The sequence below is a fragment of the Phymastichus coffea genome, unplaced genomic scaffold, assembly GCF_024137745.1.
Source record: "Phymastichus coffea isolate CEN01 unplaced genomic scaffold, Cenicafe_Pcof_1.1 PCOF00005, whole genome shotgun sequence".
In the NCBI taxonomy this organism is placed as follows: Eukaryota; Metazoa; Arthropoda; class Insecta; order Hymenoptera; family Eulophidae; genus Phymastichus; species Phymastichus coffea.
Window position 1 is genome coordinate 2643291 of NW_026706816.1, and position 72089 is coordinate 2715379.

Below are 72089 nucleotides of genomic sequence, written 5' to 3' on the forward strand. Positions count from 1 at the left end.
GAGCTCGATGGTTAGGCACACTACTTTTCGAGACCGTCTTAATAATTTTATTCAATGTAACTGACGGTTTTGTTATTTTTCTACATTTCTTTCGTGCTTGGAGTTTTATAAATCCTCTACCTCGTTTCTTACTATCTTTCTTCATATCAACACCCATACCAAGCTTACTTTTAACTTTCATAATGTTAGTTACAGTGAAGGCAGCTGCTTTCTCACCAAAACTGCTATCTTTAGCTTGCACTCTTTCCCAAGCTTTGTTAGCTAGAATTTCGTCAGCTTTATTTCTTGTTGCAATATCCTCCAGATTTTGCGCACAAGCATTATTGTATTCTTTACAAGCAACGTCTAGTGGAATTTTACCAGGATCTCCACGTGCCAATCATTTGTTCAATTTTGTACCAGGACCATAATACTGATATCCAGGTAAGCGAGCTTTAATAGGCAAGTTATTTATAATCTTGTTCACTACCAGTCTTTCTTTTATAGTACGTGATCATACTTCTTCGAAATACAGCATGTTAATGAAATAAAAGATATATAAGCAGACTTTTTGTACCTAACAAACTCATTCATTGAGGTGTCGATGATGAGTAAACAACATGGATTTCAAAGAACAACCTCTTAAGCTTCAAGTCATTAATTTCGATAGAGTGGTGGAGACCGAAAAACAAGAAAAAAGACATGCCGAACTATTGCTTAATAGTATCCGTGCCATTTTCTGCGGACCTAGTAATTGTGGAAAAACTAATTGTTTATTAACATTAATCACTCATCCTAATGGTCTTAGAGTTGAAAACGTATATGTCTACTCAAAATCCCTTAATCAGCCTAAATATAAATTTTTGAAAGATTTATTAGAGCCTATTAATGATATAGAGTATCATGCTTTCAGCGAGCATGAGACAGTTGTTTCACCAGATAAAACACGACCAAATTCTATCATGATTTTTGACGATATAGCCACTGAGAAGCAAGATAATATAAGAGCATTCTTCTGTATGCGTAAAGACATAAAAAAGTAGATAGTTTCTATCTCTGTCAATCGTACGCTCGCATTCCGAAGCATCTCATTTGAGATAACGTGAATTTACTTGTTTTATTTCGACAAGATGGCGTGAATATTAAGCATATTTACAATGATCATGTTAACTCAGATATGTCTTTTGAGAAGTTTAAAGCAATTTGTTTAAAATGTTGGAGAGACGATAATCATGGGTTTTTGGTTATCGACAGAGATAGACCAATAAATCATAGACGATATAGAAAGGGATTTGATTCTTTTGCTATAAATATACATGAGTGAGTGGATGAAGATTATTTAACTTTAGAAGTTAGAAGCGTAAACATGGCTGACTTTGAAACAGAAAAGAAGGTGCTCGAGCAATTATCCATGGCTCGTGATGACATAAAAGGCAAGTATCAATTAACAAAATGCGGTAAAGCTGATTTAGAAAAGACATTGCATGAAACTTTTAAACCTATGGTTGATCCATTGAAGAAACTTGTAGAGGCAATTACTGATAAAAGTAACGCTACTACTGCTGAACAGCCAACGAAAAAGAAAATGAAAATCGCGTTCGATAATGTTTTCAAGTCAGAAGTAGCAACTGACACTCCCTACAAATCTAGATATTTCAATAGTACTGCTAATGAATTAAATTCTACATTACAACCGTTTGATACTACATTTGAGTCTGCTATTTCTATTGATGATCATGATGATGATCATGATGAATCATCACTTGATACAACTGCTATAAATTTGAACAAAAGTAGTTCAAATGTAACTACAGAACAGAGACAACAGCTATTGGACGATTCGATTGTATGAAACTATGTTCGACTATTGCACGAACCTCAGCAAAAAAGTAATTTAGACAAGACATTCGGTGTTTGCTTGCATGAAAATACATATGTCATAGGCAATTCTCCAATTTCCTTCCAAAACGATAATGTGACTGTTAATGATAAAACATACAGCAAGACGCTTGGTTTAATGGAACTTCTCTTTCGTAAAGAACCTGATTCTAAATTAATCAGTTCATTGGATATTGAAAATTATATAAAAATTCTTGAATCTCTAACGCTCATCTAAAGAGAAACAAAACAAATGGACAATGTCGCAATAAGCATGTAAATAAATTCAAAAAGTATATTGGTCCAAATTTATCTTTGAGCAGTAGCGCTAAGAAGCGAAAATCGACTATTGATGGAAGAGGTCTTTTTCCTAACTATAAAATAGCTAGAAAAGGAACGTTATTTGATTATGTATATTGGAATGATCCAAACGAGCTCGTTGATCGATTGAGATTGCTTATTGTCGAACAAACCGCCGGCAATTCTAGTCATGTTAATGAAATTCATTCAATTATTGAAGAATTACGTGAAGCTGGCTATATATATTAAGAGAATCCTAAATATTACTCAGTAATAAAATGAGTCTTGATGTGTTTGGACGTATATTGAATGAAAAAAAGGAGGGTAATCGAGGTCCTCCTGGTGTAGGGTATACTGTCACTAAAGACGGACAATACGACGCGAATGACAAAAGAACTTGTTATGTAGCCGATCCTCAGGAGAGTAACGATGCTGTAAACTTATGAACGTTGCAAAAAACTAGTGAAGCTAACGTTACTACGCTTACCAGTATGATAAATGATCTCTCAAAATCATTGGATACAATAAGATTAGAATTAGTAAAGCATCGAGTAGTTATTAGTTAATTAGATGAAGATAATAATAATAATAATAATAATAATAACAAGGAGAAAGAAAGAACTATTGGACCGTTTGACTTTTTAAAACAATTAAAAAAATAGATTAAAATGAAACATCAAAGAGTGGTGGATAACATAAACTAGCACGTCGAAACTATCCCCGTAGAAAAGTTAATGTACGCGGAATAGATGAGACATGGCAAGCTGATCTTGTAGAGATGCAAGACTACTCGAGAGAGAACAAAGGTTTTCAATATCTATTAACTGTCATTGATATATTTTCAAAGTACGCTTGGGCAGTTCCTGTAAAACAAAAAACTGGTGTAGATGTTGCTTATGCAATGAAGTCTATATTACAAAAAGGACGCACTCCTAGAAATCTACATGTGGACTGTGGCAAAGAATTCTAGAATTCAAATTTTCAAAGACTAATGACAAAGTATAAAATAAATCTATATTCAACCTATAGCAATCTTAAGGCAACTATTTGTGAACGTTTCAATCGCACGCTAAAAAATGTCACGTGGAAAAAATTCAGTCTTCAAGGAAATTACAAATGAATCAACATTCTAGCTGATTTATTGAAATCTTACAATAATCGAAAACATCGTACGATAGATATGAAGCCTAAAGACGTAACTAAAAAGAATGAAATGCATGTGTTGAGACGATTCTCTTACGACCGACGTCTTTTCGTTAAGAGCCCTAAATTCCAAGTAGGCGATAAAGTACGTGTGAGCAAGTCTAAACACGTTTTCGAAAAAGGATACACTCCTAACTGGTCTACTGAGATTTTTACTATTCAACGAGTTGCGAAGACAAAGCCTATCACTTATCATTTAAGAGATTATAAAGGCAATCCAATTGTTGGAGGTTTTTACGAGCAAGAACTATAGAAAGCTATGTATCCTAATGTTTATCTCATTGAAAAAGTTTTAAGGAAACGTGGTAATCAAGTATACGTTAAATGGTTGGGATTCGACAATTCGCACAATTCATGGATAGATAAGACTTTATACGTATGAAAGAAAAAAGACGTTTATGTAAAGTAACTTTTATTCAAATAAATATCATAATAATAATAAATAATTTTTGTTTTGTTTTAATGGTAAGAGCCCCAACCTTCGCTCTCACCTGTGAAGTACTTTCATTTGAGCATCATCACTTGTGAGTCCATTAGAACAAGTTGAAACCTGCTTTAGTAGAAACACCTGTGACTCATTTATCTCTCCACAATATATTTTATAATAAATTTATTGTACATACTTTATTGAAATAAAGATACATTGTTGTTACATTAAATAATAAATTGAAATCTACCAGCGCTATGATATTCAATCTGTAAACAATATTTTTGTACATGATCTGAAAGTAATATATAAAGATCATAATGTTTCATGATGGCTCTTGAAATTTGATCTGGTAAAATAAGTTAGAATTCAGCATCGAGCTCAAGAATGATTCGACTGTTATCTTCTTCCTTAAAGTTTGTTACTAAATAACAATGATTTTCTTCAAGTTCATAATGATTTTTCTCCGGTAGTGGATCAAAGGGCTTCATAGCTATTTCATTTAACATTTCTAAGTCTATCTTGTTATCGAAGACTTGAGAGTGGAGAAGGAAGTGGATACTACTGGTGATGATTCTTCTAACAGAATGACGTTTTCCGAGCTCTTCTCTCTCTCTCTCTCTTAAGACCTTTACCCCATTACTACACTTTTTTTCTAGCCGCCACGACCGCCTCCCTCCACTTGCTACTTCTTCCTCCTTCACTTGCTGCTTCTTCCACCTCCACTTAGATTTTTAGTTTTTTAAGTGTATATATTATACAATGATTTTATAGGTTCAAGAATATGATTCATCATTATTATACGTTTTTTAAATAGTGCTCGCAATATTATACTACTTAGTTGCATAATACGACGTTGGAAGCGTTCTCGATCTCGTGCAAGCTGCTCCCACACTCCTTTCCTCGAGTCTTTGTCTTCAATAGGAATATGATGAATTTGAATATTATCCTAGAACCATACATACTTCGAAGCACGAATGCTCTTCTTGTTTCTTCTAATAGGCGCCATGATGAATCACAAGAGGATAGTCTTGCTATAACTATTTTTTCTCACTGAATGATGGTAAAGCAAACTATGCATCCTTCTTATAAATATATCAGAACTCGAATGACTGTCCTCTATCGGAACTTAAGGTTAATTATAGGAATAGTGAGAGCCCCAACCTTCGCTCTCACCTGTGAGGTACTTCCTTTCGAATCATCGCTCATGAGTCACCTTTACATTGAAAAAAATTCATTGGAAAGGGCTACATTATGAACTTTTTTTTTTACCTCTCCACAAAAGGAAATAAGAGGATAGTAAAATAAAGGAAAAAAAGACTATTTAATTAGATATACTTTTTTTTATTATTCATAGTGCAGCTATTTACATTAGTATTATTATACATTTAATTATTATTAGTTGAAGATACAATTATGTTTAAATTCGAAGTTTGAACCGACTGTTAAGTGACAACTTTTAAATTCATTTAATCCTGATATACGAGTATGTAATAATGTAATGTAAAAAAAAAAAAATTATATGTATTAGTATTATGTATAATTAGTATTAGTCGTACGCATTTAGCGCGCGTGGGCGGTTCGGCGGCCGCGTACTAATGCAGTGACTGCGTAGTAACACTCTCGCGCTGCCCACTACTCATTACTGTATCGCCCACGCCTAATGAAGCAGTATCGTGCCAGAGTTAATCACGTCCAGTCGTGCCACAGTTCAATTCTCTTCAGAATTACGTACAGTTTTTATTCAGTTCTTTTGAAATTTTTGTCCTTCTTGTTTACAATCAGTTTTCATCTCAGTTTCTTGTCAACCAGTTTTTATTATTATTTCCTAAAATCAGTATATTTATATTCTTTTTATCTGTTATTAACGTATACGCGTGACGAAATCGCGAATGCGTTAATAAACATATTATCATATATATATATATACGTATACAGCGTACAATCAGGCAAATTCCAGCACAATTACTTATTGCAAGGACAACAGTTATTATAAGGACCAGCTAAAATAAAAGATTATATTTTTTGGACAAATATTCTAACAATATACACATATATATATAACTATATAAATTCAAGGACAAGTCTATTAATAATAATAACAAATAAACATTTACCAAGTAAGTAACTCAAGGTTCATTAGTATAAAACAGTCTTCTTCTTACTTATTTTTCTATAATAATAATAATTCTTGGAGTAATTACCATTTGGCAAATTCCACGTATTCATTTTGTGTGTAACTACATATATATATATATATGTGAATACATATATTGTAACCAGCGGGCTCGTGAAGGCGTGAATGAGCGATCCTCGAAAGTGCGCGACATGCGCAAAAGACCCGCGCAGCGAGAGAGAGAGAAAAATAGCTACGACACGCGGGCACGGTAGTACACGTGAGACCGGCAAGAAGAGGAGGCACGTGCGAAGTCCTATTGTTTGATCGGTGGAAAAAGAGAAACTGAATAGAGGAGCGGTTCTGTGTGGTGACCAACGAGCACGGTGTTGAGTGACTACCGCGAGTGTACGGGAAGACCGACTACGATCGAAGACCAGCGGAAGTCGATTCGAGGTTACCGCGTGACCCGAGGAATCAGGCACGTCGCCCACCATCGATAGGGATCGGCCGACAGGATACCCACCCTCAACGACTTTGGGCGACGTCGATCAAATAATTAAGTCGGAATCCGAGGCGTAGCTGTCTGCAGCAGCATTCGCCCGCGTAATCTCTTCCGTTATAACAATACTACGTGCGAGAGCTCCGGGAAGCGAGCGTATACGAACTGCGTCGGCTATGTGCCATTCGAAATTGTATTGTCTGTCTCTCTCTCTCTCACGCGTACGTATGATTAGGATGTGTGCTGCGAATCTCTCGGCCAATATGGAATGCGCGCTAACGTGTAAATAGCTGATGAATAAATTAGCTAGGAATATACAAAGAAAGTCGGTGAATTCACTCGATAGTCCTGAATTTTCTCCTCGTTCTTTTCTCCTTCACAATGTTTTCTGAGAATCTACAACCATCGCTCTCCTTTGGTGTCCCGTGCTTTCGCGCTCGTTTTCAGGTCGCGCGTTCAGCACAGAACTAGCCAAAAGAGGTAAACAACGGTGATAGAAATTTTGTTAACGGACGGCGATTTACTTCCGAAGAAATCAACAACCGTTACAGTGGCGCCCAACCCAACGAAAACGAAGCATAAGGAAAAGGACGAACCCCGACAAGAGAATCGATAGGGCGCGCACGAAGAAAATTCCAAGAGAGAGAGAGAGACTCGCGTTAAATTAAATAGAAAGTGTGTGTGTGTGTGTAAAAGGAAACACCACGAGGTTTCAAAGCGATAAAATTTGTCAAGCGTACTCTGGCCACAAAATAAACACATTGTATAAACAGACCATTGTAAGGCCGAGAGTGTTTACTAACCCAAACAAAATTTCGAGGCCAGAGAAGTATACAGTGAGCACGAAAAGTGAGCGCGCAAACTTGTACCGCGACAACGCGCTCAAATAACACCGCCGCCGTGACGTCATAAGCCGCGAAGAGAGAGAGCGAGCAAAACACAGCGGCAACAGGTTAGCCGCACAGCATAAAGCAGCGAATAATACCTATATAAATACATTCGTATTCAATAGTAAATATTGACTATTATTTATTATTTAATTGATAACATCTAATAATACTAAAATTAATTATTTAACATATAATCCCTCCTTTTTGATAAATAAACTAGATCAAATTAAGCACGCTCCCTCGGAAAAAATATCACGGCGCGAGAAAATTGTTAACTTCAATAAAATTTTCTTTTCAGAATATTCAAATTTTCGTTAAAAATTATCGATAGAAAATCTAAAGATAGAAAACTGCTCACTGTACGACGACAAGTTTATATAAATAATTACGCCAATAAAAACTAACAAATTTTCACCTACAAACAGTAAGTGAAAATTAATAGGTAGGATAATTGTAAAATCAGCGCAGAAAAGGCAAAGTAAGAAACCTCATGGTAAATACCACACCAAAAATTAAAATTTAATTACCATAACAAGTTAAAATCTTCTTTTGATTTCGGAAAATCTTTTTCGATATTTCCGTAAATAATATCGAAAATTAGAAAGATAAAAGTACACACACACATAACAAATATCACTGAATCTAATTCAGCGCACATCCACCGATAATAATAGATAGAAGAATGTCAAACATGAAGGACATGGATGACACAGAAACAGAAATAGAGGAGTGGATAAATAACCTAGATGATGATCGACTACATCAAACTCTGGCAACTTTGGAATTAAGATGCGACGGTGAGAAAACAACCAGGGCAAAGAGACTCCAGCGTTGGTTAATGGACGAATATACATCGGCGGACTTTGAGGAAACGACAGCCCAAGAAATCGCCCAAGACCCGATTCGAAAAAATGAATTGAGATACGCCTACATCTCCAAGGAATGCAAAACACTGGAAGACACAGGAGCAACCGATCGCGAAAATCACCCCCTATATAGGCTACTCACCGATGATGAGATTGCAATCAAGCTCAACCTATCAGTGAGCCAATCCCTATCAAAAAGAGCGGAAAGGATCTCAAAAAGCGACGAATACGAAGATGAACAAGCTTTGATAGCGTCAGATACGGAGATGCCCACGCTATATAATGAAAAGGGCAACCCCGTTACAATCCATGCAGAGATCAAGAAAGTAATGAACGAGTGGATAAATCGACTTAGAAGAGTCGAAAAGGCTATGGAAAGAGAGCACCAGTACGTGTTATCGATAGCACAAATGGCACAAACTATATGCGCTACCCAAGCCACGGAAACATCCAGGATGACTAGGGCTTTGCAAAGGATAGGCAATATCGAAAACGAGATATACTTGCTCCAGGAAAACCAACCATCGTCACCAAGCAAAGAAACAGAACAGCTGCCCAGCAAAACAGTGAATTTCCAGGACACGGTAACACTACACTATGACACCATGATACCAGGAAGCACTCCGCAAAGACCACCACCAACGGAACAACCACGATGGAACCCCAGGATACCGGAGGACCCCCTAGTACGGCCCTCGGAGGGGAGTGGACAGCAGAATAAGACAAATAACTCTGCTGAAGGCGGTTTCACGAGACACACAGGCAGCTACGCGCAGAACACGACGATGGGCCTGTCAACCACACGAGAAGTAGGGAGGATCGTGAGAGGCTGGCGAGTTAAATTCTCTGGAGGAGACGATCAGAGTATAGATGTCTTCCTGGAAAAGCTGGAAGGCCAAAGATTGGCAGCTGGTCTCACAGAAGAAGAAATGCTCCTCGGGCTACTCGATATACTTACCGGGGTAGCCCACACCTGGTATCTAAATAACAACAAAGATTGGATAGACTACCAGGATTTTGTTTCGGATGCGATGAATGAAGAGAGGCTCAATCAAGATACCAGGGGGATAATGAGCCAGCTAAGGTCTACCTCACGAAGCTCCAGGCAATGGTGAGCAAACTACATCCACCGATGCCACCGGCGGAGGTACTCGAGCTGATGTACTCCAACCTACTTCCCGAGATAAAGATTTACGTGAAGAGAAGAGACGCAGTATCCATTAGGGAGCTCTGCCGGTTAGCATCGGAAGCGCAGAACGACATTATCTTCGCCCGACAAAAACGGACGCTGTTGGAACCTAAGGCTTTCCTCTTCCCAGAGTGGGCATATCAACCCATGGGCGGAGAAGCAACGACAAGCAACCGTCGGCCGAAGGTAGCGGATATGTCGAGTGAGAAAGAGAATGAGGAGGGAAAGAAAGAGCCAACGGTACCGGAAATAGCGGGCCTGATGGAGCACTCCCTCCCATCCGCGATGATACAGGGGCTGGAGAGCCTAATCTCGAAGGTGATAGATCGGAGAGGTCTACGCGGGGCTCCGCCAGCGGAGAAACCGAAAACTCCCGAGAAAAGTGAAGGCTCAAAGATGAAACCGAAGGGATCCCGACGAGAAATCGATTTCTCTAAGCCACTCACATGTATAAGGTGTGGCAGGTTGGGCTTCAGCATCAAGCACTGCCCCGACTGTAAAGAGAGCCCAAAGTCGGGAAACGAGACAAGGGACGGTTAGAGGGGATCCCTACCGTTCCAAAAACAGAGAGGATCCCTCACTCCGATAGTCAGTGGGACGAGAATATCCCGCAGACGAACCAGGTAGTTACCCCTGCTGAGGCTGTAGCGAAAGTATCAGGAGTGAGAGGTGAATATTCAACCAAGGTCAGTACGCAAGAAACGAGCGAGGATAGCGAATCCAAGGTGATAAATCGCCCATCTGAGGGCATGGAGGTATCGAGTTCCACAGAAAAGGACTTCGACATCGCGAGCGCAGGTCTACAGGAGAACCCGGAGGAGGGGAAGGATGGCCAAGAGTCCTTGAGCGCCATGGAGGAAGGAACTTGCAAGAAGCAAGCCAACCAGTGTGCGCCCAGGGAGAAAGGACCGCCCCCACCGACTATCGGATCGGCCAAAGGCGACAGTCGAGGTCGAACTAGGAGCAAAGAATACGAACCCGAAGATGAGACGAGATGGTATTTGCCCATCAAAATAGGGGGATTCCAGATCAGAGCATTATTCGATTCGGGAGCATCTTGCACTGCGATGGGTAATTTAGGATTGGAAATCGCTTCGCACTTGGGCTTGAGACTAGAGGTGAAAGATGCGGGTTCCTGTCGTTTGCCGGATGGCACAAAGGTATCCGTAACAGAACGTTCTCATGCCCATGACGGTAGGCGGAGTGACAAAGGTAATCCGGGTGGCAATCGTGGAGTCAACTTCATCAAAGCGTTCAAAGCCGTCATAGACTCGGAAGATAATGAACTTTTCCTCAAAGACGAAAAAGTCAGGATACGCATGGAGATGTCGAGCATCGAAGGACTGGCTCAACTAGCATCGGTGGGCATCGCGGAAGCAATGGATGCCCAACGAGAAGAGATTAGCCAGATGGTCTCCAAGATCTTACCAAAACCAGGGAAATTCCTAGGTTGTGTTGTCGGGGTAGAGCACGAAATCAACGTCGGAAGCGCTCGGCCGATTAAGCAAAGGTACTATCCGGTTTCGCCAAAGGTCGAACAGGAAATGCATCGGCTGGTTAACGAGATGCTGAAGGCGGGGGTCATCGAGCCATCCAAGAGTGGATGGTCAAGTCCCGTAGTGATGGTCAAGAAGGGGGACGGAACCTGGAGGTTTTGCGTGGATTTAAGGGAGGTGAACGCGGTCACGGAATCAGACGCGTACCCCATTCCCTTCGTGCAAGATATTTTACGAAGACTAAGGGATGCCAAGTTCATATCGACCCTCGACCTCAATTCGGCCTACCATCAAATTAACCTGAAAAAGGAATCCCTCCCAGTGACGGCGTTCACAGAACCAGGCATGGGTCACTTCCAGTTTGTGAGAATGCCCTTCGGGCTCTCATACGCCGGTGCGACCTTTCAGCAGGCCATAGACTCAGTAATCGGCCCTAACATGAACCCTTTCGCCTTCGCGTATCTCGATGACATAATAATTGTCTCATCGACATTCGAAGAACATAAGGAGCACCTGTGAAAGGTATTAGAGGCGCTCAAGGAAGCCGGCATGTCCGTAAGCTTGGAGAAAAGTGCCTTCTGCAAATCAGAGGTGCGATATTTGGGCGTGCTAGTGAATCGAGACGGGATACGCCCCGATCCCGAGAAGGTACGCCCAATCCTAGAGTTTCCTGTCCCCAGGAACATAAGGAAACTCCGTAGCTTCATGGGTATGGCCTCATGGTACAGCAAATTCGTAGATGACTTCGCCACAGTCGCAGAACCCCTCAACAGGCTCTTGAAGAAAAAGTTTCCATTCGAATGGGGACTCGAGCAACAGGCGTCGTTCGATTTGATAAAAAGATTGATGACGACGGCACCCAATTCTCCAACCGCCCGACCCAAAGGGAGATTTCGTACTGCACACCGACGCGAGCGATACAGGCTTGGGAGCGGTACTGACGCAGGTAGTGGAAGGAAGTGAGAGAGTCATCGAATTCGCCAGCCGTACGTTGAGCCAACCAGAGAGGAATTTCTCGGTTTCCGAACGCGAGTGCCTCAGAGTCGTATGGGCCATCGAGAAGTTTCGGCCATACATAGAAGGTTATCACTTCAAAGTGATAACCGATTATAGTTGCCTTAAGTGGCTGAGAAACATGAAGAATCCGACAAGCCGCTTAGCTCGATGGGCGCTCAAGCTACAGGGGTACACCTTTGAGGTAGAACATCGTAAAGGTGCCCTACATCACGTGCCCGACTGCCTCTCAAGAGCTTATGAAGAAGATGGCGAGGAAGACTCGACCCTCTGTGCCATGACCTGGAGTGAGTGCACTCAGGATAAATGGTTTCTGGAAACCTTACAAGCAGTGGCGGATGAACCGAAGAAGAACCCGACATGGAAAGTCATGGGGGGAAATTTATATACATACCGCCCAGGCACACAACTCGGTGAATTGGGCGATGAGGAAGAAGCATGGAAGCTAGCGGTGCCCAAGGAACAGAGGAAATCAATCATGGCTGAGTGCCACGACGTCCCGACGGCTGGGCACCTTGGGCGGGAAAAGACTCTCGCCCGGATACGCTGCTTTTACTTCTGGCCAACCCTCATAGACGACGCCGCCCAATATGTGAAAGGTTGTACGGTATGCCAACAATGTAAGGTGGAGCAGCGCCCACCCTACGGCACGATGAGGCGCCGTCAAATGGAAAAACCATGGCAGCTCGTAGCCGCGGATATAGCTGGACTCTTTCCTCGAAGCCCGAGAGGCCACGAATATATCTTGGTGTTCGTGGATCTATTCACTCGATGGGTAGAATGTATCCCCCTTCGAAAGGCCACAGCTAAGAATATCATACGAGAATTCCACGATCAGATAGTCACACGGTACGGTACGTCAGAGATCTTTCTATCGGACAATGGCACTGAGTTTAAGAATAAATTGGTGGAAGAATATCTCAATAGAAACGGCATCTCGCGGGGCCTGATGCCAATTTATTGTCCACGGGCGAACCCGACAGAGAGATACAACCGTACCTTGAAGACCATGATTAGATCATACCTCGAGGAGCAGCACAAGAATTGGGACGAGAAACTTCGTGATCTCTGTTTCGCTCTTAACACCGCCGTCCATAGCTCCAACAAGGTTAGTCCCGCCATGCTGAATTATGGAAGACAACCAGTGCCGCCTGCAACGATCCGGCGCTAACGGGAAGCAATAAGAGAAAGGGGGCGACATGAACAGGAACGTCAAGCGAAAATGTTCGATCAGAAGCGACGTCAAGTCCCATTTAAGGTTGGCGACTGGGTATGGTACCGTAACCGCGTCCTTTCGTCCGCGGCAAAGGGAATCTCGGCTAGCCTGGCGCCGTTTTATAAAGGCCCGTACATAATCACCGAAAAACTAGGGGCGAATACCTTCCGAATAGCCAGCCACCAGGAGACTATCAAAGGCACGGTACACGCCGAAGATTTTAAACCATTCTACGAAGCAACCAAGGAAGAAGAAAGCGAAGACATTCGGCCACCGAGGGACATCGAGGTAAAGTGCGACCCGCCGGCGACATGCGGCGAATCGAACGACGGAGATCGCGAAAGGGATAGCCCCGAACACACCCCGGACTCAGTCGACGCACCCCCACAATAGGAAACCGAGGATTCCGAGGTGGGGAGCGCACCCAGACGGCGACGACGTGGGCGGCCTCCTAGAGGACCACAGAGTCAGGGTGTCCCGATCTCCGAAAAGAGAAACAGGGGTCGCCTAAGGAAAGCCGTACCGGTGGTGCGTCAGGTAGTCGAGCGCGCGGCTTCGAGCGAAAAGTGGGGAGACGAGCCTCCCGTACGGAGACGCAGACGACCTCGGAAATCGTAGCATGAACTCGTTAATTGTGATACCCATCCCGGGGTACGAGCAATCCGTGTTATGTAACCATTTACCATTTTCGAACATATCATATCATATATCATACTCATGTCAAATATCATTCATCTACCTCAACCTGATGTCCTCCTCCTTCCCAACCCTAGGATGGAGACCATCATCAGAGGAAACGCGGACTGGATGGAGGAAAAATTCCAGTACCTCCACCTATCGGACTCGGCGCAGACGAGGGTCACAGAGATCTTGGGCCGGATGAAGAGAAGACTGGTCAGAGCCCGAGACCTCGAGGACCTAATCCGTGTGGAGGAGATGATGGTGGGCACAGCCGACGCGGCACTCAACGAGCTGGGCGAGGTCAACATGGGGCGCGTCGCGAGGGAACTAATCGTACATACACAAGTACGATTCCTCGCCCAACTCGGATGCGCCCACAGCCAAGGGGAGTCGATGCTTGCCCCAGGAGGTCGACCGAACAATCGCCTGATTCGAATCATCGAGGTGAGGGAACCCGAACCCAACCCAACCCACCCCGGGAATCCGAGTGGTCACCCACAGACCGGGATTAGCCCCGCCACCTCCATCAGACGGCTTAAAGGGACTATGGGAGAAGTTCCTGCCGATGTCTACCAGTAAGGGACGGCCAGTCCCGGGACGCCCAAATCCACCAGTGGGGACGAGACGAGTGGAGACGGCAGAGGCAGCGACCAGCACCGAGGCTGCCCCCTCCACCAATGCACCTGGTTACGCAGAGGCTCCTTCCCCCTCCATGGGCTCCTCGGTCAACCGGGAGCCTACCACCGGCCCTAGCGCCGCGGCTACGACACCGAGCCGGCGACCAACGGACACGGAGTCAGAGAACGCTACTGTCCCGCAATCGGAGAGGCCGTGGCAACAACGGGAGTATCCCAGGCGAGGCCGCCCATACAACCGGGACGACTGGCCTACCTCCTCCTTGGCCTGGCCAATGGAATCCTCTCTGGAGGAAAAGTGGGGGATCCTCCACAACGCCCTCCAAGAGGTAGACAGCGCTTGGAACTTCGTACGACTCCTCACCTACAACACCACCGTGAGATTCGCCGAGTTCCAAGATTATGCTGGCGCTGCCTAGATGGCCGGAGGATGGGTGGAGAAGGTCGCCACCTGGCAATCCTACACCACAGCCATTAGGAAAGTCCGAGCCGACCGAGCACAGGAACACGAGGATCGAGCTCGCGGAGGCCCTAGAGGGGCCCCGGACGAGACCCACAATCACCGTCCCGAGGCAACCTCCAGCGCCAACATCAGTGTGGAGGCATCCTCGTCCAGAGGAGGGACGGTGAATATCACCATCGCCCCGAGCAGGGAAAGGAGCCAGAGTGGGCAGAGCGGACGAGCGTTGCCCGACGATTTCCATAGGAAGCGGAGTCGGCGCAACCGTGATCCGGAACGCAAGCCAAATCCGAACCAATGTGACACCAACAACAGGAGAGAAGGGCTCTCCTTCTCGCAGGCGCAGGGATGTGCTCGGTTTTGGACACCCGGGTGTGACCCGGTCCAGTACATGTCCGAACATCCTGAACCACCCGCCAATGGGGAAACCGAGTCGACCCCTTTAGCCTCTCTTCCTAAATAAAGAGATTTCATTTTATCACGAAAAGTCGTACCTTTATTCCACCTCATGATCACCCCTGGTCATCCATCGCTCATCGTCACGTCATCGATATGGTTCGCCCAAACTCCCGGTAAGTTTGGACTAAGGGGGAGGCTGTAACGAGCGGGCTCGTGAAGGCGTGAATGAGCGATCCTCGAAAGTGCGCGACATGCGCAAAAGACCCGCGCAGCGAGAGAGAGAGAAAAATAGCTACGACACGCGGGCACGGTAGTACACGTGAGACCGGCAAGAAGAGGAGGCACGTGCGAAGTCCTATTGTTTGATCGGTGGAAAAAGAGAAACTGAATAGAGGAGCGGTTCTGTGTGGTGACCAACGAGCACGGTGTTGAGTGACTACCGCGAGTGTACGGGAAGACCGACTACGATCGAAGACCAGCGGAAGTCGATTCGAGGTTACCGCGTGACCCGAGGAATCAGGCACGTCGCCCACCATCGATAGGGATCGGCCGACAGGATACCCATCCTCAACGACTTTGGGCGACGTCGATCAAATAATTAAGTCGGAATCCGAGGCGTAGCTGTCTGCAGCAGCATTCGCCCGCGTAATCTCTTCCGTTATAACAATACTACGTGCGAGAGCTCCGGGAAGCGAGCGTATACGAACTGCGTCGGCTATGTGCCATTCGAAATTGTATTGTCTGTCTCTCTCTCTCTCACGCGTACGTATGATTAGAATGTGTGCTGCGAATCTCGCGGCCAATATGGAATGCGCGCTAACGTGTAAATAGCTGATGAATAAATTAGCTAGGAATATACAAAGAAAGTCGGTGAATTCACTCGATAGTCCTGAATTTTCTCCTCGTTCCTTTCTCCTTCACAACGTTTTCTGAGAATCTACAACCATCGCTCTCCCTTGGTGTCCCGTGCTTTCGCGCTCGTTTTCAGGTCGCGCGTCCAGCACAGAACTAGCCAAAAGAGGTAAACAACGGTGATAGAAATTTTGTTAACGGACGGCGATTTATTTCCGAAGAAATCAACAACCGTTACAATATATATATATATATATATATATATATATATATATATATATATTGTTGTTTTAACGCTCTATAATGAATAACGTATCGTTCTTTATCATAAAGCGTTGTCAAAAGTTTTTTCTGTTTTGATCCGGGTGGTTTAGTATGTTCAGGACAAAGAGGTAGGTCTTTATGATCATCATGCTGCTCTTGTGGATACTCTAGATCTACTTCTAAAATATAGTCTACGTCGCTATCATCAGAGATATTGAAAAAATCCATTTGAAGCCCTCAAATGGTAGTGATTGAGTCATAGCCCAACCATAAAGGTTGTTTACGTCATAATACATTAAAATTTTATTAACCATATCTATATCTGTTAATAGTTCAAGCTTCATATCTGTATATTTTAACATCGCGTCCCATGTTAATCTAGGGGTAATGTAATAATGAGCAGGATCGAGATCATATGCATTCTTACAGGTTGATCGAAAATTGTGACGGGGAATTTCGGGGGTTTTAACCGCTCTACGAGTTTCTTCCGCCACAAGGCCTGTTTGGCTCACTACCCCCGATTATTTAGGGCGCCAGACCGCCGGCTAATTAGGGCGATCGTCGGGGGTAGGGCCAAAATGGGGTTTCGTTGCGGGTATTCCGGCTAGCCTTCACGGTGACTGCGCAGGGTAGGCAAGCGGGTGAGTACTCGCGATTTCCTCAATTCAGGTCTCGGTGTCCAACTACTTGATTCCAATTTTTTCCTCTTCAATTATAGTAAGCCGGCAGCTCAGATGATGGCTCCTTAATCCAGATCATAAGTCCGTTCGAATTCGCGCGTATGTTACCTATCGTGGGACCCGAAAATATAGCGAATCAGCGTTACCCGATTATAACCGCCCGCGGCTGAAAATCACCAGCATGCAATTGAGACAGGGTAACAGAAGTAAATTATATGTAAATAAACGATTAATCACTTTATTGACGTATTTATTAATTTATAAGCAAGAACACGTGATTAGGGTCAGTACAACTCTGAATAATTATGAATTAGCATGGGTACAAATTAATCGAAATTTAATAATTTTCCGGTCGGTCATCGATTAACAAAGATGGTGGAATGGTCAGCACAAATAACTAAATCACGAAGTTTCTTTGTCTGATCTTAACGCTTACGTTCGGTTTGCGAAATGGCGGGATGGTCAGCACAAGTAAATAAGCGCGGTAAGTTTATTCGGCTAATTCTGCGTTCGGAATAAATTGTTAGCGAAAGGTCAGCGCGAATATCCTAAATCACGAATTTTCTTTGTTTGATCTTAACGCTCACGTTCAGTTTGCGAAATGGCGGAAAGGTCTGCGCGATTAAATAAGCACGGTAAGTGTATTCGGCTAATTCTGTGTTCGCAATAAATTGTTAGCGAAAGGTCAGCGCGAATAACTCAACTCGCGAATTTTCTCTGCCTGATCTTAACGCTCACATTCGGTTTACGAAATGGCGGGAAGGTCAGCACAATTTAATAAGCACGACAATTCTATTCGGCTAAATGGCGAGCAGGTCAGCGCGAATAAATTAATCACTAATGTTACTCGCCTACTTCTGCGTACGCAATAAAATTCTATACAGCAAAAGGTCAGCGCGGATAATTAATAACAACCTCTATTTCGTATATACCTAGCACTCACGTTCGATCTACGAAATGGCGGGAAGTCAGCGCGGTTCGATAGGCACCGGCATCGACGGATCCACGCGTCGCGACGACCTACGACACTGAAAATTTTATTCCCGTACTCCGCGATTAATATAAGTGAGTGGCACATTGCCTACTTACGATTCTTCCTTACTGTTTCGGTGAACAAAATTAGCTAATATCAGACTGCTGCGTTCAGATCACAGAATGACTGTGTAATTAGTCCTGTGTGACGAAATTATCTTGCTCAATCACTCCTTCTAGCTAGAAGACCGGTGGCAAAATGGACGAGAATCGGCTTTTCGCGGTCAAAGATCGCTTTTCTTCTCCTCTTTCCGAGAAGAAATGTTATTATTGGTCGGTATGCTAATTCGGATATCGGTAGCGCCCTCCGAATATTTTATCATTGGTCCTTATGTAAATTAAAAGGATATAGCGCCCTCCTTAACTCTCCTACTTTCGTCGTTATTTACCCTCTCTCACCCCCCACTAAGGTAGCTATCATTAATTGTCGGAAAAGATTTGCCCCTACTCTTATCTATTTTTCTATCCGGACGGAAATAAAATTTTATTCTAATTCGCTGATTGGTCGTGACGTCACTAGCGAATTTCGTCAGAGGTTCGAATTCTGTCGGTTAATTTATTGCTTAAACCTAACGGGGTAGTTGTCGCTCGCTATCATAATAGGGGTGTCGGTCGCATGCGAATTTTACAATTCGGTATCTATTCTATATCCATTCTTTTTCAATTATAATTTTAATTTGTCATGAATACGTATATAATATACGTCGTTTCATTTGTAGCGCCCTCATCCTTGCATTTGCATATTATTCTATTTATCATTTCATATCATCTGTCTCGCTCGCTCTTGTTAAGTCTATTTCGCTCGCTCTGTCTCGCTCGCTCTGTCTCAGTCTGTCTCGCTCGCTCTTGTCTAGTCTACTTCGCTCGCTCTGTCTCGCTCGCTCGCTCTCAGTCTGTTTCGCTCGGTTGCTCTCAGTCTGTCTCGGCGTTTCAAAATGGTCGCTCGGTCTCTCGCGCGTACGCCTCGTGTTCCTGTATCGGTTGTTGGAGCGCCTCCTGGGGGGCTCCCGTGTCGGTTGAGTGACGTGTTCCCGGGTGTTTGTGTGGTCGCTGTTGTGCTTGTGTGTGGCGCTCAGGATGTCGCCGATGGTGTTCAGCAGCCCGACACAGCTGATTGCCGGCTGCCACTTCATCGGTGATTTTCTGCTCACCCCAGGAGTGTCAGTGTTTTGTGAGTGTTGGTGTTGGTGTCTGGGAGTGTAACGGATCTGCATGTGTCATCAACATGCATTTCCGTTGCATTTCCCAGTCAAGTTTTTCCGTTTTCTTTTGCCGGTTAGCCACGTGGTCGGGAGTGAGTGTGTGCGTGCGCTCTCTTTTTCCGTGGTGCGCTCCTTTTATTTTCTCTCTTCTCTTTGAGTGTCCGTTGGATCGCGTTTGTCGAGTTTGTTTTGCCAATATCTCCGGTGTGGTTGTTCGGACATAAAACGGGGTAATTGTTTTATATAGGGCGCGTTTATTTTTATTTTATTCAACCGGTTACGGGGCGGTAAGGGACGGGGATGGCCTTTCTGAGGTGTTGCAAATAATGCAGCGCTCATGAAAGGCCTTGTAATGTACCGCATTACAAAATTTTCAAAAATATCAGTTAGTAAAAGTACATCAGTTTTTAGATAGAGATCAGAATACATTCCTAAATCTATTTTCTTCCAAATACTACCGAAAATATTCCATACGTTTTGAGCATGCTTATATTCTACAGTAGGAATATCACTATCTGTCAATTAACTATGAAATTTTTCAATAGATGGTAACTCTGTCTTAGTTAGTCTATTTAAATTTTGGATGTATTCATATGGGAAAACTCCTTTTCTTTTAAGTAAATTAATCTGTTCTAAAGTGTAATTATCTTTCTGAAATTCTCACTGTACAATATCTAGCTGAGGTAAATAATATACTAATTTATCTAGAGATGTAGGCATAAATCGAAAGGAATTAATGAAACGAAAGTTAATTCGACTATTTGCAACTTCTTTTGTGAAGGATATGTATCGCTCCTTGTTTTCAGCGAGAACAGAGATCTTTCCTTCAAATTCTGAGTTAGTAGCAATTTCTGTTATAATAAAATGTAAGTCATAGCCTGTAAAGTTATGAAATACGACTGGTATGAAAGCAGCATTTTTATAATTCAAATTGCAATGACTGTGAGCTGCACCTCTAAATTTTCCTGTTAAATGACAATGATCACGAACTCGTTTTTGGTTATCTTGAAAATATTGGTTGCAAATATGACATCTTCTTGCCGTTTTGAATGCCTGTTCATTAATAAATGATAAATCCATTTTTATTGCATTATTATATATCTTTTCTAACTCAATCACTAGGGACTTCCATTGCTTTATAAACCATAATGCTGGTGATTCATCTTCATTTAATTTTTTTCTATATGACTTATACTCGTATATCTACTTACTATCATCATAACGGCATTTTACATATAATCCAATGCCATAGGCTTCATGATCTTGGAAACTATGTCTCTTAACATTGAGATTTCTATTCGGATCTTCTATAGGTTTTAACAGACATTCAAAATCAGCGTATATAATAAATGGAACTTCCTCTTTATGCTTAAAATTTTTAAATTCTAAAGTAGCATCGTCAGGTAAATTAATCCGACACTTATTTATTTTGGAACAGTCAACTTCATGAAATTTCAAATTTTCTTCGTGAGTAAAATAATGAAGGCAACGTTCGCAAAGATAAATTTTTTTAGTATGTTGAGTAACTTGTCTACAAAGGAGAGCAGATAAAGTTTTAATCCATACGTAGTGAGTTTCTAATTTGAATTTTTCATCATCTATTGATATTCGTGGTCTATTAGTATCATTTTCATCAATATATTCGTTTTGTATTAAGAGTAAGTTCACATGTTTAGTTTGTTTTAATTTCGTTATATAGCACAGTGAGACTTCATATTTCGTTGCATATTTTTTAAGAATCTATAAATTTACACTTATATTATTCAACTTTTCAAATTTAGGTATACTTTTTATTTTTTCAGGGAAGCTTATACCACCAAAATTCAGTTCATTTTTGTACTTAATTACTCTGTTTGGATTTCTTTCAACTAGATGAAAGCATAAAAGTATAGCCCATTTAAAACATTCATTGTCTTCATTTTTAACATTAACACAGGCTCTTTTATTATCTATGCTTGACGGTAATGGTATATATGAGCATGGTCTAAATAGATTATACTTATTTATATTAATAGTGAGACCAACAATAGTTTTTAACGACCAGCCTGAGTCTCTTTCTTGAAATTCTTCGATTTGTTTAAGTATAATATGTTTAACGTTATTTTGAAACCATCTACAAGATCAGTAGTCTTATAAATGCGAACATTTCCTGTATTCAAATAATTTATTTGAATATCTTCTTCTTGATTTTTCTTTATGATAAATTGTGATGCCATTTCTGTATTTATTTTTAAGTTATTATGGATAGCAAGAAATGGAGGTATTTTAATTTGTAAAAGTTGATTTGCGGCAACTAGAAATGTTTTTATATCTAAATGATGTTGATTAACTATACAGACTTTACTAAAGGCTGAATGAATTGGTCTCCAAACAACTCCATCTCCTGGAATTTCATCCTGAATGGTTGTATACTTCCACCAACTTTTATAGTTTTACTTAAATTGACTTCAATAGAATTCAAATGACAAGCACAAGTTTGACACCTTTGCCGAATTGCTCTACTTAAATCAGATCGTTTCATAAATTCATTAATTGAAATTATAGCATTAATTGTTAGATTTCTCCATCTAATACAATCGTCTATATCTAAATCGTCCGAATGATTATAAGCTTTCCACAAATTTTTAATTGTTTCTTCAAAATAGGCGATAGAAGTTGTGACAGGGCTATAGCGATGCTCGCTGGCCCTGTGTGCGGCACTCTCCTCGCGTGAACGCAGCGACCAAGTGTACGCTATATAGCGACTACATACTTGTGTCGTTGCAGGATCTGGAGAGAGGAGCGCGACGATCGGCGAGGTGTCGCCGTGAGTGCGAGTGAGAGCGAGAAGAGCGAGAGAGAGAGAGAGCGATTTTGACTGATTTTTGACGGCGAGAGAAGTGGGAGCGCAGCGGCGCGAGGCTTAAAAATTAAGAGAGAAGAAGGGCAGTTAGGCGCGAGCTCTCGAGTAATTAGGGCCGCCTAAGGAGAGACTGGACGAGACGACATTTCGGCCAGAGAGGAACGACTGCCAGGAGTGCGACTGCCACTTGCCGGGAGAGCCAGGAGTTCCAAGCCGAGCCCGGACAAGCAGCGACCATTCGCCGTCCACGGGGCAAAGGCCGTGTTGCGGCCTCTACTGCAGCAGTCTCGGTCATCGCCAGGGCGCCGTTTCCAGCGGGCCTACGCTTTCGCCGGCGTCGCCTCTCTGTCGACGGACCGTCGGCATCCGGTGGGTCAAAAGCCTGTTTGTCTCTCTCGCGCCAGCTCTCGCTCAATTACGGACATTTGCGTATTTCGATTTTATCGCGCACGCTGAGTGATCTCGCTCGCGTGATCCCGCGAACTCTTGTCGCGGAAAGGCTGAGCGAGCGCGCTCGCCGCGGCGAAGTTAATCTTGTAGCGATATTTGTGAAAAGGAGTCAATAAATGAGATCGCCATATGTAATATCATTGAATTAGAGTGTCCGTTTCTTTGTATCAACCTTCCCCAGCCAACGCGAACTTCGGCCTGTGAAAGTCAGCGCCGGCTTTCTTTACCGAGAAAGAACCCAGAAAAATTAGCAGAGACTAGCCCATGGCGCACGGAGGCTGACCACTCGTTTTTATTGTCTTGTAGAGTCACTTGTCTATAGTTGTATAAAGGATTATTATGATGAAAGGATGGAAAAGGTAGTGAACAGCTCTAAAATGAAATTGTTCTCAGTTGGTAATTAATATTGATTTGTTTAACAAATCAATAAGGATTCAACTAACTACTGAGGAACTACTTGCAAATGGAGTAAGGTAAGGCAAGCTTAGCTCGCAGGCTGTCTCGAGAGACTATGCTCTTTTGCTAGGCCAAAGCGGTTTTAAAGGTTAAGTGAGGGCGCTGCCAGCACACTGAGGGCGCTATCTATAATGTGAGGGTGCTGTAGGCAGTATATTGAAGGGATAGGTCAAACGAAAGAGTGGGGGTGAACCGACCGTAGCACCATTTAACTTATTAATTTAGTATTAAAGGGTTTATATAGATCTTCAGAATAAAAATATAGTCATTATTGCTTTGAGATACGATTCAGCTCACATATCATAGAGAATAATTGGATTTATACTCTAAGATGGACTATATTTTAGATATTCAAGGCTTTCAGAGTCCTAATAATATTTTTATTTGTAAGGAGTTTGCCTATTTACCAGTATGTTCTAATACTTCACCTACAGTGCTACTTTTAAAAACCTCCATATCATTGGCTCAAACTGCCTATTAAATATCAAAGTGTTAATAAGTGGTTGGAATTACATCATCATGGTATTTATTTTTATTGTCGTTAATTAACATTGATTTTATTTGAAATATTTAATATAATCAATTTTATAGATAGATTATGGAGAAATGGTATTTTACCATATAATTTTTTAAATTGTACTATTGGTAGTTATTTACATAATTGTAGAAATATTTATGTGAAAGGATTACAAAAGAAGCAATGGCTCAAAAAAATTATTCCTGAAAAGTAGGTTCAAATAATATACAATAGTATAAAATTCTAAATTCGAATTTAATTAGTTTTTTTTTTAATTACAGAAATATTTTAGATATCGAAACTGAAATGAGATGTCTGCGATTGGAAGATTTAAGTCTTAAATTTAAACCATCATGCATATATCATAGTCAAAATTGCGTATATAGTATGTGCTGCGGTAAATATACAAAAGATACACGACTGGATGATGGAAAGACAAAAACAAGCAAAATCAGAAGGGATGGACACAGTCAAAAGATTTACAGATTACTATAATTCATATAAGAATTCAACTGAATATTTAAAAATAGCTATGTCAGACACTGAACATAAAGATTATAGACAAAGTGTACTCTACTCAATGTATAATTAAAAATAATAAATATTAAATAAATAATAAAATGTGTACTTATTTAAATAGTAAAATAATCATAACGATTGCACGAAAGGGCGAACGGATGGGAATAAGGTTCTCGCCTAGTAGAGATGTTTAGGAGGAACATCTCAAGGAGGCGTCAGTCGAGCGACTGCATTCGTAGTCTCTAGCATTCTCACGAAAACAGTAACCCAGAGGACTCCCGTTCGATTGTCCGGTCTGTCTCTTCATTTTTTTCAAAAATCATCGCTATTTTCTACTCGTTTCAATTTCAATAAAGCAAGTAAATTGTCAATAATATATATTTATAACTTTTAAAAAAAATATATTTAAATTTAATTATACTGAAAGCACTAGGTATAGAGTCCCTAGGGAGTAGGAGCCCTAGTGACTAGGAGCCCTAGAAACCTTCCTCAAAAAATTATAAACAATTATTAACATTAATAATAATTAACATTGAAGCGTTAGGCCAGGGAATCAAAGGGTTAAACCAGGGACCCCGCACGAATATTGTTAATAATAATTGTTAACATTAACAATTATTATTAACAATACCCCCCGCAGGTGTGCTGAAACATACATATGTTTCAGCACACTTCCGCACATTGTGGTCAATAGGTTCAAAACCACCTAGAGGCCAGAAATCTTGTTCAAACTTTATAATTTTTGGTGAGGATCTTTTTTATACTGTATGGAAGAGAGCTACTAAGCCCATTCTCCAAACTCGCAAACCTAAAACCCCAAACCCACAAACACCAAACCCCAAACCACAACTAGATCAGAAGTTAACATACTTAAAATTACTCTATTACAAGACTATTTAGAACACATTGATAATTTAAAACGTACAATTTTGAAAGGAATTGGTTTAGAAACCATACCTACACCAGAAGTAATTACTTTGTCAATTTTCGGAAAAGCCACTGAATTTCAAATTGTTCCGAACAATTTCCCGATACCCTATGAAGCAGTTCTTGGAGCCGGATAATCGCTGGAAAATCTGGCAATTATTAATTTTTCTACCCGTCAATTCGTTGTTGGCAATCATAGACTCTACTTTATAGAAATGAACTATCCCGCTCATGCTAGTTTCTGTTTTGTTCATAATGCCAAAGTGAAGGAAATTGATAAAGTATCACCTAAAATCAGAATAATCAACCCCTTTACTGACACAAAAGAATACTTCTCATTAGATATAGGGTCAGAAGTTAATCTTGTAAATCGACACTTCTTACCTCCAGGGAATGAGATAGATACCACGAAAATAATTTGTATAAGAGGTATTAGAAACAACTTGCAAATGACATTAGGAATTACACAAATAAAGTTATTCGGGACCAATACGGTTTTTTATGTGGTTGTTGATAATTTTGGTATGATAAGCGAAGGTATATTAGGCGCTCTTTTTTTCGAAGACACAAACGCTGTACTTGATTTTAATCACAAAACATTCAAAGCAAGAAATGTTGTAGTACCTATGATACTCGATGAATATGAAGTAAAAACCATAAAGAATGGGAAAATGACTATTGATAAATTTGATAGACTTCTTCAAAAACTAGTGCCGCTCGATCCGCGCTGTAGTATGGCCGTTAAATATGTTTTAACTATAGCAACGAGCGAAGTGTATGAAGATCTGGACATTCAACAAACAGACGATTTGGATGACTTCCATATAGTGGATTTATTTTTTGAAGACGAAAGTAAGTGGTCGAACACCAAAATAGAAAAACATTTGGATTTAGATCATATGAACAAAGAGAAGAAAGAATACGTTGTTGAATTAGTAAAAAAGTTCAGAGACGTATTCTACCTACCCGATGACCACTTGCCTGGCACTGATTTAGTTATGCACGAAATTAATACTGTAGATGAAATATCAATTAATTGTAAACAGTATCAATTCCCAGATGCTATTAAAGATGAACTAAATTATCATGTTAATAAGATGTTGAAAACCGGAATAATTCGTAAGTCAAATTCATCTTACAACACACCTATTTGGATAGTGCCAAAAGTCACTAATAAAAATGGCAGGATGGTACATAATATGAAATAACTCAACGAGAAAACAATCGCTGATTCTTATCCAATACCTAATATCTGTAAAATTTTTGATCAAGTTGGTGGTGCTAAATAGTAAACGGTTTTAGATTTAACCATGGGTTTTTTCAAATTCGAATGCATCCTAAGCATGCACATAAGACTGCTTTTAGTACTCCGTTTGGCCATTATGAATTTGTTCGTATGCTATTTGAATTTATTGGAATTTATTATTTGGATTGAAGAATGCACTCGCAACTTTTCGACGTCTAATGGATACGCAGCTTCGCGACCTACAAGGACTAGACCTATTTGTATACTTGGATGATATCGTGATTTATTCTAACACTATAGATGAACATGACCGTAAATTTGGATTATTAGCAGATAGATTAAGAAAGGCAGGATTAATATTACAGGTTACTAAATGTAAGTTTCTTAGGCATAAGGTTACATATTTAGGACATGTCATTAGTGCAGAGGGTGTGGAAGTTGACCCAAAGAAAATCATAGCCGTTAAGAAGTTTCCTAGGCCAAGAAACATTAAAAATATTCGCCAATTTTTAGTTTTAGCTGGATATTATAGACGATTCATCAAAGACTTCGCTAAGATATCTAAACCTCTCACGAAACTTTTAAGTAAAGATGTCCCATTTGAATAGAACGAAAAGGCTGAAACGGCATTTTGCGAATTAAAAGAGTTGCTTTGTAATACTCCTCTTCGACAATTCCCGGACTAGTCTAGAGGATATAATATCAGGACTGATGCTTCCGGTTTTGCCATTGCAGGAATTCTCTCGCAAGGACCAATTGGCGCTGATTGACTCATCGCATACTTTTCACGGGTTTTGCGCGGGCCAGAATTGAATTATGAAGTCTATGAAAAGGAAGTCTTAGCAGTGGTACAAAGTGTTAATGCTTTCAAGTCTTATGTTTACGGTAAACCAATAATTATTATTACCGACCATCAGCCCTTAGTTTAGTTTAAAACCGCCGATTTTAACACTAGGATACTTAAATGGAGATTTAAATTATCTGAATATGATTACCAAATCATTTATCGGCCTGGAACCGCTAATGCAACAGCGGATGCCTTATCGAGAAATCCGATAGAAACAATAATGTCGCATGAACTAGCGAGCCAAGATAATATGATTTTTTATGCAAACGTTACTACTAGGAGACAGAGTAAATTAAATGAACAATTAGAATCACCCGACAAACCAAATCTGTAACCTGAACCACCACCCCGAAATAACGTAATCAAGAGATCACGTGGTAGACCTAAAAAAGTCCCTTCAAATCAAGCCTTGAAGTTAACTTCTAACTTTGATCCTGTAACAAGAGAATCGTTTCACAATAATAAAAGTGTAATCACTCCCAGAAGATACCCAAAGAGAACTCGAAAAGAATTACCTGATTATGAAAAAGGTGATCTCGATGAAGATGAAGACAAAGTACAAGGAAAAAAAAGCAGCACCCGAGATACTTATTCATCAAAAATCACTTATTTTTGAGAATAATAAACTCGAGAATGATTCCGAAATTAGCGATTCCGATGAATTAAGTAATTTTGATAAGATTAGCGAAAATATTGTAGAGATTAAAGAAACTCTCCATACACAAAAAAATAATGTAGCTTATTTTATAAGTACTGTAGGTGAACCTTGCGATGAAGGTGCTCGTAAGCTTATAGATAATAATAAGATAATCAGTAAGCAATTAGTTAGTTAGGAAAAGTTACGAGAGAAAAGAAAAATAAGAAGTATTCTCAATTTGGACTTTCCATTCGAGGTGAAATCTCCGAATCGATAAGCTATGTCTAAGATTGAATTTATTCGACCTTATTAATCCTAAGAAACTTATTACTTAATTTAGATCAGGCCGAAGTTTGTATAGCTAAAAGCAAATGTATAGAAAATTTAGAGTGGATAAATTATATAATTAATAAAGTATTTAAGAATTCTAGTATTAAAGTAATAATTTGTAAGGATACTTTAAGATATATATCTTTGGAGCAACGTGATACGATATTTTATGACCTTCATAAATCCCCTAATGGAGGACATCGCGGCGTTTCCAAAACTTTTCACCGGATTAGACCAAACTATTACTGGAAAAATCTGAAAGATGATGTTCATCGGCGAATACAGCAGTGCCTCGAGTGTCAGTTAAAGAAACTTACTCGCCTACAAACGAAGCAACCAATGATAATTGCCGATACCTTCGCCACTGCATTTGATAAGATAGCTATGGAGATTGTTGGCCCACTCAAGAAAACCTCCAAAGGATACAAGTACGTCTTTACTCTACAAGATCAGTTGAGCAAATTTTGTTTAGCTGTCCCGTTAGCATATACACTATCATCCACTATAGCTGACGCTTTTATTAAGAAATTCATTTGCGTTTTCGATTGTCCCAAAGCCGTACTTACAGCCCAAGGAAAGAACTTTTGAGTTTGTTGATGACCAGAATTGCTTAACGTTTCAAGATAAAGAAATTGAGGACCACCGCCTTTCGACCGCAGTCTAATAGTTCTTTAGAGAGATCACATCATGCTCTCGCTGAATACTTGAAGCAATATACAGAAATAGACAATAATTGGGACGAATGGCTCGACTTAACCATGTTAAATTATAACACCTGCGTCCAAGAAAGCACTAAACATACCCCATTCAAAGTTGTTTTCGGTCGATTAACCCGATTGCCATCTGGTAATCCCTTGCATGAAGCAGATATGGTACCGACTTATAAGGGATTTAGTAACGCGACTCACAGGAACTCAAAAATTGGCATACGAGAACTTAGTCGCTTCCAAATTCAAATCAAAAAAATATTACGATCAAGATGTTAATCCAGTTAATTTTAAGTTAGGTGATCATGTATTTTTTTAATTTGGACCCAAGCCCGGGAAATTTAGTGATCATTATTCCGGTCCTTTTAAAATTATAGCCATATTACCGAGAAATAATATTAAAATAGAGATGAAAAAGGGTAGTAAAGTTGTACACGCAAATAGACTTCGAGTTTCGCATATTAATCAAACGTGAATAATAAAAAGGAACATATAATAAAATACTTTTCTGATTACAGACAATATGATGCATTTATTCTTTTTTTTACTGCTATCCATTATAATAACTATTCCAGTGACGGCCATCATAGGATATGACTGCGGAGCAAGATCACTTAATATAACGACTGTGTCCTTATTAGATATAGAAGAGTGTGAAGTGCCTTCTACCAATGTTAACATAACGAGACAACATATTCAATTGTTTCAATTAAATAACTTTGAAGACAAAAACCCGTAATCCAATGTAAAATTCAAATAGATAGAACGGTTTATTATTGTGGAATGCACTCACATAATTCAATTGTTGAAAATGGTGCGATCGAATACTTAATGGATGTAAAACGACAAAGTTGTTACGATTTATATAAAAGCGGTACTTTGTATTTCAATAATATACATATATTTCGCGACATAAATATTAATCAAACTACGACTAGACCAGCAATAGTTGCCGGTAGTGTAAATCAAAATGGGAAGTGTAACTCCGGTAGTTATTCCGATGTTTACGGAAGTTGGAATAACGTGTTAGTCTAAGCCAAGATCAAAATAACTATTCAATAATATACCGCTTCTGTTGATTTAAATAACGATCAAATAATTTTGCGTAGTGGTGTCAGATGTAAATTAGGGAATGAGCAATGCATCGATTCAGAAGGAGGGTATACGTTTTGGGAAAGGGCACCACGTGAACTTTGTTATATTAATCGATATAAAGTGTTATATGACGGTATAGCTAATGAAGTTACAGGTGAAGCTGGACAAATTCTGTTCTCTTTAACTACGCAAGAGTTCATACATAAGGTTAAGAACGATATGTTATTTCCCAGTAATAACATTTCTTAAAGTAATTTAGATATATTTGCTTATATAAATTCAAAGTTTGTATTTGTGGAGCGTTATATTAAGATACAAATAACAAATTTGTATAGGGATGTTGTTGTACAACGTTGTAGTCAAGAAAGAGATATTTTGAAAAATGCACTTGCTATTGCCACACAATCTCATGATCAATTTGCTTATAATCTCATGAAAGGACCTGAATATATGGCCGTAACGGCAGGGGAAGTAGTACATATAGTTAAATGCATACCTCTTGATGTAAAATTCTCGCAAAGTGAAGAGTGTTATGCTGAACTGAAAGTAATCCATAACAATCATACTAAATTTTTATCTTCGAAAACTCACATTTTGAAAGCACATCGAACAATTGTTGATTGCAACGTTTTGCTACCCACATTTTATTATTTCAATGAAGATTGCTATAAGTTTTTGCCTAGAGCAGTAGAGGCGAAAGCACCTACTACTTTCAAACCTTTCTCTAGATTAACGTGGAAATATCAGAATATCCCGCACTTGCCACAAGTAGAATAAATACGGAAAAAGATTTCCGAGATCTAACAAACCGTATCATGTTTTCTATGGAACGACCCACAGCAGTAAACGACGTAGTTCGAGCAATTCGTGGACATGTTGTCAAAGATCACGAAGGTACAACGGAGGGTCAATATGTCTTTACAAAATCCAAGAGATGGCATTCGTTACGCTTAAATTATGATATTTTTGGCAAGCAATACTATTAACTAGATATCGTACAAAGTTTCAGCTCGATTGATTAAGTCGTTTTCTGTGAGCGTTGGTTAAACAAAAAGTTATTGGTTTATTTGAAAAATGGAAAAACAGAGTTTCGAGCGGTGATAAAATATTTTTATTTGAAAGGCCTTACACCAAAAGAAATCACAGTTGAGTTGAACGCCGTTCATGGCAAGTCTGCTCCTATGTTTAAGACTGTTTATAACTGGGTAAATGAATTTAAACGCGGCCGTACAATAACAAAAGATGAACCTCGTTCAAGACGCCCCGTAAAAGTGAGTACGCCCGAAATGGTCAACAAAATCCATGATATAGTGTTGAGTGATGGAAGATTAAAAATGTGAGAATTAGTTGAGACCACAGGGGTATCAAAGGGTACAATCATTTCCTACATTATTTCTACATTATTTCATACGTGTGCAGTTTCCATGGCAAAAATTGACGATTTAAAGTTCGAATCAATTAACCATCCACCATATTCGTCTGATTTGGCTCCCAGTGACTTTTTCTTATTTCCTAACCTTAAAAAATGTCTTCCCGAACAACGATTCACATAGAATGAAGAAGTAATCACCGAAATAAATGCCTATTTTGAGGGTTTTCAAAAATCATATTTTTCTGATGGCTTAAAAAAACTGGAAGGCCGTTTAATAAAATGTATTGACCTTCGACGAGATTATGTTGAAAAATAAAAGAAAATTACATATGCAAAACTTTTTTTTCCTTCTTTTTATAAAGATTTATTGACCCTCCCTCCTTTTAAATTAAAGGAAGCACATTTTCTTGCAGATCTCTCAAAAATATGCAAGAATTGGCTGTTTCGAATAGTTTTCAAGTAATTAACACAAGACTATTTTGATTAATAGTTTTTGTTTATTGCTCGAATAGCTTTAATATTTAAATAATTCATTATATATTTCCCTATTAATTAAGATTTGTAGTTATAAAAATTTGAATTGTGAATTTTGTGTGTTTAATCGTTAAATACACTCAACTTTGCGTTAAAAAATTAAGAATGTCTTGAACGAAAGTTGATGATTATACTCATAATAACGCAAGCCGACAAGAAAAAAAACCCAGAAACCAGACAGTACGTTCCCAAAGGTTTTTGGTGCGCTGAAACCGAATCTGACCTCAGAATTGCTCCATCACCCTAGGTTTTCGAGAAATCCTAACCTAACAGTTCAAAAAACACGATTTTTCATTATATTTCGCGTAGTATTACGTCGTAAGCCAATTTTATTTTAAAAAACGAGTAATGCTATCTCAAAGTACTACTCTTACCCTTCAAAACCCTTTTTTCAGATTTAAAAAATCTTTTGTTTCCATCGAGATATCGTAGATTGAATTTGAGTGATTTAGCGATTTCGTTACAGCACGAAATAGTGGCCAATTTCCGAATAAGGACTTATAGTGTAATTACATATTTTTTGGATCACTGAATCCAAATTTAACATCAGAATGACTCTATAATATCAATTCCCTTAACCCTAGAACCCCATAACCTGCGACGCTGTAACCCCTGACCGACATACCCCAATTTCCTTAACCCTCGAGCCCTTTAACCTGCTGCGGTATAACCCCCGACCATCACACCCCAATTTCCTTAACCCTCGAGCCCTTTAACCTGCTGCGGTATAACCCCCGACACTCATGCCCCAATTTCCACAACCCTCGAGCCTTTAACCTGTGAAGCTATAACCCCCGACCCTCACACCCGAATTTCCTCAACCCTCGAGCCCTATTACCGCGACGCTATAACCGCCAACCCTCATACCGAAATTCGCTACGCAGAATACCTCAAGCCTCCAAATTATATTCAACCCCCGAGCCCTGCAAGTCTGCAACCTCAGACTCCTTTGCCAGAATTTCCTCAATCAGCACTTCACGCTGCTATCGTATAACCGTATGTCTCTACATTTCAATCCCTTCAATATCCAAGCCTTGTATTCTACGCAGCTTTCAATTACGCGTTTTAAATCTCATTTATTTAGTTTGTGAGTGTTGCATATGAATATCTGCAACCCTACAGTTTTTCACTTCTTTTTTTTATGAAAACGCTGTCGTTTATCTTGAAATGAACGTTTAAGAGATTGTGTCTATGATGATCTGTCAATGTATCGTGTCGGTGTAGAGCCCAGCAATAGTCAGCCATCATGCTCTCATTCCATCTACCTTGATAATGTTCCTCTTTGTTTCTGAAATCTTGATGAAATCTTTCACCCATTTCTTCACTGAACGCCCCAACATTGTCCGGAAAGAATTCCAAATGTGAAAACAAAAAGTGTATTTTCAGGCTCATCAAACACCCTAATTTTTGAAAATTCTGTAGCATTGTCGACACAATAGTTTTGTATTTAGGGTCCCGGTGGTTTCCGAGAAAATTCTCGGTGACACTTTTGAAACTTATCCAAGCATTTCTCTCATTAGTCGTCATTGTCAAGAGGAATTCATCATCTTTCATAATTGCTCGAATGTCTGGCCCTACAAAATACCTTCCTTAATTTTTGCTTCAGACAATTTAGGAAATTTGCCCTGAAGATACTTGTAACATTCGCCTTCCTTATCTAGTGCCTTGACGAATTGCTTCATCAAGCCCAGTTTTATATGGAGTGGAGGTAACAAGATATGTTTAGTATCAACAAGGTTCTCATGGACGACATTGTGTGATCCAACAACCATTCCGATTCTTTTCGTCCATTCTTTCCGAACCAAATGTTCTTCTCGTGCACGACTGTCCCAGAGACACAAAAAACAGGGGTGCTTCGTATTTCCAGATTGCAAGCCAACTAATATATTGATCATCTTGAAATCGCCTCAAACGAGCCATTTGTGTTCATTGTAATTGATTTTCTTAAGAAGGAATCGAAAGTTATCGTGAGACTCTTTCATCACAGTGGAATGAGCAATGGGAATAGCTGCATACTCATTCCCATTGTGCAGAAGTACTGCCTTGAGACTTTGTACAGATGCATCCATGAAGAGTCGCCAGTTCTCTGGATTATAACCTCCTTGCACTCCATATAAACTGATGAGATGCTTTATATCGTTGCAGTAAACAAGGTTATCCACGCAAGTAAAATATGGCCGAAATTTAATATCTCTCTCCCTGTAAATAAAAACTTTTGTCTCAAGTAATAAAAGATTTCTTTCTTTTAGTCTTGAAGCTGAGAGTTCTGAAGAATCTTTCGGAAGATTCAAATCACGGATCAGATCATCCAAAGAATTTTGGTCGAAAAGTTTGGGCTTTTCTGAGTCAGAAAAATCTTCTTCATCATTACTGCTGCTTTTGTCTGTTACCGGAACTTCTATTGGTTGAAGTTTTTTTGGCTCAGAATCAGAATTTTTTTTTCTTTCTATTTTTTCATACTGAGCTGCTGTAACACTAGAAACGTTCGGATAAAGGAGAGAAGCTTTGTTATTATGATTAAAACCTAAAGTATCAGATTTACAAAAGTAACAGTCATCATGGTCATTTTTAGGTTCACGCCATATTGTTGGTTGGAGAACAACTTCGGTTTTAGTTTTATTCCAGTTTTTCAAACTTCGGCGACAGTCTTCACAAATATATTTAGGAACCCATGGTTTGTCTCAATTCTTCATAGGTGTCTCGTAACATTCTTCAAACTGATCTTTAATGATATCAGTGATTGATCGACGAAGTCGAGCTACCTCAAATTTACCACAGATATTACAAAAGGAATCGATTTTTCCTTTGCATGAAATTCTACATGCCGACATCTTCAATAACTTATAAGTTAATTGGAAATGACGAGTAATATTATAAACTTATTCTAATAACGAAATGCGTAAATATAATTAAATTTCTAGAAGACAAAGTAATAATAAAGATCAGTAAAAGTACTGCACGCAGTGTTATATGAGAAATAATAGAAAGTATTTAATTCCAGTGACTTCTCCGTTAGCCTGCCGCTCAAACACGATCTCTAACACGGATGAAGAGTAGAACACAAAAATTTGTAGTTTTTGAGCAACGTCATACACGGTTATCCTCAAGTAAGGAACTGTAGGCTCTAAGTGAATCTGATATCTGCTAACGTAGATACTTTCTTCATCGTTAGTAGACCAGAAAAATGTAAAATTAAAAATCCTAGCTGATCGATTTCGCAAGTTATAGACACTTGTATGTAAACGTAAATTGTACTTGTATACGAAAGTTGGATATGAATTTTCCTATCACAGACACAAATTCTTCTACCTTCTTTTACCGCAGAAATGACGTCTATCGTTGTTCCATTGACCCAGCGGTATTTCCCGTCCACCAAACCCGAATTTCTTTAACCCTCGATAGGGCCGGGGGTTATAGCTTCGCAGGTGAAAGGCTCGAGGGTTAAGGAAATTGGGGTGTGAGGGTCGGGGGTTATACCGCAGCAGGTTAAAGGGCTCGAGAGTTAAGGACTTTTGAGTATGTCGGTCAGGGGTTAAAGCGTCGCAGGTTACGGGGCTCTAGGCTTAAGGGAATTGAGATTATAGAGTCATTCTGACGTTAAATTTGGATTCAGTGACCCAAAAAACATGTAATTACACTATAACTCCTTATTCGGAAATTCGCCACTATTTCGTGCTGTAACGAAATCGCTAAATCACTTAAATTCAATCTACGATATCTCGATGGAAAAAAAGGATTTTTTAAATCTAAAAAAAGGGTTTTGAAGGGTAAGAGTAGTACTTTGAGATAGCATTACTCGTTTTTTAAAATAAAATTGGCTTACGACGTAATACTACGTGAAATATAGTGAAAAATCGTGTTTTTTGAACTTTTAGGTTAGGATTTCTCGAAAACCTAGGGTAATGGAGCAATTCTGAGGTCAGATTCGGTTTCAGCGCACCAAAAACGTTTGGGAACGTACTGTCTGGTTTCTGGGTTTTTCCATTTTTTAAATTTTGTCGGCCTGTGTAATTAACTCCGATTTTCCAGTATTTCTTATAGGTTTTTGGTAATTAATTAATGGTTAAAACTATTAAAATCTTGTTTGTTTCCAGATAAATATAATCCGTAACTTTTGTTCTGTACTTTAGTTTTATTATAGACTGAATAATATTTTTGTAACGATTATAATATGTACAAATTCCCTTGAATACGTGTCTTTGGAAAAACATGATATAGTATTTTATGAATGCCACCAATATTCTATTGGACACCGAGGGGTATCTAAAACATTTCATCGGATATGACAAAATTTTTATTAGGAAAATTTAAAAGAAGATATCCAAAGATGAATACAACAATTCCTAGAATGTTAACAAAAGAAATTATCTCGCTTACAGACTGAACAACCCATGTTAATAACTGACACTTGTGCAACTACCTTCGATAATATATCAATGGATATTGTAGGACCTCCAAAACAAAACTCCGAAGAATAATGAATACATTCTAACCTTGCAGGATCAATTAAGTAAATTTTATTTAGCTGTGCCTTTAGCCGATAGCTTATCTACAACAATCGTCAATGCCTTCATAAAGAAAATCATCTGTATATTTGGTTGTGCAAAATCAGTTTTAACTGATCAAGAAAAAATTTTTTTGAGTAATCTGATGAACCGTATAGCCCAACGTTTCAAAATTAAAAAAAATAAAAACTACTGCTTTTCATCCACAACGTAAGGGTTCTCTAGAATGCGCGCACTATGTATTGGCAGAGTTTTTGAAACAATACACTGACAGAGATAACAATTGGGACGAATGGCTAAATTTAGCGATATTAAATTACAACACTTGTATTCAAGAAAGTACTAAGCATACTCCTTATGAAATCATTTTTGGCAAATTAGCCAGATTACCCTCAATTTACTCATTACAAGAAGGAGACTTACTACCTACTTATAAAGGATATATTATCGTCTTAGTCACTCGGATAACAGGATAATAAAATTTATTATATGATAATCTAGTAGCGTCAAAAGAAAAATCAAAAAAATATTATGATAGACGCCTTGACCCGAAAAATTTTAAACTACGGGATTATATATTCTTAACAAGTGGCCCAAAACCAGGTAAACTAGAAGATCAAGCCTTTTTAAGATAATAGGAATCTTACCGAAAAAGAATGTTAAAATACAAATTAAAAAGAGGACCAAAGTAGTTCATGCAAATAGACGTAGGATATCATATACTAATAATAGTAAAAATTTGTAGAAAAGGAAAAAGAAAGAGGAAAAAATATAATAAAGATAGAAATCTAGGAAATAGAATGACATAAATTTTATAGATTTAATAAATGATTTTCTTTCCAGTAATCGATTGTTAGTTAAACATATATTAACATCTTTTATTTTTCAGAAAATGGACAGGATTAAAAAACTTGGTTTTTGCATATTAATTCTATCCACTATCCTATATCAAGGGCAAGCTATCATTGAACATCGTGACCGCTCACTGCTTGATGTAGAAGAATGTGACATACCTTCCGGAAAGATCAATATTACTCAGATCTATGTACAATTGCTATAGTTAAATAAATTGGAAGAAGTACACATAATTCAATATAAAATTCAACTGCAACGTCACATCTTCTACTGCGTTATGCACTCGCATAGTTCAGTTGTTAAAGACGGAATGCATGAGTATATTCTTGAGGTTACCCAGAAACTTAATCAAAAAGGGCTTATTAGATCGTTGTTAGGACCTATATAGTAGCGGCGCGATGTATTTTGATGATATTCATGTATTACGCGACATTAGAGTTAATTAAACTACGATCCGAACCTTAATTTTAACTGGTAGTATAAAAACTGATGGTAGTTTTAACAGTGCTGTATATCCTGACGCATATGATACATGAAAAAATGTCGTAATTCAAGGCCTGCTAAAAATAACCGTCCAAGAATATATTGTACTAGTTAATTTAAATAATGATCAAGTAAGACTACGCTCAGGTATCAAATGTACGTTAACCGAGAAAAGTTGCGTAGATCCAGAAAGAGGTAATACATTTTGGAAAACAATATTAAAAGATATATGCAAATTTAACCATTACGGGATCTTGTATGAAGGAATAGCCAGTAAAATCGTAGACAAGCACTAAAATCATATGTATTTGTTGATAACTGAGGACATTACTTTCACACTAATGGCTAAAGGGAGGAGATAAATCTGTGGATATGAGATAGTCAAAACAGAACATCCCAAGTTATTCATTTTCGAGACTATAGTACATGAGGAGCTTCAACCTTCGTTATGGCGAAAAAATTATCATTAAGTAATCTCGACATATTCGCCTATATTATTTCGAAGTTAGTATTTGTCGAGCGCTATATTAAGAGTCAAATAAACAATTTGTACAGAGACGTAATTGTGGTTCATAATAGTGTCACCTAATTCATGACACCTAAAACAGACATACTCAAAACTCACGGAACTATAGTGGACTGTAACGTCTTATTGGCCACTCACTTTTATGTTAACTAGAACTGATATAAGTTTATGCCACGTCCAGTAGATGCTACCTGAAATCTTAAAGCCCAGATGAGTTGGAAATATCAAGATATTCCCGCTCTCGCCACCAGTGGTGTCTTTTGTAAACAAGATCTACAAGATCTTCTAAACCGGATTATGTACCCTTTCGAACAATCAGCCGTCATCAATGATTTTGCTCGAGAAATCAAAGAACATGTTATGAAAGACGAAGAAGGAATAATTGGTAAATTACTCAACGAAAATACTTTAGATCGCTTGATTCACACCACCTGGAATCGAATATGGAGTAAATTAGTGAAATTTGCAACATTCAGTGTTGGAATTATAAACAAAAATTCTATCTTTCGAAAACCTCCCACGTATTTTTCCTTTAGAAGATAGTTTTGGCGCAAATTACAAAAATACTTACGAATTTTAACAGATTTTTTTATTGAATAAGATGGCTAAATCAGTAAATAAAAAGAATATTCTTGCCTCAGAAGATAGCCATATATGTGTTCAGTGTACGATATCGAATTGAGGTTGAATATTCGATAATTTAAATTGATTTTATTGAATAACTTAGTATAAATAAATAAATCAAATTAATATGACAATAATTTATTATACGGAATTTTAAAAGTTCATTGTGCGAAACTTATCCTGAAGGAAAAGTTCGAAATACGATTAGTATAAATAATTTAATTAAACGCTGCACCTCACTATATATTAAGTTGAAAATGAATAAATATCAATATCTATGTAAATGGTTTTGGCACAAACTATAATGTTAATGCACACAATTAATTCACAACATTAATAACAAAAAATTATAATTAAAACTGTAATTATTAAATAAAAAGCCAAAAACATAGATTTTGAAATTCATTCATAGGTATTAATTCGAAGTAATAAAAGAATTTTGTTATTTAAAACATACAAATTTTATATAATTAAGAAAGTTAATATTAATTTAGAAAATAGAGAAAAAATTATACTTGTAAAGCTATCTCTCGAGATTGGGTTTATACCCTTAGGCTCACGCCCCCAGTTTTCTTCACGCTCCCGCACAAAATTATGGCTCGAAAAATAAAAGAGAAAAATGAAAAGATCTCATTCAGACAATTAAAAAATTGATTTAATTTCTACTTTTCTTAATTTTGAGAGACCGAGAGAAGGACTTTCCTCCCAACCGTTGCTAAGGGCGCGTGTGAGCAGAAAAACGCAGTCTACCGGCTACCGTAATCTACATTATGATCTCAATTTATACCAATTTTGTAAAGAGGAATAAAGGTCAGCGAAAAGGAATTATTGCATACATCCAATAAAGAAAAGTGAGTTAAAACATTCTTTCTAATTTTACTTCTATTTTCTCTCCTGTCACTACTTTTTCCTTAGCTTAACCCACACGACTTCATTTCGTCTTAGCAGAATATTGAGGCATGGTCCGAATATTCTGCCATTGGACAAGCGCGTCGTTTTAAACCAAAATCTTTCTTTGATGTGAGTATATCAGCAAAGTCTGAGATATTCACATACGACACTCGATTTATTGAGTCACGGTACTCGCTGGAAGTCTTGTAGTAGAGAAATTAATACTATCAAGATTTCGTAAAATTATTCGCACTTATCTCTCCAATTTGCTCGTCCCGGTTCAAGCGTTGTTGCACAAACCATAACAGAGCACCTGAGATAACGTCCGTCTCAAACGTTCCTGAGATCGTGACCCGGTCGTCACAGTTAGTTAAAACTATTTTATCTCGGTTTCTATTTATTGTAGAGGATTTATTCTTCAAAAATTTTTTAATTACAAATGAATGGTATTTGCTTGGATTCGATATCTATTTTGCTTTATTACAAAATTCTATTATACAACTAAGCTATTTCAAATTTTTGTCATTTTCTTGAAAAAAAATTACCTAAAAAATCTGAAAATGACGCAAATGGAAGCTACAATACTTTTCCGTATGCTGCAATAAGTCTTTTTTTGATAATCTGGCCCTAAGAAAATGAGTACGTTGACAATGTTTAAACTTTCGGACGCTCTAACTCATAAGCAAATTATTCGCAAGATACCGGAGTACATTGAAATGACCTTGGAGGTGCAGCGCCCTCTCAGCCGCATAACCAGTCCACACTTAATTTTAAGGGACAATACCTTGTTATTGAGTGGCAGCGACCTGCAATGCGAGATGTGAAAACTCAAAACTAGACCAAGAGCAGTTCCTTAAATATAGTATATCGAGGGACTAGTACTCAACTAGTCTAAGAACTGTTCTTTGGGCGCATGGTAAAGTTGAAGTAACCTACGCTCATATGTATATAAAATTCGTTTTTATTTTAAACCAATACATCAATAACGCATATTATTTAATACAATGCTTAAATACAATGCTTAAATTAAAATTCTAATTAGGGTTTAGATCTTCAATTAACAATTTTTAGAATAATATTGAATAATTTCACGGTGGGTCTGAGCGACATTTAAATAAAAGTGAAAGCAGGTTCCAATTTTTTTGCATATTTCGGTAAAAATACTAATAATTAGAAGATTCCAGAAAGAATTAAAAAAAATTTGTTTGGTTTGTCAGAAAAAGAAGGCTAAACTGAAAAAAATTTGTGGAAGGTTAGTTAGAATTTAGTATCGAAATTTCATGTTGTAACTCACTAAATTCTCCAATTTCTCGAGAAACTTTCCACAAATTTTTTTCAGTTTAGCCTTCTTTTTCTGGTAAACCAAACAAATTTTCGAACGATTCTCAGAGTGCGTTAGTGCACGTCGCTTCATGTTGCTAATTCAATTATTTTGAAGAAAGACAGAACGTTAACTACAACAAAATTCTTATTGTATTTCTTATCATGAGAACACTATTACTGGCAGATTTCATTGTTGATCGGTCAATCAAGCTGGGACAACTGTGAAAACTTTTGAGCACGCTATTCTAGCTACTACTTCCTTAGATACAGGTGCGCGCTGTAAACACACATGTTTACAATACTGCTATGTCCTTATCGTATGTATACTATTAATAAACACTGATATTTATATATACATGTATTTCTCCATTAATATGATTGTGTATGGGAGAATAGAGAGATAAAAATTAGTAAAAACAGTCAATAAATAAAAAAAAATTAATTTTCAAAATGCTGGTGTTGAATTTTTTATTATTAAATGTGCATCTGTGGAAATATCGAAAAAATATTGATTTATTTATTAATACTATCAACCACAACCAAAATTATTTTTTTATTTTTTTTGTTTGATAAAAATTTTTAAAAATCGATTTTTTCAAAAAGGGCTCAGGGATTTTTTTTAATTCTTTCTGGGATCTTCTAATTATTAGTATTTTTATCGAAATATGCAAAAAAATTGGAACCTACTTTCACTTTTATTTAAATGTCGCTCAGACCCACCGTGATTTAGAATATTTCACATTTTTCTATGCGATGTCAAAAAAGTTTCAATCGTTTCATCATTTCAAAACATTTCAATGACGCGAATATTGTTACAGTTTTATAATCTAGAATGTGAGCAAACTAGACGTTTCATGAATGGTCTTTTCGATTGATAAGGTGCGAAATTTTTTATAACCGACAATCAAGGCTCATAATCGGGTAACGTTTCATGCTTAATAGAAATATCATCACAAGAACTTCGCTCTACAACATAAGATTGGTAATGAGTATCGAAATAGGTTTCTTTGTAAACTTTTATCGTTAAATATATCCTATTTTTAACAATCGTTATGTCTGTCATTTCGCCGAATGATTTGTATGTCGATAAAACATCCGTAATCAAAAACATGCCAATTTTATACAATACCCCAGTAATTTCAATTTTTTTCACTTTATGAATTTGATCATCATTAAACTGCTCTACGTTCGATTGAGTAAGTTTCGTTAATTCAGCGCAATGTACATTAGTAGATTAGCAATGTATGTTCTGGGATACAAAGGAGCCGACAAAGGATACCGCCAATGTATAAGGATACGTGTATGTTCTGGGACACAAAGGAGCCGCCCGATGAAGGTGTCACGGTTGTGAGACCTATTAATTTATGGTCAGACCCCATGCTGAGTGTCTAAAAGGCATTTGATGTACCTTTGACACCTTCCGCGTGCCAGTGGGCCCCATGCTGAGTGTTTGAAGGGCATTTGATGTTCGTTTGACACTTCGCGCGCGCCGCCAATGTATAAGGGATATGTGTATGTTTCGGGACACAAAGAGGCCACCCGATGAAGGTGTCGCGGTAGTGATACCTTTCAATTTTAGGTGAGACCCCATGCTGAGTGTTTAAAGGGCATTTGATGTTCGTTTGGCACCTCCCGCGTGCTAGTGAGCCCCTTCGACAGTGCCGCCCCCCACCCAACCGCCCTCAGAGGTTGTTAAGGTAGGAAGCTGTAGAAGTCGGTAGGGTGTTTGGTAAACTATATGATGGTCTCTCTCTCTCTCGCTCTCCTTCGAAAGTAGGGTGCTTATGCTGGCTGAGTGTGGACCCTCGGAAAGGGGGTAGCGTCTCTAGCTTACTAAGCGCGTAAGCCGTATAGTGTGGATGCTGTTCTCTCTCTCTCTCTCTCTCACTCTCCTTAGTAAGCTTATGCTGGTTGAGTGTGGGCCCTCGGAGAGGGGGTAGCGTCTCTAGCTTGCTAGATGCGTACGTCGTATAGTGTGTATGCCGTTCTCTCTCTCTCTCTCTCGCTCTATCCCTCTCTCTTGCTCTCCTTCGATAGTAGGACGCTTATGCTGGCTGAGTGTGAACCCTCGTAGAGGGGGTAGCGTCTCTAGCTTGCTAGGCGCGTACACCGTATAGTACGGATGCTATTTTCTCTCTCTCTCTCTCTCTCTCTCTCTCTCTCTCTCTCTCTCTCTCTCTCTCTCTATCCCTCTCTCTCGCTCTCCTTCGAAAGTAGGGCGCTTATGCTGGCTGAGTGTGAACCCTCGTAAAGGGGGTAGCGTCTCTAGCTTGCTAAGCGCGTACACCGTATAATGCGGATGCTGTTTTCTCTCGCCCTCCTTCGATAGTAGGACGCTTACGCTGGCTGAGTGTGAACCCTCGGAGAGGGGATAGCGTCTCTAGCTTGCTAGGCGCAGCCACCACCCACCCACCCACCTCCTACCTTTCGTCTGACTACTCCCTCTTAAACCCACAGCGCCGAAACCGCTACTTTCAGCGCCACCATAGTGATTAAAAGCCGTGCTCGATTGGAAAAGAGCGCACTCTTTCGAAACAGCCCACTTCACTAGCTTTCTTAGCAGTGACAAGCAGTAGTAGTAGTAGTAGTAGTGGTACTAGTAGTAGTAGTATTACTAGCTATCCTACGTGCATTTTCATTACCATGGCTTCTATTTCTTATTTTGAAAATATAGTACGCGATTTATGAAAAGCCTATTATAACTCGGACGCTAATAAGAATGATTTTATTAGATGGATAAATATAATAATTACCGCTTTGCATTCTCTTGAAGAACATATGTTACGGCCTAACTTAAGTAGAGCAATACGACAGAGATGTCAAACATGCGCTACTCATTTGAATTCCATCGAAATTAATTTAAATAATTCCATAAAAGTCGGAGGAAATGTTAATTCATTACGTGTCATTACAAACTAAATTGAAGGGGACGGAGTTATTTGGCGTGAAATAAATTCAGCATTTGAAAAACGTATCATTACTGCATTCATAGCCAATCAAAAACATACAGATATAAAGTCATTCTTAAAAGCAGCAAATAAACTATTATAACTACAAATACCAAAATATCTTTCAATTCATAATGCTCTAAAAATAAATATAGAAATGTCAGCTTAATTTACCGTAATAAAAGATAATGTAGAGGACATTCAAGTAAAGTATTTCAACACCGAAAATGTTTCTATTTATAGAACGACAGATCTGAAATTATGGTTTACAGAAAATATTGAAGATGTTATACTTAAGAATTTAGAAGAATTTCAAGAAAAAGATTCCAGTTGGACATTAAAAACTATCATCGGTATTACTGTTAATATAAATAAATTTAATCCTTTCAAACCTGGTTCATATATTCAACTACCAAAACAATTAGCAGATAAAAAAGCAATTATCAACGTTTAAAATACAGATAATGAATGTTTTAAATGGGCTGTGCTTGCCTGTCTTCATCCAGCTAGATTTCATAGCGAAAGAGTTCAAAATTATATGCCCTTTGCGAATGAATTGAAATTCAATGATATAAACTTTCCTGTTGAGGTAAAGAATATTCCTAAATTTGAAAAATTAAATATTATTTCAATAAATCTATACAGACTACAAAAATACGGTTTTAAATTCGAAGACTCACCATATTATATATCAACTTTAAAACAAGATAAGCATGTAAATCTTTTGTTACTACAATGCGATTATATTGATAAGAATGAAACAGAAAAATCTAATAGATCAAATAACAATGATAATTTCAAATTAAAATTCCACTATGTATGGATTAAAAACTTATCTGCTCTTGTTAGAAGTCAAGTAACGAAACATACTGCACAAATTTATCTCTGTGAACGCTGTCTCCACTATTTTAATAATAAAGAAAAATTGAATATTCATGAGACAGATTGTTGAAAATTAAATGAATATAGAGTTAATCTACCTAATTTTCCTCTTCTGAACTTTAATCATTATGATCGAAAAGAAATGGTTCCGTTTATTATCTATGCTGATTTAGAGTGCTTATTGAAACCAGTAAATAATGAACGATCCTTCCAAGATCATGTAGCCATTAGTATGGGGCTTTATATAAAATGTAGTAATGATGATTCCAAATCAGTCTTTAAGACGTATAAAAAAAAACTGAATGAAGAACAATCATCCGCACAATGGATTATCAGACAATTTCAGATTTTGTTAGATGAAATGAATCAAATATATAGAGGAATGCAATAGAAATGAATCTTTCATGGCGTAATCAAATGGATTTCAAGATGAGCAAAGTGTGTCATATTTGTAGAAAATATTTTTAACGTGATGAAACAGGAGTTAGAGATCATTGTCATTTGACGGGCCGATTTAGAGGTGCTGCTCACGCATCCTGTAATTTAAATTATAAGAATCCTTATTTTATACCAGTCGTCTACCATAACCTTACTGGATATGATTCTTATTTTAAAATAAAAGAAATAGCCACTACCTCTGATCTTGAGGGAAATGTGACTGTTTTAGCTGAAAACAAGGAAAGATATATAGCTTTCACAAAACACCTGGACGGTAGTACTATAAATTTTCGATTTATTGATTCGTTTCGTTTTATGCCATCATCTCTCGAAAAACTGTCTTTATACTTAACCAAACTAAATATCGTAGAGCATGAATTCAAGATAGATAAATATACAAAAACACAAATAGAATTATTGATGAGAAAAGGCGTTTTTCCATATGAGTATGTTAACAGTTTCGAAAGATTAAAACAAACTCAATTACCACCTATCGAAGATTTTCATAGTTAATTGATAGATAGCAACATCTCTGAAGCTAACTATAAGCATGCTCAAAAAGTGTGGAATGCATTTGACATCATTGATTTAGGACAGTATTCTGATTTATATTTAAAAACTGACGTATTACTCTTGGCCGATATTTTTGAAAATTTTCGTAAAACTTGTATGGATGCGTATCAATTCGACCCAGCACACTATTATACTACTCCTGGATTAACATGGCATGCTATGTTAAAGTGTAGAAAAATTGAGCTAGAACTTTTAACCGATATCGACATGGTTTTATTCATCCAAAAAGATATTCGAGGAGGTATTAGTCAATGCTGTAATAGATATTCAAAAGCCAATAATCGATATATGAGCTCAGAATATAATGAAAAAGAACCTAGCAAGACTTTGATGTACTTTGACGTTAACAATTTATATGGATGGGCGATGACGCCTTCATTACCATATACAAATTATAAGTGGATCTGTAACATCCATGAGCCTCATTTTTTCAATATTTCCGATAATAATGAGGTTGGATAGTTTTTAGAAGTTGATTTAGAGTATCCAAAAGAACTACACGACGAACTTAAGGACCTTCCACTTTGTCCTGAACATAACACACGACCTGGATCAAGACAAAAAAAACTTTTAACAACACTGTCTAATAAGGAACGGTATATCATTCATTATAGAGCGCTCAAGCAGGCTATTAAATACGGACTCAAAATAAAACACATACACAGAGCACTTCAGTTTAATCAAAAGCCGTGGCTTAAAACTTATGTGGAATACAGAAAAAAGAAAACATGCTAAAAATGAATTTGAAAAGTTATTCTATAAACTCATGATTAATGTAGTATACGAAAAGACTATGGAGGATGAAAGGAAACGAAAAGATGTTAAATTAATTAGTGCATGGAGTGGCAGATATGGAGTAGAAGCACGGATCGCACAACTCAACTTTCATAGTAGTTCAATCTTTGATGAAAATTTAGTAGCAATACAGTTATCATGGACGTCTATTCGTATTAAAAAACCAATAGATATTGGACTTTGTGTGTTAGATCTCTCAAAAACATTAGTATATGACTTCCACTATGGCTACATACAAGAAAGACTAACTCATAAAGCAAAATTACTTTATACTGATACAGACAGCCTCGTATATGAATTTCAAGATGTTGATATATATGAAATAATGAAAGAAGATATCAATAAATTTGATACATCAGATTACTCAGAAAATAATCAGTTCAATATGCCGTTAGTTAATAAAAATGTTCTCGGTATTATGAAAGATGAATGCAATGGTAATATTATGAGAGAATTCATTGGACTTCGAAGTAAAATGTATAGTATACTAATAGAAAACCATCAAGCAATAAAGAAAGCAAAAAGCGTAAAAACACATACTGTCATAAAAACAATAGATCATTAAGATTTTCGAAACTGTTTATTGGATTTAGAAATTATTAGGCGTGAGCAATGCAATATACGAAGTGTATTGCACCAAGTAAGAACAGAAAGAGTACAGAAAGTAGCACTAAGTCTATATGATGATAAACGATGTATATTTGATAAAAATCCTGATACACTTCCATGGGGTCATTACAAAACTATTGAAACGTCAAAGCTTAAAATCAAGAGTGCGGAACAACACAGGAAAAGAAAGATCATAGAAATGGAAGAAAATCCTCAAGAAAGTTGTAAGCTTCCTCCAACCTCCGATAGAAGTCGCTTAGAAGAGAGTAGTAATAGTGGGGAGGAAGAAGGCTTAGTTAGGAAAAGACTAAAGATAGAATAGTGAGAGAGTGGGGACAAAGGTAGAGTGGGGGACAACGGTGGACATGGCGACTGAAGTCTGAGGAGTATGAGCAATGGAATCATATGAGAAATTACTCAAGTGGGGATAAGGCGAAAAGAGAGGGAAATTACGGCGGCTCGAGTTCTCAGAGAGGGGACGCATGGTACAAAACGGAGAACACACCTCAGTTCGTCGCAGTTATTCAGCAGTAGGTTGAAGCAACATCAGTGGTCTGTCTTCCTAGTTCTCCTATTCGACTTCTAGATTTTCTCTTAAAAGTAAGTTTCTTGTATACGAGTAGCTCTCTAACTATATCCTAGTAGTATTAATTACTGATTGATTTTTTTTATTGTAGAATGGATTTTTCATCAATGAACAAAATAGCCAAATCGGCATTCTTACCTAGAAAAACAAAGTCGCAATTAGAAAATAACTGCACCTAAATGATAACGAAATTAAGATGGCTGAATACTCCTTATGGATTTAGTGTTGTTATAATCGTAGACGACGAATTTGAAATTTTTCTACCTAAGCGAGTAAGCTTAGCGTTAGAAAAAGATGAAGATATGTTGAAGAAATTATTCGAGACTATGGAGAAAAAGGAGTTGTTTATTTACCATCGAGAAGGCTCGAATTTTGAATTTAAAAATTAATCTAGTATAATGTGTAAATGTATACATAGTGAATAAATTTATATTTAAAATTTTAATTATGTCATTAATCCTAATTTAATTATTCCTTCATATCCTTTTTTTTTTTGGAGAATTGAAGTAATTACTTATGCGTTCTTTCTGCCGAGTTTCGACTTACAATTGGTGTAAAGGTCTCATAAGCAATGTTAGTAGTGGAAGCACCTCACAGGTGAGATCGATGGTTCGGGCTCTCACCATTCCCTAACAATAAAATAAGAAAGACAGAAGGGGGGCGATTTCGGCGGCTCGAAAAGCGAAGTAGTGGGGTTATATTCCAAAATAGCTATAAGATGTTAATAGGAATACCATTCTGTTCGAAGTAGTGGTAAGAAGAAGAAGTATTAGTAGTAGAAGCTTAGCCATGCCAGCTATAAGAGACAACAGGAGATCTCACTCCTCTTCTAAGCATGTATGGTTTGCGAAGAAAGTTAAAATAAATCATCTTCCATACGAAGAAAAAAACTCTAGAAAAGGTATTTGGGATCAAATAGCACGAGATCACGAACGTTTCCAAAGACGTATTGCTGAATTGAATAAAGTTATATCACCAGTATTACTCAAGAAACGTATATTGATGATGAATAGAATGCTTGGTCCTATATTAGAAAATCATCACACTATATATATGTTAAATAAAATGGAAATCTAATTTAAAGTAGAGGGAGGCGGTTGTGGCGGCTCGAAAACCAAAGTAGTGGGGAAAGGTTTTAAAAGAGCTGTGAGCCTCGAAGAGCTTCATTCTGCCTCAAGAATCGAGTAGTAGTAGTAGCAGTAGTAGCAGCAGCAGCAGCAGCATCAGTACAAACCGCAGTGAGAGCAGTAGTAGAAGTAGTACCTAGTAGAAGTAGTATTAGAAGAAGAATACGTAACATTCTAGATCTCTTTACCTACAGCAAGATAAATTGTGAAATGTTGAATAACATTGGAATGAAGCTTTTTGTTCGCGCCATATGCGCTCCCTTAATCGCGTGTCCTGCGCCTGGTTGGAGAGTTCTTCAAACATAAAACTTTGGGGAAAACCCAAAGAGATAGAACAACAGGTAATAAAGACTTAATCCCAACCATAAAACTTTGGGGAAAATCCAAAAAACAGATATGCAACAGGCAGCCGAGAAAATATAGAATCGAGAGAGTATTTGGGGAAATCTGTATTACTCAATGAGGCTGTGTAAAACCCGCTCCGCAATTCCCTTCCGAGTTTGATTAGTCTGCCAAGAGGGCCCCATAGAGGAGGGGCTAGACAAGAGTTCACGCCATCTGCGCTGGCGGAAAATAAGTGCAGTTGCAGTCGGAAAATCAGCGCGTCCGGTCGCTGAGCAGAGCTCAATTTTTGCTATCCCTTGTTAACGTCTTAGTAAGTGTTAATACATTCCCTGTGTGCGACGTACTGAAGGTCTAAGGACAGGCTTGCCTGCTGCCTTAGGAGAGGACGCGACTTATCCTCTGGGGTGTCTCTCACCACGCGGCTCTGCCCATCTTTATCTCGGCGATGACGTAGCGAGGACTGACCCGTGTTCGAGACGTCGGAGCTACCGAGCGCCTTAAAACACCAGAGAGGCGCCTTCCTTTTCAAGTTTCGAGAGTGTGCGTACGATAATCACGGTAACGTATTACGACATTGAGTGGCCATTCAATCCGCGACCTTTGTAAAGGCTAAGCGAGCCTCCGTGCAGATTTGTAGCACCGCCTACCCTGCTTGCATTTTGCGCAATTGTTTTGTTTGTTTGTTGTCTTATTATTTTCACGTTCTCTCTTTTTGACAAGTTTAGTATTTTATTTTGTATTTTGTGTCAAATGGCTTTTCCCCACCTATGACTGGGGTTTTTTATGCCGGCTGACTTTCTTATAAAAATTACAGTAAAATTTAACATTTAGTCTGAGAATTCGCTGTTTCATTTACCTTATACACCTTCCCTCAATTAATATTACTTTCAGTTTATATATATATCTTTTTCTCTTATTGTGTCCTTAATAGCTTTACTTGCTTATACCTCTAATAAGTAACACTTTTTGATATACTTCCTGAAATAAGTCATTATGAATTGCATGAAGATGAGAATTATCTAATAATATTCATGAGACAAGATGAATCTCGAATTATTCTTGAACTCGATTGTGAGTTCGAAATTATTCTACCGGACCGAGTGTCAAGAGCGATAATTCATCATTTGGATCTTTTTATTTATTTTTCTGATAGAGTACAAAAATATGCATTATTTATTCAATATCATGGATGTGATCGATTTCAATTTAATATTAAGTAAATGTATTTGTATATCTTATTATAGCTCAATAAAGATTGTATTATATAAATTTTTTTTTCTGGAGAGGTAAATGAGTCATTAGTGTTTCTATTAAAGCAGGTTTCGACTTGTCTTAATGGACTCACTAGTATCGAATATAAAAATGGAAGTACCTCACAGGTAAGAGCGAAGGTTGGGGCTCGTATCCTTAAACTAAAAAAAACAATGTAATATTTATAAATGATGTGACGGTGTAGGCTGGTCATAGCCTACACCGTGTATGCCTGTATTCTCTCTCTCGGGTGAAGACACATGGCCGGCATCAAACGCACGTTATTATCACGTGCCTGATGCCTGCCCTTTTTATTTTCAGCAACGCACGAGTGCGGAGGACGAGGCCAGGGACGCGACGACGCGATCGAATATTGAGAGTGCGAGAGAGAGAGAGAGAAGCTATAGTCTAGCGGTTGGGCTTGGCGCGCGGCACTTGTTGCGACCGGCATTGCCGCGTGCCGCCGATTAGGAGGCGAGTGGTAGGAGAAGGCGTGAGTAGCCGGCTCTCATGCACTCGCGACAGTGACGCGCACGCACGCGAAAGTAATCGGCCGTATTAGTTGGTGACCATCGCTGCGAAGCCTGCCCCTTTGTTCGGGAAGTAATCAGCAGTCCTCGACAGATTGGCCGGACGGGATTCTCTCTGCCAGCGACGCAGCAGTCAGGAGGTTTTCCTGCAAGAAGCCGTCACCAAGACAATACCCGACAGGTTCTTCTGCCAAATCGTCAGCCACACAGCAGCCAAGGGTCTTCCTGCCAAGCCCCCGGTGGGACACCTTCGAGGCTGCCAGCGACAGCGACGTCCGCCGAAATTGGTCAGGTCATCTATTCCTCTCTCTCTTTATATCTCTCCTTTTCCTCGGCGATTTTCACGGTTCGCGATTTTCAGGCTTTCCCGAGCCGGCGTAATTTTCAGCAGTGTTTAATATAAGTTGTCGTTTGAGCCGGTTAACGAGGTGACATGGCGCTAACGTGCCGGTCATCTCGTTTAGAATAAGTTTGCGTGTTATTAGTAATAAGTGGTTTGTACTCTCGTCGGCACTCGAGGTAGTGCGTTTGTAATAAATGGTTTATCAACGAAATTGAGTGTGTGAAATTATTTTGCCTGTAGCTCTCCTTTCTGCTTTGCTTGGAGCGATACACCGCCTCCCTTGCCTTCCCCCTTTACATGCCAACCCTATTACATGGCATCCCTTGTGGGGAAGTTGAAAAAAAAAAACAGAAGTGAGAAGAGTGCTTGCATGTGTGTGCGCGAATAGCTAATAAGTAGCATCAGTAATTACATTTTCTTTTTTTTTACGGTAAATTCGACAGTATGGTTTGTGAAATTTATTTTGTCGCGTTTTGTTAGCAAGGGCAAAGCGTGTTAAAACAACGCGCCTTTGTCTAAGAAAAAAAAAAACTTGGTAACTGTAAGCATTAGAGTTTCAGGTCGCGGCGCGCAAAGGTCGCTCGCGCCAACACGTGTTTGCTTCCGAGAATTTGAGCGCCCGAGTGTGTTTACGTTCGAACGCTGCATTCCTTTCTGGTTCTAGGCAAGGCGATAACTTGCCGGCCTAGCATACTGGAGGAACATAGTTTTTTTTTATTATACTATTTATTTATTATTTTTTTTTCCTTTTTCTTGGTTGGTTACATATAGTATAGTTTTCCCGTTCATATTTTTCTTTTAGCGTGTTAGCTGTCTGTTGGCAACTCGCGTGCGTCGTTGGATTCGAAAATAATTATTTTTAAATATTTATTTCATTTGAATTTTTTTTTTATAAACTAACGATTCGATCGCACCATGCCGCTTGCATGTAAGGATCGCGTAACCATGCGTAGAATTCTCCGCGATGCTCGCGTCAAGGAAGTCAAGCGCCGTATCGACTCAACAGAGCCGGTCGCATTGTTACGGTTAATGCGACATAGGAAACTTTCTTTACACAGCGAGATCGAAGAGTTGAGGGAACGCTACTTGTGTTTTACGCTTGCGATAGAAAGGCCAGAGTTAGGAGCACCGCTTCAACCGAGCGACTTTAAAGAAGGTCGCGTGCCTGACCTTTCGCAGCGCGAACCCACACACGCGGCGGTTAGCAGCGACGAAAGCCAGACTGGTCCGGTCGAATACGTTAGAGTCGCGTCACCAAGGGCAGTAGAGCCAGGCTTGCCAGGGCAGGCGACTTTGACACCACAAAGTGTTGCCGCTCTGCATCAGCCAGCTCAGCTGCAGGGCGCTAGGATTACGACTCCTGATCGCGGGGAGGTAATTTTGCCAGCAACTGGCGCTGTCAGTACGGCTCAGCCTCAGAGTGCTAGTGCGATGACGTCCATTCGCGAGGAGGTTATCTTGCCGGTAACCAGTCCAGTAAGAATTGCCCCTCCCCCCCAAGCGAGGCGCGCCCGAGACAGAGAGACGTAGTACCGGCACCTTGAGCCAGGTATGGGATGCAATAACAGCTGTTCCGCGATGGATATACCGACGGGAAGTGCAACAAGGCATCACTGACGGTACAAATACCGTGTATAGGGTAGAGAGAGAGGCAATGCAGGGTGGTGCGGATCAGGCTGCGCAACAGGCTCAACAGCCGTTGCAAGCCGATCCGACGATCGGCTGCGCGGCGCTCAACGTGCCAGCGGCCGCCAGCCCTGCTTACCAGATTCGCTCAAACGCTCAGCCAGTGAGTCAGGTCCTCTTTCCTGAGTGCCCACCATCAGACAGAGTCGTGGATCTCTGAATGGGAAAGAGCTGTGCGAGCGCCCGTTAGCGTAGGCGCGCGAGTGTTTAGGCGAGAAAAGGGAGACTCGGACTCGGAGTCCAGAGCTTCAACGAAAGCGTCGGAGTGTAAACCGGTCAAGGCGAAAACTTTGCCGGACCATGACAGCACCGTAGACCTCTCGAGCTCCTCCGAGTCAGAGATCGGAGAGCAAAGGAAAGGCGCGTCGCGTAAAAGCGACAAGATGACGAAAGCTGAAAAGAAAAAGAAAAGTCCAAAGCACGTTAAATATATCAATGGCGTGCCAGCCGATGGTGTTAGTGCACTAAATGCCTGGTCGCTTCGTTTTTCGGACGATGGTAATACGAGCGCGATTAGCTATTTATCAGGACTAGAGGACTGTCAGCGCTTTTATAGAATTCGGGATAAAGAATTGCTAAACGCAGTAGGCACTAGTTTGCGTGGTAAAGCGCGTACTTGGTGCGAGCTTAATCGAAAGCAATGGGCGACTTTATCGGAATTCAGAAAGAGCTTTTCAGCCAATTTTTGTCGTCGGCTTAGTAGGCAACAGTTATATAGGGAATTGATGCAGAGGTCGCAAGGAGAACGCGAACGCATCTCTGAATATGTAGCGGCCTTCCAGTCGATCTTGAGACGCTTCGATCCGCCGGTTTCTGACAAAAAGCAAGTAGCTATTATTGTGGAAGGGTTACATCCGCAGTATAGGCGATACCTTGAAACGAAAGCGTTTAAAGACCTAAGCCAATTCAAGGAAACCGGCCTAGCGTTAGAAGATCGTATGATAGGTTGGAGAAGGTGGCAACGTCTACCGAGCGCGGACGTTACGCTCGTGCCAGAGTCTGCTTATACCGAGCCTAAGAAACTGGCCGGAAAGAAAGCAGTCGTAGCGATAGAACAGGTCGCGAGCGAATTAGATGAGGTTTTAACACTAGAATCGGCTAAAGATATGCACGCGAACAAAAAAAAGGCAAAGGCCAAGGGCAAAGGGCCGAAGAGCGAAGTTGCCGCGGCTAATGCCCAAGGCACGAAGCCGCAGGCGACGAACCGCTCTTCGCAGCAGGCTGCGCAACCAAACGTTGCAGCGCAACCGAATATTGCAGCTCAGCCGAACGTTGCGGCGCAACCGCCAGCCGCCCAGGTGCCGATGTTCTCCGCGCCGAGTTTGATACCACAGCGACGTGGGCAAGCGAACGGTGCCCAAGTAGGTAACGCGAGAGGACAACGTCCCTTTGCTGGCGCGTATTTCGCGTGTGGTCTGGTTGACCATCAGAGGTCTCCATGCCCGGCCGCGCAAAATGCGCAGCCGATTGTGTGCTATAAGTGCCAACAACCAGGGCACTATGCAAACAATTGCTCGCTGAGACCGACGGAGGCCAAGCCGGAGTGTCAGGTTTGCGGGACCGTTGGGTTTGTCTTCAAAAATTGTCCGACTTGTAGTCAAGTAAGACAGGGAAACTCGGGTGCGGGAGCCGCCGACCGCTCAGCGACTCCTGCTTAAAGCATATCGAACGGGCGGTTTGGATAGACGAGTTGCTAAGAAAGAAGAGTAACTCAGTTGTTGCGTCGGAAATAAGGAATTTCGATCGCATCATTAACGTAAGGTTAGAAATAGAATCGGATACAGGCGAAAGAAAGCAATTCGTCTGTAGGCCAGTAGTTTCCGATGTAGGTGAGAAGTTAGAATCCGATGCAAACGAAAGAAAGTAAGTCGTTTGTAGGCCGGGTAGTGAGGTCGTTTACGATGTAGCTGACGAGAACCTGGAGAGACCAAATCTCGTAGTTAGTGGAGAGTTTATTTCCTCGGCGTTGGACGGGCCCCTAGAGCCAAAGAACCAAAAATCGAGCATTTCGCGCGGCGGAAAAGCCTCGGTTCAACGTGTTAGTGCTAGGGCCGGTCATGAACAGCGGGACGAGGCGACAAGCAGAACATTGCTTAAGTACGATGCGTGGGATGCGGTCGGAACAAACAAAGTTCAGCTTAGTGTGGACTCTTCCACATCTGACGACACGGCGGGCTCAACAAACTCGCGCATAGATAATGCGCACATATTTGACGAACCCGCCAACTCCGTAGCTTTGGGCAAGCGTCCGGTTGTCTGTACAGACGCACCGTCCGTTTCGGTGAGGGGGGAGACTGAGGATAGCTCAGTACCCATGCTAAGAACGGAAGAGTCGGATTAAGCGTTAGTAGCCGTGACAGAAAATAGGTTTTTCTTGAAGGTGAAGATAGGCAATGAAGTCTGTAATAGAGTCGGCTTACAACGCCGATGCACCTATCGCTATTACCAATTATTTAAAAGGGGGAAAGCAAGGGAGGCGGTATATTGCTCCTGACAAGGTAAAGAGAAAGGTGGGCGCAATAATCATTCCTCATATCTTAATAAATCCCTTTATTACACCATGCTACCCTGAGCATACAGTTCGGACATTCAAACGCGCGTCTTATTATCTACACTACAATCTACGATAGCTAAAAAGAGATGGCCGGCACGTTAGCGCCTTGTCATCTCGATACCGACTCGATATAATCCAACTTATGCTAATAACCGAACCAGCCGTGCCGGCCCGTGAGAGCCTGGCACAGCGCACAAGCCGTGAGTAGCCTTAGAGTGAGAATTAGAGAGAGAGATTAGAAATTGACCTGACGATTGAAGATCTTCGATGCAGGGCCTCGCCGAAGATGGTATTAGCGTCTAGCTGCAGGCAAATCTGTCCGTGGTCGGAAGACTCGACGAAAGATAGGCTAGATCTGTAGCCGATACTGATGTCGTCTCGGTTTCCTCTAATCTTTTCTTTGCGGTTGACTGCAGGGGATCAGCACACCTCTCTCTGCTAATGGCCACTTTCTACTGCCCGCCGCGAGTACGCTTCCGAGTGCGTGAGAGACTGCTTCTCACGCTCTCCCCACTCTCTTGCCTAATCGGCGGCACGCGGCACCGTCAAGTGCTGCTAGTGTCACGCGCCTGCCTACACTAATCGCTTTCTTTCTTTCTCTCTCTTTTTCTCACTCTCTCTCTTTCTCTCCTACAAGAGCGCATAGTAACAGGCGCTCTTGTCGACCAATGCCACTGCCTCTCTCTATCCTTCTTCTTCTTGCTCGTTGCGGTGGCGATGCTGAAAACATACAGGCAGGCATCAGGCACGTGAATTATGTGCTATAGGTCTGCCATGAGTCCACGCCGATGGTAGGGAGAGATAGGGGACACACGGTGCAGGTTAAATCCACCGGCACCGTTACAAGTCTATAACGCGTTGCTGGACTCAGGTGCTCAGGTGTCAGTTGTAGGACCGAGGCTTGCACAAAGATACGAGGAACGTTTGAGGCCGCCAACTATATTTTTGCAAGGTATTTCAGGTGAAAAGGCGCGAACATTAGGCGATCTCAGACTGTGTGTTGAGATAGGTGGTAGAATCGCCTGGCTTACCGTGACGGCCGTGTCAACTTTGAAAGACGACCTGATCTTAGGCGCGGATTTCTGTAAGAACTGGCAAATTAACATTGATTTCGGGAATCGTACTTGGCGGTCAGGTGATCAGAGCGATTGGTGTCAATTTGTCGACGAAGGTAGTGAAGCAGTTGACGTGTTTGTTGAATGCGCAGGTTTGAATAGGTACGAAGAGACTCAGCGCGAGACGATCATGGCGCCCGTTCGCCGGATCGTCCCCGAGTCTGGAGATTCACCGGCAGTCACTAACGTTATCGAACATATTATCGATGTCGGTGATGTACGCCCGATTAAAACGCCAATGCGTCGAATGTCGCCGAAAATCTTGGCTTTCCTGCAGGAGGAAACGATGCGCCTGTGGAAAGCAAAGATAATCAGGCCGTCGAACAGTCAATGGTGTAACGCGCCGGTAGTCGTACGTAAGCAAGACGGCGGTTATAGATTTTGTCTAGATTTTAGGCTGGTTAATAAAGTGACAAAGATTGACGCTTATCCAATGCCAAGCATGGACTCAATCTTAGATAGGTTACGCGGCACGGTCCATCTTTCGAAAATCGACTTAAAGTCAGCGTTTTGGCAAATTCCTCTCTCGGAGATAAGTAAGCAATATACAGCTTTTGTAGTACCGGGACTAGGTTTGTGGGAGTTTGAAAGAATGCCCTTTGGTTTAGTGAACGCGCCAGCAACGTTCATGAGAGTAATGGACGCACTTTTCGGGCCTGAATACGAACCGCACGTTTTCTGGTATCTTGATGATTTACCAGTGGTTAGCGCGGACTTTGAAAGTCATGTCTTTTGGCTAGAAAAGGTATTAAAAAGGTTAGTTAGCGTAGGTCTGGAAATTAATCTCGAGAAGTCGGATTTCTTCTGCACAGAAGTGACGTACTTGGGTTATCGCTTAGACAGTGAGGGTTTGCGTCCGGACGACAATAAGGTGCAACCGATTGTAGACTATCCGACTCCGAGCAACGTAGCTCAGTTGCGTCGCTTTCTCGGGATGGTAGGCTGGTACGCTAGATTTATTGAACACGAAAGTGATATCAAAGTTCCTCTAACAAAATTAATTCGTAAAGATCAACCGCGGGATTGGGGTGAAGCTCAGCAAGTCGCATTTGAAAGGTTGAAGCGCGCGTTAACTGAGGCGCCTGTTCTTGCGCGCCCGGACTTCGCGCCCTTTCTACTTGCACTGTGACGGTTCATCTTTTGCGGTTGGCGCGTGTTTAGTTCAAATATTCGACGATGGCGAGCATCCGATATGCTATGCCAGCCGAATGCTTAACACTCATGAGCGTAACTACACGGTTAGTGAGATAGAGTTTTTAGCCGTTCTTTTCGCGGTAAAGAAATTTAGACCGTACATAGAAGGGTCACACTTTATTGTAGTTACTGATCATAGCGCGCTTACGAAAATTTTGAATAAAAGAGAACTTACAGGTCGGTTAGAAAGGTGGGTACTTGAGTTTCAGCAGCACGACTGCGAGATAGTACATAGGAAAGGGGCATTACACCATGTGCCAGACGCGCTATCTAGAGAATTCGAAGGCGAATATGAGGTATGCGCGTTTGAGGACACGAGCGATAAATGGTATTTGCAACGGATACAGGACGTGTTATCTAGGCCGAAAAAGTATAGAACTTGGAGAGTAGAAGGTAGCACGCTCTATAAATTTATGCAAAATCACTTGCTCGATCCGATCACTAACAGAGAAGAGTGTTGGCGCATGGTAGTGCCGGTCGAGCATAGAGAACGCGTGTTGCGCGATGCTCATTGCGAGCCCTCCTCTGGACATTTAGGCCGGGAAAAGACTTACGATAGGATAGCACGTGAGTACTACTGGCCGGGCGTTTGGTACGACGTTAGTACCTTCATTTCCGAGTGTAAAAAGTGCCAGGAGTACAAGACTGTACAACAGGCGCCGCTCGGTCTAATGGGAAAACGTGCAGTAGAACACCCCTGGGCCGTGGTAGCCACGGACGTAGTCGAACTACCGCGCAGCAAAAACAGGTTTCGATATATGTTCGTGTTTCAAGATCTATTCATCAAGTGGATAGAACTGAAACCGCTTAGGTCAGCGGACGTGCCTGCTCTTGCCGCTGCCTTGGAGGAATTAATTTTATTTAGATGGGAAACGCCAGAGTATTTGATAAGTGACAATGCGAAAGCATACAAGAGCGTGATCTTCCAAGGTATGTTGTGAGAGCATGGCATCGAGCACGTGTTGTGCCCCGCATATCATCAGCAGAGCGATCCGGTTGAACGCGTCAATAAGACGCTGAAAACTATGATTGCTATGTTCGTTGATAAAGACCACCGAAGTTGGGACCGTTATTTGCACAAGTTTAGGCACGCTTTAAATACCGCGACGCAGTCGTCAACTAAGTTATCACCGGCGTTCTTAAACTTTGGTAGAGATCCTCGGCCGGTTAAAAGTCTTAGAAGAGAGTCAGAAAAGAAGTTGCCTATTATAAAAATTGATACGCAAGCGTGGACGGATCGGTTAACGCGATTGAATGCGCTTCGAGACTTAGTGGCGAAACATATTGAAGAAGCTCAAGAAAAGCAAAAGCGTTAATATGATAGAGGTAGAAAGCAAGTACTTTTCCAAGTAGGCGATCTAGTCTGGCGGAAAGTCCATACGCTTTCTAACGCTGCCGCGGGTAAGAACGCGAAATTAGATCCGAAGTATGACGGTCCGTTTAAGATCATTAGCGTAGTCTCACCCGAGATTTATGAGTTGGAAACAGATAGCAAACACCGTAGCGCGAGAGTACATGTATTGGAATTGAAGCGATACATACCACCTCGTAGAGTTAAAGGTTGTGAGTAGACTGTATATCTGTTTATTTTAGTTGTTTAACGTATGTGCTGTTTCATTTTGTTTGTAGGTTTTGTATTATTGTAGTACTATGGAAGGTACGCCGATGGAGTCAGGAGCAGCCGCACCCGTCGAGCCTGATCTCTCTGCGCAATCCGTTGCCGCGATCGAGTTGAGCGCCGCGCTTCGCGTCGAACAGTCGATGGCACTGGAGCAGGTGGAATCGAGCCAGGTTGAGAAACCTGCTGAGAAGCCTTTGCAGGAAGAGCAGGCGGCCTCTCAAGCCGAGGCTCAACCACTGCCTCCAAGTGCCTCGACTGTCCAGCTTGGCCTTGCCGGTTCGGGCCGCGACGTGCCGATTCCTCCCCCGTTGCCGGCAGGACTGGTCCCGGCCGAAGCGGGTAGCCAGGTGCGCCTTGCTAGGAGAGGCGAGGCTCCGCAAACGGTACTCCGTTTAGCTAAGCCGGTGCAGACCTGGTCGGAGGCAGTGAGGAAGTGCGCTTCCTTCCGACTCACGACTCTCGCGATACGCGAAGCCGCGGAGAGGTCTCGCGTGATGTCCGCCTCGGCAGGTTAGTGCCAGCCACCGGCTGGAGAGGACTCCCGGAGTGATTCGTCGCCGGACCGACTCCCCGCGGCCAGTTGCGCCGTTAGACCGGTTATAGGGAGAGCCGCTAAGACGCGCGCGAACTCGCGAAGACGAGTTGGCCGTACGCCGTTGCCATCTTCGTTGGCACGTTCCACGGGCACGAACGGGGTACTTGAAATGCTCGACGACGACGGTAGTTCGGCCGGGATGAGTGCGCGGGCCGCTGATGCGCCTAAGGTGGCGACTCAGAGGCACGTACACGAACCTTTGCCGTGGAAGCCTCTCGAGCTTCAGAGGCTCGACCCGGCCTACCAGTTCGTAAGAACTGGTGGCCCGGGTGGCTTTGCACCGGCGGGTTACTCGGCCAACGAGAGAAGGCGTGAGCACGAGAAGCGCGTGAACGCGGGACGGAGGCGAAATCGGGGCCGGCTCGACCTATCCTCGTGCAACATAGAATCGGCGCTGCACTCGTGGGACCCAATGCCGCCGTCTTCGGCTCGCCTGGTCGTGGACGTTGCGTCAATTGACCCCGACCAACATACCGGGGCTTCGGCGAGTCGAGCGACGAGTCACGTTTTGGCTCGAAGGCTTGGGCCCTGCGGGAGTGGTGTCGGCGCTATGGAGGTGGACGGGCCGTTGGTGCCCTCGCCGTCTCCTCCGTCACCGTTGCCGGTCCTCCCCGTGCCGACTGTTGAGCGCGCCTCGACATCATTAGAGGCGTGCCCACCAGTAAGGCGCGAGGGTGCACGCGCGGAAAGGTCGTTGCCGATGAATACGCCGGCTAGAGTAGGCGCCTCGAACCCTGAGGTCAGGCTTGCGAGGGGAGTCTTTCTCTGCGGGTTCGCTTCGGTGCCGTAGGACGATCAACTAGATCTCCCACCGTACCGGTGTTTCAACTGTCGGACGGGCTCCCACCGCAGGGCTGACTGCACGAGGCCGAGGCCGCCACTCAGACGCGACTTCTGTCGGAATTGTGGCCGTTTGGACACGATTGTCGACAGCTGTCCGCGTTGTAGCCAGGCGTATTCACGGGAGCAAGCGCAGTTGCGAGCGATTCGGGACGCCCCGGCCTCGGTCTCGAGTGAGCCGCCGGCGAGTGTGGTGTCTGTCCCACAAGACAGGCCCACGCCACAGCAGGCTCCTCGAGAACCGGAGCCCCAAGTTTCGATTCCATCGACAGTCGCGACGGCCACCTCGGGAGTGACTAGGAAGAAACACCACCGCTCGGGAAAGGCGTACCGCGAAAGGCTGGACCGTAAAAGCGCTCGGCAGCAGGCGAGCGACGTTGAGTCTCGGTCGCCCAACGGGTCGAGTTCGCTCCCGGCGGAAGTTGCCCCGATGGAAACATCGGAGGCGACCCCGCCGGTAGCAGCTGTCGCGAGCGGTCAACGGCTCAGTGGTGCTGGCTCCCTTACCCCGGTGGCGGAGGAATTAAGAGTCCTCTGATATTCTTGGTGGTATTCTTTATGAGGCGGATACGTGCGTGTGGCGTCCTGGTGCGCCGTTGATTCGATCGGGTTGTGCGTTAATTAAAAGTTCTTTATTGGATTCATTTTTCTTTGTTTTAGAATAATCGTTTAAATCACGCATTGCTCTTGTGCTTGATGTTGTAAGACTTAGCTTGTATAAATCGTTCATTAATTCGAATCATCGTTTAAATAATGAAACTTGGATTAAGCTAGTTTAAGTATTATAAGTTTATGTATAAGCTATTTTTAGTTTGTAGCGTTTGACCGAGCCATGAGCCATTTGCCGGAAAAGAGAGAGAAAGACTTAAAGAGAGGTAAGGCCTTGTCTCCATGGAAGAGCTTCGGTCTTCGGAGGAGCTGTGACGGTGTAGGCTGGTCATAGCCTACACCGTGTATGTCTGTATCTCTCTCTCGGGCGAAGGCACACGGCCGGCATCAAACGCACGTTATTATCACGTGCCTGATGCCTGCCCTTTTTATTTTCAGCAACGCACGAGAGCGGAGGACGAGGCCAGGGACGCGACGACGCGATCGAATATTGAGAGTGCGAGAGAGAGAGAGAGAGAGAGAAGCTATAGTCTAGCGGTTGGGCTTGGCGCGCGGCACTTGTTGCGACCGGCATTGCCGCGTGCCGCCGATTAGGAGGCGAGTGGTAGGAGAAGGCGTGAGTAGCCAGCTCTCATGCACTCGCGACAGTGACGCGCACGCACGCGAGAGTAATCGGCCGTATTAGTTGGTGACCATCGCTTGCGAAGCCTGCCCCTTTGTTCGGGAAGTAATCGGCAGTCCTCGACAGATTGGCCGGACGGGATTCTCTCTGCCAGCGACGCAGCAGTCAGGAGATTTTCCTGCAAGAAGCCGTCACCAAGACAATACCCGACAGGTTCTTCTGCCAAATCGTCAGCCACACAGCAGCCAAGGGTCTTCCTGCCAAGCCCCCGGTGGGACACCTTCGAGGCTGCCAGCGACAGCGACGTCCGCCGAAATTGGTCAGGTCATCTATTCCTCTCTCTCTTTATATCTCTCCTTTTCCTCGGCGATTTTCACGGTTCGCGTTGCTACGCCAGGCTTTCCCGAGCCGGCGTAATTTTCGGCAGTGTTTAATATAAGTTGTCGTTTGAGCCGGTTAACGAGGTGACATGGCGCTAACGTGCCGGTCATCTCGTTTAGAATAAGTTTGCGTGTTATTAGTAATAAGTGGTTTTTACATTCGTCGGCACTCGAGGTAGTGCGTTTGTAATAAATGGTTTATCAACGAAATTGAGTGTATGAAATTATTTTGCCTGTAGCTCTCCTTTCTGCTTTGCTTGGAGCGATACACCGCCTCCCTTGCCTTCCCCCTTTATAAATAATTGGTAATAGTGTTGAATTTATCGGCATTGCAGGCCGACCCTATTACAATGAAAACAATTATTTATTTAAATACAAGCTAGATACATATAAATTTATATTTGTAATTCATTGTTGTATAGGCTCCTTATTTATCCAAGAATTGTGGGTATTATCAAAGCCAAGCCATTTTACAAAGACTTCATTAACCCGGCTTCTGAGAATTTTTTCTACAATATAAATATCAGGATACATAGCTTTCTGTAGTTCTTGCTCATAAAAACCACCAACAATGGGATTTTCTTGATAATCTAGTAGGTGATATGTTACAGGTTTAGTTCTCGAAATACCATGAATAGTAAAAATTTCTGTAGACCAATTAGGCGTATATCCTTTTTCAAAAACGTGTTTAGACTTGCTTACTCGCATTTTATCTCCTACCTGGAATTTCGGTTTTTTGAAAAGACGATGATCGTAAGAGAATCGTGTCAAGACCTGCATTTCATTTTCTTTAGTCACGTCTTTAGGCTTCATATTTATTGTACGATGTTTTCGATTATTATAAGATTCTATTAAACTGGAGTCAATCCACTTATAATTTCCTATTAAACTGAATTTTTTCCACATAATATTTTTTAGTGTTCGATTGAAACGTTCGCAAATTGATGCTTTAAGATTGCTATATGTAACGTTTGAGTCTATCTTGCGTTATCAAAACAATAGTTCGGACTCTTTGTATTGAATTCGCAATCGCGTCTCCGAGAAAAGCAAGAAGTTGAGACGCGTGTGTTCTAAATGATATATAAAAATCTTTCGAGTAGCAAACCACAAGGCTTTCTAACTCGATGAGATGACGAATTTTTCAACATAAATCGCTCCTCGAGAAAAAATCGCCTTCTAAAGTTATAAGTTATACAATTCAATAATTAAATTACGCCAATTTTACAATAAATTTATGGAAAATTTTTACATGAAAAAATCGCTTGTAATTAGAGGAACGTTATTCAAGTTACAAATGATTAATGTAGCTATCTAATTTTGAATAATAATTAAAAAACGGATTGGCAAAATTTTTTTTTAACGATTTAAAAATCAGCAAATTAGTAACAATCCTAATCATTAATTTTACAGATACATACGACCGATTCGCTATCTAACAGTGCAATTTTAATTGTTTAAAAAAATTATAAATTTTTCATTTATTGATAACTTAGTGAATAATTAGTTATCAAAGTGTCAAATTCTTGCTTCTCTGTTTTAATACATTACGGACGTAATCGCATACTCGAATTAACAATATAATTATTTATTGCAAAATAACTAACACTATCTACTTGTAAATTAAATTTGACTAATAAATACCGACTTGAGAGTTATAGCAACACGAAATTGAGGATAAGCGCATCAAAATTGACTAAAAAATACTTTAGTTTATTCGAAAAACTTCATAATTGTCGATTTTCTATTGTAAACAATAAATTTTCCCACGGTCGGGACGTCACGCTCCTTATATGGTAATGTTTTCGCAGAGTTGCCCTAACACATTTGCATATACGTGAGAAAAGCGCCTTCGCTCCATTACCGCTTTTCTTTGATTGTCTTGTGTATGACGGGTAGCTACTTTGCAGAAGGAAGTAAGAGACAAATCAATCTGGACCGTGACATATAAGTAGAATATAGGTTTATTTTATATTTTCTCATTAAACCTTGAAAATTTGTATTTTAGAACTCTTTGCCTCTATCCACTTGGAGATTTTTAGGAATGCGTCACTTTTTTAATACAGACTCCATTGCGTTTGTGACATCTGTAGCAGTTTTCTGTTTTACTGGAACTCCCCAAGCATATTTAGAGGACGTATCTATAATAGTTAATAGATAGCGAAAACCTTTATTCTCTCTAGAATAGCTTTGCATCTCAACAAGATCATCTTGCCACGTCTCATCTATTCCGCGTACATCGTATTTTCGACGAGGATAGTTTCGACGTGCTGGTTTATGTAACTCATCCACCACTCTTTGATGTTTCATTATTTTAATCTATTTATTATAATTGAATGAATGAAAAGTCAGACGGCGTAATCCTTATTTCTTTCTCCTTATTATCATTATTATTTGTTTGTAAATATTGAATCGCTTCTCCATACGATCGTAATTGTATTCTTATTATATTTAAAGATTTTTTAAGATTATTTATTGTAGTCGTAAGCGTATCGACGTTAGCTTCACTAGTTTTTTGCAGATCATTTATTGTAGTCATAAGTGTAGCGACGTTAGCTTCACTAGTTTTTTGCAATGTTCGTAAGTTTACAGCATCGTTACTCTCCTGAGGATCGGCTATATAACAAATTCTTTTATCATTCGCGTCGTATTGCCCGTCTTAAGTGATATTATACCCTATACCAGGAGGACCTCGATTACCCTCCTTTTTTTCAATATACGTCCAAACACATCAACACTTATTTTATTACTGAGGAATATTTAGGATTCTCTTAATATACATAGCCAGCTTCACGTAATTCTTTAATGATTGAATGAATTTCATTAATATGACTAGGATTACCAGCGGTTTGTTCGGCGATAAGCAATCTCAATCGATCAACGAGCTCGTTTGGATCATTCTAATATACATAATCAAATAATGTTCCTTTTCTTGCTATTTTATAGTTAGGAAAAAGACCTCTTCCATCAATAGTCGATTTTCGCATCTTAGCGCTACTGCTCAAAGATAAATTTGGACCAATATACTTTTTGAATTTATTTACATGCTTATTGCGACATTCTCCATTTGTTTTGTTTCTCTTTCGATGAGCGTTAGTGATTTCAAGAATTTTTATATAATTTTCAATATCCAATGAACTGATTAATTTAGAATTAGGTTCTTTACGAAAGAGAAGTTCCATTAAACCAAGCGTCTTGCTGTATGTTTTATCATTAACAATCACATTATCGTTTTGGAAGGAAATTGGAGAATCGCCTATGACATATGTATTTTCATGCAAGCGAACACCGAATGTCTTGTCTAAATTACTTTTCTGCTGAGGTTCATGCAATAGTCGAACATAGTTTCCTACAATCGAATCGTCCAATAGCTGTTGTCTCTGTTCTGTAGTTACATTTGAACTACTTTTGTTCAAATTTATAGCAGTTGTATCAAGTGATGATTCATCATGATCATCATCATGATCATCAATAGAAATAGCAGACTCAAATGTAGTATCAAACGGTTGTAATGTAGAATTTAATTCATTAGCAGTACTATTGAAATATCTAGATTTGTAGGGAGTGTCAGTTGCTACTTCTGACTTGAAAACATTATCGAACGCGATTTTCTTTTTCTTTTTCGTTGGCTGTTCAGCAGTAGTAGCGTTACTTTTATCAGTAGTTGCCTCTACGAGTTTCTTCAATGGATCAACCATAGGTTTAAAAGTTTCATGCAATGTCTTTTCTAAATCAGCTTTACCGCATTTTGTTAGTTGATACTTGCGTTTTATGGCATCACGAGCCATGGATAATTGCTCGAGCACCTTCTTTTCTGTTTCAAAGTCAGCCATGTTTACGCTTCTAATTTCTAAAGTTAAATAATCTTCATCCACTCACTCATTTATATTTATAGCAAAAGAATCAAATCCCTTTCTATATCGTCTATGATTTATTGGTCTATCTCTGTCGATAACCAAAAACCCATGTTATCGTCTCTCCAACATTTTAAACAAATTGCTTTAAACTTCTCAAAAAACATATCTGAGTTAACATGATCATTGTAAATGTGCTTAATATTCACGCCATGTTGTCGAAACAAAACAAGTAAATTCACATTATCTCGAATGAGATGCTTCGGTATGCGAGCGTATGATTGACAGAGATAGAAACTACCTTCTTTTTTATGTCTTCCCATACAGACGAATACTCTCACGTTGTCCTGCTTTTCAGTGGCTACATAGTCAAAAATCATGATGGAATTTGGATTGGCTTTATCCGGTGAAACTACTGCCTCATGCTCGCTGAATGCATAATACTGTATACCATCAATCGGTTCCAATAAATCTTTTAAAAACTTATACTTTGGTTGATTAAGGGACTTAATCAACTAATACACATAAATGTTTTCAAATCTAAGTTCATTAGGATATGTGATTAGTGTTAGCAAACAGTTAGTTTTCCCATAGTTACTAGGATCACAGAAAACTGCTCGTATACTGTCAGGCAGTAGTTCACCATGTCTTTTTTCTCGTTTTTCCGTCTCAACCACATTATCAAAATTTATGACTTGCAACTTAAGTGGTTGCTCTTTGAAGTCCATATTGTTTTCTAATCACCGATCGAACGACGAATGAGACTACTAACTATAAAAAGACTGTTTATATATTCTTTAGTTTCATTAAGACTTTGTCTTTTGATGAGGTATGATCATTTGTTACAAAAGAAAGACTGGTGCTGCTGGCTTAGTGAATAAGATCATTAATAACTTACCATTCGAAGCTCATTTGCCTGGTTATCAGTATTGCGGGCCGGGAACTAAATTGAAAAAACGACTTGCTTGTAATGATCCTGGAAAAAATCCGCTGGACGCTGCTTGTAAAGATCACGATATTGTTTATTCTCAGAATCGAAAGAACATTGAGGCGAGAAACGAAGCCGACAAAATTCTAGCTAAACAAGCCTGGGATAGAGTGCAAGCGAAAGATAGTAGTTTTGATGAGAAAGTTGCTGCGTTTGCTGTAGCCAACACAATGAAAGTTAAAAGTAAACTTGGTATGGGTGTTAAAATTTTAAAACGAGGAAAGAAACGAGGTAAGGGATTAAAAAATCGCCAACAACAACGACAGCGACGAAAGACACATGTAAAAAGTAAAAATCTATCAATTACATTGAAAAAAATTATTAACGCTACCTCGAGAAGTGTTGTACCTAGTAATAAATCATTCTTTGTCATTCGTTCGGCTATAAAAGGCGCTAAAGAAGCTGTGAAAGAAAGCTGGAGGAAGAAGAAAAATAAATATTCCTCGTATTCTACCAATTGCTAGTAAAGTGGGTGGAGCTCTTCCTTTTTTAATTCCACTATTTGCCGCTTTGAGCGCCACTGGAGCTTTAGCTGGAGGAGCTGCTTCAATAGCAAAAGCCGTTAACAGTGCTAAGGCCGCTCAAAATTAATTGAAAGAAGCTCATAGACACAATAAAACTATGGAAGCTATTGCTATTGGTAAAGGACTTTATTTGAAACCACATCGTAAACGTTATGGTCTTCATCTGAAACCAATTTCAAGTGGAAAAGGTTTAAAAAAAAAGCTCGAAATAACTTTACCTAATCGAGCACTGACAGATCATGATATAAGAAAATATGCTAAAATACTAAAAATTGCAAATTTTTGAGGTGTTTTTATGCGTGATGTTCTACCGATCGATGGACCTGTATATCAAGAGACAGCTTTTGTAAATTTGGATAATAAACGGGGGCCAGGTACTCATTGGGTAGCATATAAAAAGAAAGGCGATGAGGTTATGTATTTTGATAGTTTTGGTAATCTTCAGCCGCCTATAGATCTATTGCTTTATCTCAAAGGTAATAGAATCATGTATAATTATATTAGAAATCAAGATTTTAATACATATAATTGCGGCCATCTTTGTCTCAAATTTCTTTAAACAAACTATAGAAAAGACAACTAGTATAAAAAATACTCATTCGACAAATGACTATCATTTGATATGAATCTGTCATGGAGAATACACTAACATTGAGTCTCTCGGGAACATCATCCGTACACGAATCATATTATTTTCCACCGATCGAATTGATAGCAAACAAAAAATACGTTCTTGGTCTAGTTGAGCTATTGACATTTAATTCAATACCAAACATTGACGTTGGTTATAATAAATTTTACATTGAACGTCAAGAAGCCAGCACTTTACCGACTGGTAGCTACGAAATAGAAGATATTGAAAGCTTTCTCATAGAAGCATTAGCACCTAAATGTATATCGTTTAGCCTGAAACCAAATAATAATACTTTACGTAGTGTACTTTTCAGTGCAGTCAAAAAATACAATTTGAACCAGAAGATACTATTGGATCAATTTTAGGCTCCACTAGACGTACGCTCGTAGAAAACGAAACACATAGTTCTGACTTACCCGTCACTATTCTCAAAGTCAACGCTTTACGTGTAGAGTGTAATATTACTACAGGCTCTTACATAAACGATCGCAAAGTACATACTATATATGAATTTTTCCCAGCAGTCCCACCTGGATATAATATAATAGAAGTTTCCTCTCACGTCATTTACCTTCCGGTCGCTGTGAGGAGCATTGATCATTTTGAAATTCGTATAGTTGATCAAGACGGAAACCTAGTTAACTTTCGAGGAGAAGTCATCACAGTGCTAGTACATATAAAGACCATATCTTAGTAATGGGTATCATTTACAATATAAAGAGCGGCCGAGGCTATATTAAAAGACAAAAATTTCGAACAGCAACCAGTCAACAGCGAGCTATCAGACCGCTCACACCTCAGAATATTCAATTCCTGAAAAGCTTGAGACTAGAAGTCGTCGAAAATCGTGGAAGAAAATATTGTGCATATTAGTGTGTTGTATAAAACAACAACAACAACAACAACAATATGGAGGGAATTCTAGACATTCATTCAGCTGTCGATTTCGACGAGTTTATAGCTCATTATGAAGTTCACGCGCATCAGCTTTATTCATTATCATATTTCAATAATAGCGATGAAATTCATATAGCAATTCAACATCAAGATTTATCTCTGCTTCCATCGCGCAGTATGATTCATATTTGTGGTAGGTTGACCAAGGCGGGCGCTACTACGCCAGTGGAGAACACTATTAGTCAACAACGCCCTCTGTCATTTGTTCGAGGAAATGCGATATGAAATAAATGCTATTGAAATTGATAAAGTGAAAAGTGTAGGCTTAACAACTCTCGTGAAAAATTGACTTTCACTCAATCCATGTCAGAGCTCTATCGCTGAAAATGCCGGATGGAATGGTGATAACAATGAAGTTTTAATATGTAATGCTCTAGGTTTTTTTGATGTTACTATACCTCTCAGTATGTTGATGGGCTTTGCTGAAGATTATCGGAAAATTGTAGTCAATGTCAAGCATGAACTTATTCTCACAAGATCAAGAGATGATTTGAATGCTATTTTGTTTGCTCCAATAGGGAATCCTGCTGCTTCAGAAAAAACAAAAATTACTTTAACTAAGGTTGAATGGTTGATGCCATATGTGATGGTTGCAGACAAAGAAAAAATCAAATTACTCAATTAGATCGGACGAGATCGTGCAATTACAATGAGTTATCGTACTTGGGAAATGTATGAGTATCCAAAATTACCACGTACATCAAAGCATGTTTGGAGTGTTAAGACTTCCAATCAATTGGAAAAGCCTCGCTTTGTTATTTTAGCTTTTCAAACTAAACGTAAAAGTTCGGCGAGTGTTAATTCTAGTAATTTTGATCATTGTAATATTAGTAATGTGAAGCTATTCCTCAATGCTATCCGTATGGAAATCTCAATTTGAATATCAATCAAAATCAGTATGCTGTTTTCTACGATATGTATACTAATTTTCAAAACGCTTATTATGGTAAAGAAAACGAGCCGTTATTCAATAAAAAAGATTTCATTAATAAAGTGCCGCTAATAGATATAGACTGATCCAAACAAAATGAAACATTACAAAACGCGCCAGTCGATGTTCGCCTAGAATTTGAAATTCGGACTGATTTTCCTGAAGATTCTGCAGCCTACTGCTTAATATTACACGATCGTATTGTACAATATAACCCAATTAGTGGCGATGTTAAAAAATTAGTTTGAAATTAACAAGACATTACGTAATCAATGTATACAATGCTTTTCAATAAAAAAGAAAAGAAATTATATATATTGTTGGGATTTAATAAAAACTACCTTTAACCATACTATATAGTAACTATGACGCCCTATACTTTCGATTGGTGAGGTATGGTGACTATGGCGACCTCTACTTTCGAATAGTGAGGTATAGGCTTTTTATAGAACAAACACGTGCCTCTATTCTCATAACGGTTTTGGGAACTAGTAGAGTTCACATTAACTTCAGCATCTTTTCAAATGGATTTTGTAATAGATTTTCAAGGCTTTCAAAGTTTAAACGAGACTTTTGTTTGTAAAGAACTCGCATATCTACCATTAGATATAGATACTGTTCCAACTGTGTTTTTCTTCGAACCACCATATCATTGGTTTCAACTTCCTTTCAAGTGTCGAAAAGTGAATCATTTCTTAGAAATGATGTCATCATGGTTTATTATTGAGACCCGGTCTTATTCCATATAAAAGTTTAGCACGTGTACTAAACAATCATTTAAATAATTCTAGAAATATTTATGTAAAAGGATTAAAAAAGAAACAATGGTTACAAAAAATTTTACCTGAAAAGTAAGTATTTTTATTTATTTATTTTTTTGTTAGAAATTAAAATCATTATTAATTAAAAATTTTTTTCCTTTTTTAGAAAAATTTTAGAACTTGAAAGCGAGATCAGATGTCCACCAATGAGCGCATTACCTTACCCATTAGAAACAATATGTACATATCATTACAATAAACCAGCTAACTTTGTATTTGCCGTTACAAATGCACAAAGATTGTTTTTACGGATAAAAGCTAGACGGAAGCAATCTGAAATGTAAGGTATTGATGAAGTTGACAATATTACATATAAAAATTCAAATCAATATTTCAATATAGCGATGTCAACTACCAAAAATAAAGATTATAGACAGACTGTATTATATTTAATGTATAGTTGAATGAACAATAAATTAATAATTAATCGAAAATTCTATAAGTTTTATTAATTAATATTCAAATTAAATCAAACTGTGAGGTTGAAAGATTCCCGAAATATAATGAAACTACTATAGCGCTTGCTTAGAGAAAGAGAGAGAGAGAGCAGCATATAGCTTACCAAGCTATATGCTACCCTCTCTCCAACGGCCGACATGTCCTACTATCGAAGGAGAGCGAGAGAGAGCGAGAGCGAGAGAGAGAGGGAGCAGCATCCTCACTATACAGCTTATACGTCTAGCAAGCTAGAGACGCTACCCCCTCTCCAAGGGCTATACGGTGCACGCTCCTAGCAAGCAGCAAGAAACGTTACCCCTGCTCCAAGGGCTATA